Raw genomic sequence first — 72089 nt, 5'->3', positions numbered from 1 at the left:
GAATGTATAGAACGCTTGTATGCTAATTCTCACTTCTTTTTGTTGTTATCTCATTTAACTCATGTAAATCTAGTATTTATATTGTGGGCAGTTCTTGCATCCAGATATGCACACTATACATATCTACAATTTTGTATTATAAGGGCCCTACATTGCATCCATTCATTGTTGAACTACATATAGGCAGGTAGGATGCGTGTAAATCCATAGGGCACTAGACATAGGAGTAACGTTAAAATTGGTCATTACATATTAACACATGTATATTTCATGCATTTCTTTGTGATAAAGTGAGTTTACAGATGTTAAAGAAAAGCCAGGAAGGTAATTTAAAAAGAAACCTTCATGTGCCATATAATATAATAACCTTGACTATAACCTACAAGGGGAATTCCATAGTGGATGAAATACCTGCCCAAACTCTTGTAGCAAATTATTTGCACTAGTATACATGTTTCAATCATCAAGAGGTCAAAAAACTAACTTAATCGCTATATATGCAAGGCTGTATAAGGGTAATATCAGGTAAAGAATTGTGGTTACCTTTGTGTTTGTAAACCTAGGCTAGGCTGTGTAACTACAGCTAACGTTATTCTCTGTGTTGCCTGTTTTCGTATACCAACGAGCGCTGCTATATTCGTGTATAGCACCCATTACAGGATACACGAAACATTAGATAGGCCTTGATCAATGGCAATTGTGAAAATGGCTAATGAGAAAGGGGTGGAGAAGAGAAAACTTTAGAATTTGACTGAAGAGTGGTGGATTCAAAAGGGAGGGGGGGGTAGAGTATAGTAAGTATGTCGGGGGTTGGCTGAGAATGAATGCTACTGCTATCTTGTTCTAACTTTTACTCATTTCTAGCCAGACTAGCCCCCATCCCTTTAGAATACAGCCATCTAACCCCCCTCTCTCCCTCTCTCTCTTACACCCCTTGTCATAGGAAGATGTGAATGTATAGAATGCTTGTATGTTAATTCTCATTTCTTTTTGTTATCTCATTTAACTCATGTAAATCTAGTATTTATATTGTGGGCAGTTCTTGCATCCAGATATGCACACTATACATATCTACAATTTTGTATTATAAGATTTTAGGCCCTAAATTGCATCCATTCATTGTTGAACTACATATAGGCAGGTAGGATGTGTGTAAATCCATAGGGAACTAGACATATAGGAGTAACGTTAAAATTGGTCATTACATAACACATGTATATTTCATGCATTTCTTTGTGATAAAGTGAGTTTACAGATGTTAAAGAAAAGCCAGGAGGGTAATTTCAAAAGAAACCTTCATGTGACATATACTGTAATAACCTTGACTATAGCCTACAAGGGGAATTCCAGAGTGGATGAAATACCTGCCCAAATTCTTAAATAGCAAATTATTTGCACTAGTATACATGTTTCAATCATCAAGAGGTAAAAAAACTGACTTAATCGCTATATGCAAGGCTGTATAAGGGGTATATCAAGTAACGAATTGTGATTACCTCCTTTTTTGTATACCTAGGCTAGGCTGTGTAACTAAAGCTAACGTTAGTCTCTGCGTTGCATGTTTTAGTGTGTTTTCGTATACCAACGAGCGCTGCTATATTCGTGTATAGCACCCATTACAGGATACACGAAATATTAGATAGGCCTTGATCAGTGGCAATTGTGAAAAATGGCTAATGAGAAAGGGGTGGAGAAGAGAAAATTTTAGAATTTGACTGAAGAGTGGTGGATTCAAAAGGGAGGGGGGGTAGAGTATAGTAAGTATGTCGGGGGGTGGCTGAGAATGAATGCTACTGCTATCTTGTTCTTACTTTTACTTTATTTTTAGCCAGACTAGCCCCCATCCCTTTAGAATACAGCCATCTAACCGCCCTCTTTCCCTCTCTCTCTGTCTCACACCCCTTGTCATAGGAAGATGTGAATGTATAGAACGGTTGTATGCTAATTCTCATTTCTTTTTGTTGTTATCTCATTTAACTCATGTAAATCTGGTATTTATATTGTTGGATGTTCTTGCATCCAGATATGCACACTATACATATCTACAATTTTGCATTATAAGATTTTGGGCCCTATATTGCATCCATTCATTGTTGAACTACATATAGGCAGGTAGGATGTGTGTAAATCCATAGGGAACTAGACATATAGGAGTAACATTAAAATTGGTCATTACATAACACATGTATATTCCATGCATTTCTTTGTGATAAAGTGAGTTTACAGATGTTAAAGAAAAGCCAGGAGGGTAATTTCAAAAGAAACCTTCATGTGCCATATATAATAACCTTGACTATAGCCTACAAGGGGAATTCCAGAGTGGATGGAATACCTGCCCAAATTCTTAAATAGCAAATTATTTGCACTAGTATACATGTTTCAATCATCAAGAGGTAAAAAAACTGACTTAATCGCTATATATGCAAGGTTGTATAAGGGTAATATCAGGTAAAGAATTGTGGTTACCTTTGTGTTTGTATACCTAGGCTAGGCTGTGTAACTACAGCTAACGTTATTCTCTGTGTTGCCTGTTTTCGTATACCAACGAGCACTGCTGTATTTGTGTTTAGCGACCAGTACAGGATACACGAAACATTAGATAGGCCTTGATCAATGGCATAGTGAAAGTGGCTCATGGGAAAGGGGTGGAAAAGAGAAAAACTTTAGAATTTGACTGAAGAGTGGTGGAGTCAAAAGGGAGGGGGGTAGAGTATAGTAAGTATGTCGGGGGGTGGCTGAGAAAGAATGCTACTGCTATCTTATTTTAACTTTTACTTATTTCTAGCCAGACTAGCCCCCATCCCTTTAGAATACAGCCATCTAACCCCCCTCTCTCCCTCTCTCTCTTACACCCCTTGTTATAGGAAGATGTGAATGTATAGAATGCTTGTACCAGGATGCGACATAAGCGCTTGCCCAATTGCCCGGGGCAAGTATAAGTTAGAGTCGGGCAAGTGTTTTGAAGCAAAGACAAAAACTGATTGCCCGAATCGGGCAAGCAAAATTCTCGTATTATAATTTAGAAAGATTCCCCATATTTCACCATCAAAATATAGAAAAGAAAAAGACACAAAAAAAGCCACATCATTAATTTCTTCTTTAAAAAAACTTTAAGTCATGATTGATATTGCAAAATTTGCTCATTTTCTGCAATAAACACACAGCTCAGAGACGTACACACACACACAGAATCAATGGCAGTCTAGCATACCTAGCTAGCTAGCGCCTCGTCCATGCAGCTGATGCATGTGGTGAAGTTTCTATGGAGTACGGTGCTGCACGAACGAAGTTTGCTCTGGAAAAAATCTCCCACAGAACTGTCGAAATTCACATTTCTTACCACTGAAAATTCTTGTAATGTCCACATTTCCTAAAAATTGCGGTAGCTCTGTCATTTGTAAGCAGTAAAAGGAGAAAGTTTCACTTCTGTTATGCTTCAAAAAGATCGAGTTTCGAATGATTGTCTGTTTCACACGCACTGAAATACATTGTTTGACAGTCCCACATATGCATTTGTGTGTATGTTGATAAACGTGGTTTCTTTCGTAACTATTTTTTTTAGCCAAGGAAATTGATAAATTTTCTTCTTTATTTATGACTGGATAGTTAGAGCTTTCTTCCTCTCTATTTTCCTTCTTTTCTTTTCAATCTTTCCTTCTTTTGAATCTCTCTTTATTTCTTTAAATTTCCTTTCTTTTGTTCATTTTTTTGTTTGTTCATCTTTTTTTCTTTCTTCCTTCCATCCAACTTTTGTTTACCTCTTTCTTTAATCCTTCCTTCTTTTTCCCCTTCCTTTCATTCTTTTTTTAATGTCTTCCTTCCATCCATCCATTCTTAACCTTTTCTTCCTTACTTTCTTCAGCCCTCTTTCTTTTCTTTATTTCTTTCCTTCATTTCTTCCTTTCTTTTTGTCTTTCATTCTTTCTTTCTCCTTCCTTCCTTTCTGATTTTCTTTATTTCTGTCTTTCGTTCTTTTGATCTTTCTTTTTTCCATCCATCCTTTCTTTTCTTCAATATTTTTTCTTGCTGCCTTCCTTCATCTTTCCTTCATTCCTTCTTTCAATTTCTTTCTTTTTTTCCTTCCTTACATCTATTCTTATACCTTTTCTTCCCTTCTTTCCTTTCTCTTGTTTTCTTTCTTTTCCTTCCATCAATCCTTTACCTTTTCTTTTTCTCTTTTCTTTCTTCCTTTCTTTCTTTTTACCTTTTTTCTTTCTTTTTTTTATTTGTTCCTTCTTTTATCTTCCCCTCAGTTTTTTTCTTTCTTTTTTCTTTCCTTCCTTCTTTTCCTTCTTTCTTTCTTCCTTTATTTCTTTCTTTCTCTTCCTCGCAGCCTTTCTCTCTCTTTCTTTCTTTCTTTTTTTTTTCTTTATTTCTTCCTCCTTCCTGTCTTTCTTCTTATTTTTTTTCTTTCATTTTTTCCCCCTCTCTTAATTTTTTTTTCTCTGGTTATTTTCAGTGATTTCCCCTTTTTTTATTGTGTGTCCTAGTCCCCTCCAAAATATATGGAAAATATATGACATTAGGAAATTAATTAAAGAGCATATTGACCATATTTTGTCATGATGTTCAAGATAAAAATCATTTTAAAAAAAGAAGTAAAACTAGAAGGTACATCAGTAGTCATGTTGAAAAATGTATTAATAAAGCCGTCAATGGTATGGTATGTAAAACCGTAAGGCTTGCTATATTTGTTTTGAAGCAATAAAACTTTGTTTTGAAGGATCTTTCGGGCAAGTGAAATCTATATTCGGGCAAGTATTTTCCAATTATTTAAAAATTTACTTGCCCGACTGGGCAAGTGCTTCAAAAAAGTTATGTAGCACCCTGCTTGTACGTTAATTCTCATTTCTTTTTGTTATCTCATTTAACTCATGTAAATCTAGTATTTATATTGTGGGCAGTTCTTGCATCCAGATATGCACACTATACATATCTGCAATTTTGCATTATAAGATTTTGGGCCCTACATTGCATCCATTCATTGTTGAACTACATATAGGCAGGTAGGATGTGTGTAAATCCATAGGGCACTAGACATATAGGAGTAACGTTAAAATTGGTCATTGCATATTAACACATGTATATTTCATGCATTTCTTTGTGATAAATTGAGTGTACAGATGTTAAAGAAAAGCCAGGAAGGTAATTTAAAAAGAAACCTTCATGTGCCATATAATACACTCGGCAAAAAAAGTTCTTGGACACTTATAAAAGTTAAATATTCCATATAGATATTTGATGAAAGGCAAATTATTGTATGTCAACATGACCAGACAATATTCCTTTTCCAGTATGACATGATATTTTCATGTGAACAGTCATGCATGGGTGGTTAAATGCTTTAAACAATAGCAATGTCAGTAAAAGAAAATTGCAAGAAATGGACCATTGATATGCTAATGATCATGGCCATCCTGTAGGCATACATTCAACAATTTCAACAGATTTTTATCATTTGAATTGAATGCTTAGGGATGCATCATGAGATGCATAATGAGATGGATCATTTGGACACTCACTTTCAAGATGAAGCTTTCCAACCAAGAGCGTGCAAGAGCAATAGGAATGTTGCAGTCTAGGCAGTCATTTAGACAAGTGGCTCGATATTTCCAAGTTTCACCAACAAGAATTTCGAATTTGAACCAGCGGTATTTGGCTACTGATGAAGTTAGAGACCGCCCTAGGAGTGGTCGACCTAGGGCCACCACCCCTGCAGAAGATAGGAGAATAAGGATAATTTTCTTTTGCTTAAGCCAAGATACTGAAATTTGACATTTTTTTCATCGATTAACTTTGACTTAAAATTCCAGTGGAATAGTGATGCATCCAAGGTGGATAACTTTCTCTTCACTTTTAGAGTGGTATTTGCCTTAAGTTTACTTTTATCGTTTAATGGATATTTATGCCATACAAACTTTCACAACTGAAAGAATGACTGATCGTTTTCTTGCAATTTTCTTTTACTGACATTGCTATTGTTTAAACCATTTAACCACCCATGCATGACTGTTCACATGAAAATGTCATGTCATACTGGAAGAGGAATATTGTCTGGTCATGTTGACATACAATAATTTGCTTTTAATCAAATATCTATATGGAATATTTTAACTTTTATAAGTGTCCAAGAACTTTTTTTGCCGAGTGTATAATAACCTTGACTATAACCTACAAGGGGAATTCCATAGTGGATGAAATACCTGCCCAAACTCTTAAGTAGCAAATTATTTGCACTAGTATACATGTTTCAATCATCAAGAGGTCAATATACTGAGTTAATGGCTATATGCAAGGCTGTATAAGGGGTATATCAGGTAACGAATTGTGATTACCTTCGTATTTGTATACCTAGGCTAGACTGTGTAACTAAAGCTAACGTTAGTCTCTGCGTTGCATGTTTTAGTATGTTTTCGTATACCAACAAGCGCTGCTATATTCGTGTATAGCACCCATTACAGGATACACGAAACATTAGATAGGCCTTGATCAGTGGCAATTGTAAAAATGGTTCATGGGAAAGGGATGGAGAAGAGAAAACTTTAGAATTTGACTGAAGAGTGGTGGATTCAAATGGGATGGGGGTAGAGCATAGTAAGTATGTCGGGGGGGTGGCTGAGAATGAATGCTACTGCTATCTTGTTCTTACTTTTACTTATTTCTAGCCAGACTAGCCCCCATCCCTTTAGAATACATCCATCTAACCCCCCTCTTTCCCTCTCTCTCTCTCTCTCTATTACACCCCTTGTCATAGGAAGATGTGAATGTATAGAATGCTTATATGTTAATTCTCATTTCTTTTTGTTATCTTATTTAACTCATGTAAATCTAGTATTTATATTGTGGGCAGTTCTTGCATCCAGATATGCACACTATACATATCTATAATTTTGCATTATAAGATTTTGGGCCCTACATTGCATCCGTTCATTGTTGAACTACATATAGGCAGGTAGGATGTGTGTAATTCCATAGGGCACTAGACATATAGGAGTAACGTTAAAATTGGTCATTACATAACACATATGTATATTTCATGCATTTCTTTGTGATAAAGTGAGTGTACAGATGTTAAAGAAAAGCCAGGAAGGTAATTTAAAAAGAAACCTTCATGTGCCATATACTGTAATAAGGGGAATTCCATAGTGGATAAAATACCTGCCCAAATTATTTGCACTAGTATACATGTTTCAATCATCAAGAGGTCAAACAAGTGGAATGCCTCTGGCGGTCTCACCTGCATCACACGATTCAATATAGCAGCAGTGCTGACTTTGAAAAACAACCTTTTAATAATTATTCACAAAAAACACCATTCATATGATACAACACTACGTTCATTGACATTTGACCTTGATAATGTGACCTAAAACTTGTCAGTGATACTTGATTACCCCTATATCCACATTTTATACACTATATCTATAAACTTTGAAAGTTATGACAGCAATCTAATAATTGCCTCTAAAATGACCAAAGTTCAATTACCTTAAATGACCTTTAACTTTGGTCATGTGACCTGAAACTCGCATGAGATGTTCAGTGATACTTGATTACTCTTATGTCCAAGTTTTATGAACTAGACCAATATACTTTCAAAGTTATGATGGTAATTGAACAAATACCCCCAATTTGGCCAAAGTTCATTGACCCTAAATGACCTTTGACCTTAGTCATTTGACCTGAAACTTGCACAGGATGTTCAATGATACTTGATTACTATTATGTCTAAGTTTCATGAATCAGATTCATGAACTTTCAAAGTTATAATGGTAATTCAACAGATACCCCCAATTTGGCCAAGGTTCATTGACCCTAAATGACCTTTGACCATGATCATGTGACGTGAAACTTATGCAGGATGTTCAGTAATACTTGAATAACCTTATGGCCAAGTTTGAACTAAGTCGATTTTTGTGTTGATTTGGTGTTGACGCCGCCGCCGTCGGAAAAGCAGCGCCTATAGTCTCACTCTGCTATGCAGGTGAGACAAAAACTGACTTAATGGCTACATTGTAGGCAACGATAGCCTATATAAGTTAAATACTAAACTGACATAGCACAATATATAGGTCACAATTTGAATAACATCTAATGGCATCACCGCTTCCCATCTCTCTCTATCATCTACAATAAGGAAAACACACTGATGGTCTTACAAAAATAAACAACACGTGACGTCCAAGCAGGGAACTGTCTGTAGCAAAATCGTCACCCTAATCTAATCCGAAACACATAGGGTGAAAATAATGCCATAAACACGGTCCAAGGCTATACCATATTTAACATTGTTTACACATGTCGCCTACAATAAAAACCTATCCAACCAAAAGGATGGAAACAAAATGCATACATGTATATACACCAATTCAAACAATGAAATTACAATCTGAAATGGCCTCAGCTAAATACCCTATAAAACAAATTAAATCCACAATTTGGCATCCTAATCAACAAAGTACGTGCCTGTATCCTGAAAGACAGAAATGTTTAAACAGCATATTACCATAAAAAACAAGACCAATTCCAAAGTGTAACCACATACAAATTTAAATGACAGCATCAATAAGTAAAAAAATATATACCTTCCCACACAACGAAACCTTACACAACTGTAAATACCAGTAAAAAGTAAATGAAACATAAAACTTTGTAGCATGGGGCATACACGTTACAGAAAAAAACACATAAATATGCAGTGTCAAAAAGGGCATGTAAACCATCATAAATATCAATGATACATCAACTGATACCAAAATATTGCACAAGTCACTCACCCACTCATCACTGTAGTCACAAGGTATTAAGTGTTAGTGATCAACAGCAAGACAACCAAAAAAGTATTCATAACAATACCACAAACGATTCAAAATCACTCATCCATAAAACATCAAAATTCATAAACACCATGATATTGTTTATTGTGAACACATCACATACCAGACTGTATACAGAAAATCATTCAATATAAAATATCTGCAAAGGAACATAATCAAACTTCCTGGCATAAAATCACATGTCACAAGTTATACATGGTAGGATGGGGGGTCGGGTGTCCGGACACTTTATATTTTTGAAACCTTCTTTTTTTGTCTTTGGACTACACTAAAAATATGAATTCAATACTTGTAATCATCTTCTATTTTGTTCTTTATAATATTTCCTAACATTTTGTACTAAAAATTTATGAAACTTCGCTTGTAATTTTTTCCAAATGACTTTCTAAAATTGATCGTCCAGACACACAACCTGTCCGGACACACACCAACTGGGTATACTCCCAACCTTCCTGATTGAACAGAAATATACCTGCAAATAAACACAAAAACACATCCCATCAGTCAATATATATTATATTAGATAGCCTTGAATGATGAAGATCTAGTTATAAGTTTAAAAACGTTAAATCTAAACTTAAAATTAGGTGTACGGTTCTTGCAGTAGGCCTAGATCAGTTGTGTATGATATTCACAGTGACTGATGGAACTGGTACAAGTAATGTTAGTGTAGCGCATTGAATGCCCATTTTCTATTAAATCAAAATCAAGTTTGTTTAGGCCTTACTTGTTGTTAGATCTAGGACCTACATGTAATTTAGAGTCCAGTCCAGGTCCAGGACCCAAGCCAGATCGAGAATGCATGTTGAGCCATCATCAGGTGCAGATTGTGATTTAGGCCTAATTGGGGATGAGATAAACATGACTAAGATCTAGATCTATGTCAGACTACTGTTCGTGGTGGTCCTCATCTTTCTGTTGTCGAACCAGGTCCAGATCTAACTAGACCTTAATGTTGTGCTAACACGAACTTACGTTGTGGTTAGCAAGATTTAACGTTAGATTTCTATAACTTTTAGACTCTACTCTCTAGCCTAGATCTATAATATATCTAACACGTTAAATAGTAAGTAAGACCTAACTTGGCATTCCTACATGTAGGCCTAAATCTAAATCTACTTACCCAATTTTATCGTCCAAAAGCTGATCTTCAGACATCACCATAATTCTTTGACGTTAGACCAAATCCAAAAGTTTTAAAAGTAAGCTTAGGCAGCTTCAGTTCAGTCTCTATCTCATCTGCTAAACTGACTGTTAATTCATTGGCTCCACTCACCAATAGGCCTAACGTTAAATATCCAGAAATTGTTAAATAAATCCCCAGAATTTCAGAAATGACGGTTATTCCTGTCTACACAAATAACTGAAGAAGGCCTAACGTTAGGTCGTATTAGGCTCCTCGTCGTCGTCGTCGGACTCACTTAAATTCCGCGGTCGGTCCGGTACGTACGTTCGAAGAGTAATGATCGATTTGCAAACGATTGCTGCTTTAGTCCCACATATGTTATTTCCGTGTAATTGGTAAAATCTAATCCACAAGAGGGCGCCATACACGTAGAAAAATATATTCATGGACCGGCTGGTCAATATATTCATCGAAGGTGGACCGGCCGCGCCCGGGACCGGCTGGGAAAATACATGAATTTCGATCATATCATGTGACGCGCTATAGACCAATCGCGCTTGGCTATTTGTCTTGGCTATCTAATATTGGTTTATAACAACATCAATCGGCGATGAAACTTATGAAAGCCGCAATAGAATGTTCCTCTTAATCACATAGTATGGCGAGTCCAATTATAAAAGCACAATGTCCAAGCTCGCGAAAGATGTAGAGTAATCACTGCCCATGGTAAAGTGTATGTCTCTGTAATCGCAATTCTCAAAAGCAAGCTGAGCAGAGATGGAAGTAAGAAATAAAGTAATAATAAAGTGGATTTGGCGCTTTACAAATCACATATTATTACTCAACTTTGCTGTGTTCTTTCAGTCAAGCCTCTAATTATTGCTTTCCAAGAGTATTGATAATTTTTAACATAAGAATACATGTGGACAAGAATTAAGAGCAGATTTGTATTAAATAATCTGCCTGTAATTCAATTCAACTTACATGTAGTTCCCAGCTTGTTGAGTTGTGATTTTCTCTTTCTTTTCAGTTTTGATCAATTTCCTTGTTATTGATCTTTAGTAGATGTGGATATATCATAATTTTCTAAAAGGACAGCAAATAAAAAGCTTTAGTTAGGGTTTTAAAAAAATGTATATTAGTTACAGCCTTAATTTTCCTAGAAAGGGTTTTCTACAGGATTTGGGAGACTTTGTTGACAATTATGAGGTGGCCATCATTTATAATAAAAAAATACATGTTCTTTTCTGAGCTGTTAGTATTTGTTAATACTAGTTATGATAATGGTTTTCTGCTGAAGTCACTTTTCGCTTTAATGGGGGTCAAATATTTGAAATTATATAAAAATTTATGTTTAGTGATGAAGTTATTTTGGTATTAAGGATATTTTTGTTTCCTTTCCAAATTTTTTATCATAAAAAATATTGGAAATGCCAAGTCTTCTGGAAACTTGATTATTTCTTCCTTTATTTCATCATTTTTGTATTGCCTGCATAGCAGAGCGAGACTATAGGTGCTGCTTTTCTGACAGCGGTGGCAGCAACATTGAAATCTTAACCAAAGGTTAAGTTTTTGAAATGACATCATAACTTACAAAGTATATAGACCTAGTTCATGAAACTTGAACATAGGGTTAATTAAGTATAATTTAACATCCTCATGGGGTTTCATGTCACATGACAAAGGTCAAAGGTCATTGAGGGTCAATGAACTTAGACCATGTGGGGGTATCAACATCAAAATCTTAACCTAAGGTTAAGTGTGTGAAATGTCATCATAACTAAGAAAATTAAAAAAAACTTGGACATAGGGTTAATCAAGTATTTATAAACATCCCGTATTAGTTTAAGGTCACATGACTAAGGTCAAAGGTCATTTAAGGTCGATGAACTTTGGCCATGTTGGGGTAATTGTTGAATTGCCATCATAAATTTGAAAGTTTATGGATATAGTTTATGAAATGTGGAAATAGGGGCAATCAAGTATCACTGAAGTTTTAGGTTACATGATCAAGGTAAACTCATTTAGGGTCAATGAAAGTGGTATTATATCATTATATGAATGGTGTTTTTGTGAATAATTATGTTTATAGTAGTTTTCAAAGTCAGCACCGCTGTTTATTGAATCGCGTAATGCAGACAAGACTGCCAGAGGCAGGGGAGCCCTTGTTTCTCTTTTCATTGTTTTCTTCTTTTACTTCATTATATTTCCTAATGCAGGGTGAAGAAATTTGTCCCATCATGCAAGAAGAAGAGATATATGCAAAGTTGAATTCTTCAGGACTCTCCAGGGGATTCTAGAGAAGCAAAACCACACCCAGGTCATCAAGAGGCGTCCTCTCTGGTTTCTATCCCTAGGTCCAAAGTTCGTAGAAAAAATGACTGCACAAGAGAAGTGACACCCTCTAGATCACCAAGTTCTGCCAACATGAAGATTCCTCGGGTTGTTTCTGAGAGTCCACATGGCCTTGTAGTCTTAGAAACAAAGCAGTCTCCAGCACATTCCAGGAAGATGCCGACGTGCCTGTGAATCGACTGAAGCGTTTTGTTTTTGTACAGATGAAACGAATTGTAGTGCTGATTCAAAAAGTGCTGGGAGAAAGAAAAAGACAAAGGTTCTCCTGACCAAACGAATGGATGATTGCTGCCTCGAAAGCGAAGACCTGAGCAAAAATGGGCAAGCAAAATAAAAATCCACCAGAAGAAGGGTCTCCAAGCAAAAGGAGATTGGCAGTAATGGTGATGTCAGAGATCTAACACCAAGAATGGAAAAAATGCCCATGCAGAAACTTTTGAGAACTGATGATCATCCAAGCTATTTCCTTAAAGACTCAGACAATTTGGAAATTACTTGTGAAGTGATAAGTCACATATCCAAAGGAAATTTCAAGCAGGAGGATGGCAGTATAATTGTCCGGCGGCTTATCTACCAAAGGATTGATGAGACTTTAAGAACTAAAAATGACCCAAAGAATGATACATCTTCCAAAAAACCCTCTGTGGATGTAGTTATGTCAACAGATAATTCTCTTGCAAAGCATCAACTGATGGAAAATGACACTAAAACACAGTCTCAGTGTGATAAAGAATCAATCACTGTGGCAAATGCTGCAGCTGCTGAGGTAGCAAAAGCAGTCGGTGAGATATCACTGGTGCCTCTCCTCAAATCCAAATACTCAGACTTTGTTTCCACAGTGTCTTCACCATGCACACTAACAATGACAGTCATGAAGGCACCATCGGGTCAGATTATGCCATCTGAATCCGACCTGAAAGCTTCAAAGACAAAACTGTCAGATGAACTAAGGACACAACAAAAAGCTTCTGGTATTTCAGCTCCATCTGCCGCAAGTGTTCCCCCAAAAAGTGGCTCAGAGCCAAAACCAAAGTAAAAAGAAGTCTCTTGACAAGAAAGCCCAGTCATTGGATTCAGGAAAGGTTTCTCAGTCACAGTGATGTCCATCTCCACCATTTCATCTCCAACCATCAATGAATCTTCAGCAGATCACCCGGGTACTGACCATACAAGACTTGATTGTCAAAGACCCATCGCTCGATGAGAAGAGAGAGAAGATCAAACGACCAATGAATGCTTTCATGATATGGTCTCGCCAGCAACGTGCAATCCTCGCTCGTCATACGCCTAGGATGACGAATGCTGAGATAAGTGTCAAGCTGGGTATCATGTGGAATGATCTTGACTACAACATCAAACAGGAGTACTTTGATGAAGCAATCCAGCTGAAACTGCAACCCCGAAAATATTATCCAGGTGATTAATTGACCTTTTTTCAAAGCTTTAATAGATGACTCAATCATGATGAAACGCTTATGTGATCACAGTATGTAAAGAGTAACCCCATTGAGAGTTTAAAGGCGAAGTTCACCCTGTCGATAAAGCCGTTTTAATATTCAGAAGCAGATAAATAAGAAAAAAATATTGGTGAAGGTTTGATGAAAATCCATAAAAGGATAAGAGATTATGGATTTTTAAAGTTCAAAATTTGTGATGTCAATATGTGAGTAGCTCTCCCATGTATTATGTATTGAATATTCCATACATTCAATTCAACATGATGAATAAAAATATTTTATAGTGAAAGAAAAGGGTATGAAAAATGTCTGATGTAAAATGTCCACTGTACAAATAAGTCACTTTCAATTGTTTGGTTGAAGGCTATCTCTAAAATCAATCATATAATTATTACATTGATTATGACGAGAAATGTAATTTAAAAGCAAAGCAAAAACATTACATACCTTCTGACTATATGTTTAAACTTTATTTGATTTTAAAAAATAGCTTATCCCATTTAGTTTATACTCATTTTTCTCAATCTTTAACCTTAGGTCTACTGAAAATGGAATATCTTTAACAAATGAAACATGTAAGAAATGCACTGTTACTTTCTTTAGTAAGCAACTGTTTTGATTCTTTATCCTTTATAGATTGGGTATACCAGCCGTGACCTCACAAACGTCCAAGTCGTCGAAAACATCTTGCTGTCCCCATGTTTGGAGGTGAAAACCAGTCGATACCAGGTGGTGCTGATTATGGCTGATGGACAGGAGGTACTATGCCCAGCTATACCTGTTCAGACTAGCCAAAGGCATGGATCCAGTAAGTACTCATTCTACAGGAGCTGTCAGTCACATCTGGGACCTGTTGCATAAAACTTTTAGCCATAAAACAAACTCTGGCAAACAAATTTATGCCATTTACACTTAACACATTAAAAAACTATTGCAAAAAAAGTTTTTCTTTTATGCAACAGGCTCCTGGACGTTTTAGCCAGCAAAAGCCAACATACATGTCAAACCATTTTACCATTCACTCTCAATGTTTTTCAAGAATTGCCATTCGTTATGAGCACACATTGATTTTCTAATATCAAGACATAATTTCTTGGTCACAAGAATTCGAAATTCTTGACATACATTTAGTATGAAAAAAAAGACCTTGTGTCTGTATATGCTGACTAAGATGTCAGGGCTCTGTAACACAAAGCTTAGCAATGAATCGCAAATATGTAAGAACACATTTGATTGGTTCCTGGTCAGTAATTTGAACCAAATACGTGTTTAACATTGATCTTGATTAGTCAGTTGATTTAGCGATTGATCGTTAATCTTTGTGTTACGGAGCCTAGGTGTAACATCTCCCATTTGAATTACTCGAAATGCTAATGAAACTGCAAATGAAATATTAAACTTTTCTAGTCATGAATATATTTTTTGTATATAATGCAGTATTTGCTTGATTCTCAAGTCTTTCATTTTCATCCCAAATCATAAAAAACAAACGATGACTGTGGGCTAATTCTTCATGTTAATAGATTTTGAAACAAATGCTTATTTTGGGTCTTTTTCACACTTGCAACTGAAATTTGTCAGTCAGTTAAAGAAGTTTAGCAAAAAATAGAGCGAAGTCAGTTTTTATTTTAAAAAAAGACTGTAGAATGTGATTTTTCTTGCATTTCCCCTAATTGAGCGTGCTAAACATAGATATGTTTGTTGCAAAATGTATTAATAACATCTGAAGCCATTGCCATGGCAACCAAATGTCTCATTTCCAAAAAAAAAATAATAATAATACGGATCACAAGATTATGGACAGGTGGAAAATACAATAACCAAATAACTCAATTGGCCCAGTCATTTAATTCTGAACAAAAATTACAGTAAGTGTTCTGCATGACTTCATCAGAATAATAAAATGATGTTGCCATGGTAATACTTCAGTTTAATGATAAATATTAATGTTGCAAATGTCCCGTTGCCATGGCAACATATCATTTTCCCCCGCAAAAGTATCAGCTTTGATAAAAAAAAGCATTGTAGAATCTGATTTTTCTTTCATTTCCCCTAATTTTAGGGTGCTAAGTAAATTTATATGTATGCTTGCTGTTAATATATAAATAACACCTTCAGCCATTGCGATGGCAAGCAATGAAGATATAATTTATAAAACACACAAAAAAATAAGGTTGAAAAGATAATGGACAGGTAGAATGTAAAATATTTACTTTATCTACATAAGGATTGAGCAGTCATTAAGTTTTGAACAAAAATTAAAGTAAGTGTTCCACATGAGTTCATTAGAATGATAAAAAACTGATGTTGCCTTAGTAATACTTGAATTTGATGATATGAATGTTTGCAAACCCCCGGACAACTACCCCCGGGACAACTAACCCCCGAGGACAATTACCCCCCGAGGACAATTACCCCCGAGGTCAATTACCCCCTGGACAATTATTACCCCCAGAAAAGCCCCCCTTCTCTCCAGCATCAATGTTAGAATTAAGCGGGACCCATTGTAAGTTTTGGTCGGTGGCACAGGTTTTCGAAATATTTTCTACTTTATCTTACGTTAATAACTTTGTCTTTCTCTTTTATATTGCTCTTTTTCCTGTGAAAATGATGACAACTTTCTTATTCCTCTTCCTAAGCGCAATATGAAACATATGAAACTGTGATATTGTCGATATTCTTTTCTGAAAAGGGACAATTTAGTCATTAAGAATTCATAATAATAATTAAACTTATATCGCGCCAAATCCACTCTGTAGAGTGCTCAAGGCGCTTTTTAGGAAATTATAAAAGAAATTAAGAAGAATTGAAGAGAAATGTTTTAAGGTAATGTTTGAAAGTTTCAGAGGTCAAGCACTGTTTGATGTTTTCAGGGAGGCTATTCCATAACTTAGAGGATGAGTAAACAAATGATCCCCCCCCCCCCCAGGTTTTTGAAACTTTGGGGGTAACAAGATAATTGGAAAAGGAGGAACGTAAGGATCTTGAAGGGGTATAACTTTTGATCGGTGAAATGAGGTACTGGGGAGAAGAGCCATGGACACAGTGAAAAGTTAACAAAATCTTGAACATAATACGTTGTTTTACAGGGAGCCAATGCAAGGAATCATGAATATTTTATCATCATATTTATTAATGTAATAAGCCTAATGTGTGAGTGAAATGTGTTCACACTGAGGCCTGAAAACTGGATATATCATGAATAGGATTTGTGAGTTGATATATTTCTAACAAAAATGCGAGCGCAAATCGTGAAACGAAATTTTTGGTAAACTGTCATAAAACGGGGGTTTAAGTAGTTATATAATTTGGCAATTCAAATAATGCGAGCGCATAGCGCAAGCTGCAAGTTATATTCACACCAAAGACCTTATAATATATTACTAGACCGAAAGCTGCGTGCGCGTTCAGCACAAAACAAATGAGATTAGGCTCCGCCTACCGCGATCATTTGAAGACAAAAATAAGCCCTCATTGACATTCATGAGCATGAAGATATTCATAATCCGGCCTTTTCATTGGCTAAGAGCGTCATTAATACGCAATTTCCCCGATTCTTTGTCATCGATACTAGTGGTATCGTGTTACAGAATTAATTATTCATTTGACCTCATTACGTCATCTAATTTATTCATTATGAAACTTTTCTTTCCACACAAAAATGGACCTACGAACACTCCGGTGAGTACGTATAAATTGATATAACCACATTAATTCTGTGGACTATTTACACATTTCACACTGTATTTTGTGATCTTAGATTATTTCTTTAACTAATTAGAGAGTTTGCTATCATTCTTCTGTTAAAGAAAAGCAGAATTTGGTCTTTGAAATTGAAGTTAGATTGTCATCGTCGCCCGGCCCAGTGCAGCCTGTATGTTGCTTTTCAGTGGTTATGCCGCTGTGTCAACCACATGTATTTTGTACGGGCTCCTAGCCGGCTGGGCATCGAGAGAAAATCGGGCCGGGAGCCCACGATTGATTAAAACAAGAAGAATGAAGCTTCTTTTTGTACACTGTATAACGTTAGATCTAGAGGGAGATCTATCTTCAGTAGATCGAGACTCAGTCAGGAATACTGTGAAGCGGAGTGTGGAAGAAGATATGCCTGTCATCATTGTGTCAATCCTCACTAGATTCTCGTCAGTTTCAGATATCAAATTTATTTTGCATAACTTCAGGCTTCTTCTGCATTTAGCCCCCACCCATTTTAATTCTTATTGTCATTTATATAGTTAGACTCGGTATTAGAAATAACAATGCTGCTCTGCATGTTTGTCTCACTCTCATTATCAATAGGCCTATACAATAGATCAAGATCTAATTTCTGGTTAACAGAGCCTAGTCTTTCTTCTTAATTTTACTTTATCAGTTTACATGGTTTATGAATTATGTTACTTTACTTTTATCCATCGATGCTTGTACGTAGATCTGGGCCTTATACCTAATTCAAATCTAGTCATCTAACTTATACTTTCCCAACCCTCGACACGTACCCCCAGGGCTTAGGATCTAGGTCTATAATTTTAGGCCTAGATGTAGGTCTGGGCCTAAACGACTACATTTGCATGTACGAGTATGACTGTCGGTGGACCAAGGACTAGATCTAGATGCTATCATCTACTCTAGTCTCGGTCAATAATGGCAATGAAGGTTTAGCCAGGAATAAAAGTCAGACATCAAAAATTTCTAAATCGATATACATCTAGGTAAAGTCACCGAAGGGTTAGCTTTACATTCTAGGTCTAGATAGATCGAGAGTCTATCGATAGTCTAGATCTAGAACTTATTTAGATACATGAATGCTGTCACGCAGCACTGATTCTGGTTGGACTAGATCTATACTTTCTTACAAATAGATCATCTAGTCTAGACCTAGTGCATGAGATTATGAAATTATGTTGTTAAAATCAAATGAATTAAGATTCGGAATAAAAAGATGCAGATTTTTTTTTTTTTTTGGGGGGGGGCAGACATGTGAAGAAAAAAAATTAGAGAAACCTGAAATTCAGAAAGTGAGGGCCCGAAGCTACCAATATTGCCTAGGGCTGTTTTTTGCATTTTCTAAAGTAAAATTGAAGGATTTCATGCAATTCTTTTTTTTTTATGAAGGTTTTCACATTTCAGCTCCCACCCAAATACACTGTTTGAAAATTTATTCTTAAAATAAAAGAAGTTCTTGCAGCAGAGTCTCGAGAACACCTGTAATTTTACCAGATTGCATAATCTTACATTATATCATGTAAAATTACAGGAAATTGGTATTTGGTGTATGGAACCTTACACATTTCCTTAAATAAAACACCATTTTCCCCTTTTTAAACAGACCTGTTCTGTAGAAAACTTCCTGTTTTATGAATTTACAGAATGATTCTGTTATTGCTTTCTGCAAAATCTTGTTTTTTTTCTGTAAAATCAGGTTTTTTTTACAGTGTACATACGGCCATAAAAGAGATCACTTGACACTTATTGTTCTCTCTTTTCTTTCACAAACAGGTTGAGTTTGAAGAACAAGAAAAACAGTAGAGGTCTACCTGGTACCTATGGTTAAACATGATGATCATAAGTGCATGTATCATTTTGCAGATTCTCATCCAGGTATAAAAGTTAAACTAACCCATAAAAAATTGCAGATACATTACATGCATTGAAATGAATGTTAACCATGTTTACATTAAATAAAAATAACCTGAGCCACTGCTAAGAGGTAGGATCTATACTGAATAAACACTTCTTATATATACAGGCTCTCGACTCTCTCGAGTCTAAAATAGAACCAATGCCAAAAGTTATGTACCTTGGGCAAATTTATAAAATAAGGTCATGTCCTTGATCTACTATTATTTATATGGCCTTTTTATTTCCTATTTGTTTATGAACAAAGCAATATTTATTTTTCATGATTATATTTTATAAAGTTCATTTTATTCATTCTTTAGTGTGATATTCATATTTCATATTTGTAGATTTACAATTTTTTAAAAATCTTATTATTTTACATTTTGTCCAATAGGATGATGCAACTCTACAATTTCCATGGAGGTGATTGATGATGATAAACAATTGGTGAAGTAGGCCTAATAGAACAGTGATAGGACCACAAAGAGAAATACAACCTACAGCAAATATATGAGTGAGTTAATAAGTGATTATTTTTAATAATGGGGGGTTTTCACAATATTTTTAGGCAACAAATAGACCTGCCTTTGAAAAAAAAAAATTTCAATTCTGTTTTAAGGTTATAGTTAGGTGTCGTTTTTATTCGCAGATCAAAATATTCTGTGCAACAAAACATATCATCTTTAATTCTGACTATTATATATAATTTATATATATGTTAATTCATATATTCATATTTATGGGAAATCTCTGACATTTTTTTTTATAGAGTACATGTAGTTATAATGGAGAGTGGTATGCAAACTGCATAGAACAGGTTTAAGTGATATGCTTTGTAGAAGTACAAGTTTATAATTAGTAGAAGTAAGATTTCCTATGTTATGTGATGAAGAAATTTATATACCGGTATGTATAGTCTTACTTTTCTTAAAACAATTATGTTTTACAAATCATGACAATTTTAATTTAAATTCATTGATTTTCTTTCTCTATTTTTTCAATCTGCAGGACTGGTGTAACAGATGTTTTCATTCAAGAAATCCAACAAATTGAAGAGTGACTTAGCTTAGGAAGCACTTGATAAAGATGGAAAAGGTTTTTTTTTTTCAAGTCCAATTTTTTTTTTTTTAATTATCATCACAACCCCAAATTCATGAAGTATGAAATTTCCTGTCGATTTTCATTAAAACTGGTTGCAAAAGGAAAAGCTATAAACATACAAATAGGAGCGGCGAAGTGAAGTTGAAAGTGGGGGGGGGGGGCACAGGGAAAATGCTGTATTATGTGAAATTTTAAAGAAGTTGCGAGAGAGCAAAATTTTGACATTTTTAAAAAGAAAATCCAATTTTGTGATAGATTTCGACAAAATATTCAGAATGATATATTTCACCCTTTTTTTTTGGGGGGGGGGGGCAAGAGTCCTCCATCTGTAGTGTACGAAACTGCTTATCTACCCCCACTCACATGAATTATTAAACTTAATGCACAAAGGATTTCCTTATTGTTTTCTTGTTTCAAAGGGCACTCGTCATGGTGACCATAAAACGGGTCCTTCTCAGGTGAAAGGGGCACAGAACAAATTCTTTAGGAGCACTTTTCTTGGGTAAAAGGGGGCAGTTATTCGAGAAAGGGCACTTACAAGAAGGCGAGGGGGCACTTTTTAACACTTAAAACGGGCCCTCAGATGAAAGGGCACAGAATACGTTCGGGGGCATTTTTTGGTAAAAATTTGCATACAAGGAAGAGCACTTGGTAACACCTAAAACAGGTTCTCGTCAGGTGAAAGGGACACAGTACACGTTCGTGAGGGGGCATTTTTCTTACATAAAATTAAAGGCACTTTTTAGTGCTTCAAAAAGTAGGGGCCGGAACTGTGCCCCCCAGGATCGCTGCCCCTGCATACAAAAAACATTTTCGTTCGATTCAAAGTATTAACATACGCTTAAGAAAAAAAGTAAGGCTAAATCCTCTGATAATGTGATATTTTTTCTGGCTATTAATAAAATTCACAACTAACCAGAAAATGCCTTCATGTCTTTCATTTGTATTCATATAGTATTTGTACAGAGCTAAAATGAAAGGGATTTGGAATTGGCAAAATTCAAATGAGATGGAGATCGAGAGAGAGAAAGAGTGATGAGAAGGGGGTCGAAAAGAGATGAGAAAGAAATGGAGGGGCACATATGAAGAGATAATTTAGAGGGGGGGGGGTAAGAGAGCACGAATGGTGGGAAGTAGGAACAAAAGGGTGGAAGAGAAATAAGACGAGATTTATGGAAACCAGGAGACAGATAACAAGTGGGAAAATTATTAAATGGAAAAATAGAGCAAGAAATGCTGGAGAATAGAGGGGACAGGAAACGTATTAAACATGATAAACTGGGGCCCGTTTCATCATGAGTTACAAGTATGGTAATTATGATTGGTTATAGCCGTTACCATCGTAGTCAACTACGATGGTAACTGTTATAACCAATCATAATCTAGGTTACCACGGTAATCACAATAACAGCGATGTTTAAATAGCTGTAATTCATTATGAAACGGACGCCAGATGAAGAAAACAGGCACGGGGATCCATGAGGGCCGGGGCCGGCCCCTTACGTATTATACCTTGAACAAAATATTTTTTTTTTGCTTCTCGAAATTTGTAACAAGAAATGTACTCTATTAGTGGTGACAGTTATTTTTTTCAGTAACCATACTCAACCAGTGAAAATTACCATCAAATTGTAATAACCATGTTCTGCCCCCACCCGCCCCCCCCCCCCCCCTCCCTAGAAAAAAAAAAAAAAAAAAGACTTTTGGGTCAGTGCAACAGCCCCCTTTGATCCGTTCGGCGGCCTCTGCCGGCTATTTAGAGTCTAGATTCAATTCAATTATTTTATTTTCCACTTTCAATTTCATATTTACAATTATGATACAATTGACAAAGTAACATATAATCACAATTGAAGTACATACAAAAAATGACAACATTATAAAATTACAATAGACAATTATCAAATCGAAATATCAATGATTGAAAGGGAGGGAGGGCCAACTGAAAAGCAGAGCTTGTATAATGTAGGCCCCCCTAATATTGATTAATTAATATTGATTCTTTACATTTGTTAAAAACTAAGATTGCTGTATATCTTAACATGTGACAATTTGGGGATGGCAAAAGCACTTGAGACCTCTTTAACTAATCACGACTTGAAGACTACTCTTTTCATCTTCCCTTTATAGGCCTATAAGACACAATACAAACAATGCTTTGTTTTTAAGTGATATCGATTGTGATATCGATACTTTATTGAGCGCAATGTATCGTCTCAGATTTGCGCTTGCTTGATTCGCTGAATCCTTCGCGTCATGAGCGCGTAACAAAATGAATACATTAATGAATTTGCCAAGTTGACCTTTGTCATTGCGCTGATGTGCGTATTGTCTAATACACGTACAAAACCACAGTCGACGAGGGAGCATCGTACGAAATTAATATTAATGAGGGCTTATTTTAGCTTCTAATGGATTAAACAAAATGGCGGTAGCTTCGGGGGCTTGATTCACACCATAAAACGGACATTATACAGAGCACTTAAAAAATCAGTTTGTAAATCAAACAAAATAATGTCCGAGCTGAAATATGCTTTGTATAGCGACTTCAAAACTTAATATTTTAAGCTACATATCAGCCTATTTAGCAAGATATGTTTCTTATCGAACAGGCTATCCGAGCGCGAAGCGCGAGCGAAAAATTTAATGTAGTGACATGAAATATATTTTTTAATCATTTTCCAAGTCTTCCCCTGACCTTTTTTTTTTCACTCGTCTCCCTCTTATTTTACCTCTTCTCTTTCCTCCTTTCTTTCCCCTTTTTTTTCTTTCCCCCTTTTTTTTCAATTTTTTTGGCTCCGCCAAGGGGGGGGGGGGGTGTTGCACCCACAAATGTAATAACGCCTACAAATGTAATAATTCCCCCCCCCCCCAAATGTAATAATGCACTTTACCCACAAATGTAATAATTTTGGATCGCCCACAAATGTAATAAATTTGAAGGGATTTTTGGCGAATCCGTTCTAAACTAAAATCCTACAGTAATGCGTTCATATAGCACAAAAGTGCAGTCTTGTTTCCAGACCCAATTAATTCAAAAATTATAACATAAGTCCAAACTCTTTTCTCCAGACCCAGTTGAATAAAACTGGTGGAATTAATGTCTTTGTTGTTTTAACTTATATGGCGCGTATCGTGAATATATGCGCTAAGAGTAAATTGAGAATCAAGCATAGTCTTTTCTCCAGACCCTGTTACTTAAAAATAAAAACTAAAACCGTATAGTAATGCGTTCATATAGCACAAAAGTGCAGTCTTTTTCCAGACCCGGTTAATTAAAAAATTATAATATAAGTCCAAAGTCTTTTTTCCAGACCCGGTTGTTTCAAAATTTATAATATAAGTCCATAGTCTTTTTTCCAGACCCGGTTGTTTCAAAAATTATAATATAAGTTCAAACTAAGATACGATCATGATATTCCAGTGGAATAATAATAATAATGAGAATCGAGCTTAGTCTTTTCTCCAGACCCAGTTGATTAAAACTGGTGGAATTAATGTCTTTGTTGTTTTAACTTATATGGCGCGTATTGTGAATATATGCGCTAAGAGTAAATTGAGAATCAAGCATAGTCTTTTCTCCAGACCCTGTTACTTAAAAATAAAAACTAAAACCCTATAGTAATGCGTTCATATAGCACAAAAGTGCAGTCTTTTTCCAGACCCGGTTAATTAAAAAATTATAGTATAAGTCCAAAGTCTTTTTTCCAGACCCGGTTGTTTCAAAATTTATAATATAAGTCCAAAGTCTTTTTCCAGACCCGGTTATTTAAAAAATTATAACATAAGTCCAAACCAAGATACCATAATGATATTCCAGTGGAATAAAAATGAAAATCGAGCTTAGTCTTTTCTCCAAACCCTGTTATTCCAAAATTATAAATAACAATACAACAACCACAAATACAGTATAATTTTATTAATGCTGGATAACATGGACATATATTTTAACGTAAGACCCTATCATATTCTTATTCTTGTGGAATAACACGAGTTTAAAAACGTACTCTTTCCTCCAGACCTGGTTATTTAAAAAATGAATTAAAAAACTTCAAGTCTAAGACCAATCTTCAAAAGTGACACCCAGTAAATATATGTCTTTACCCCACACCCAGTTTTTTTTTTAAATAATACTAAGACCCCTACAAAACATTGTAATAATGTATGGGTAAAGCAAACATCCTTTCTCCAGACTTGGGTATTACTAGTATTTGAAAAAAATAAAATAGCTTTTACAAATATTCTAAAACGAATAACCAATAATCTAATTACTGTGGAATAACATGAAGATCGATTGTACACTTTCCTCCAGACACAGTTATTTCAAGAATAAAAAAGCAATAAAACCAACCCCCAACAACGAATCTAAGAACCAACAATCCTCCAAATTAAGACCATGTAGAAAAGCAAGTTTAGAGTGTTGTCTTTATTCCAGACCCAGTCATTTAAAAAATAATTTAAACAATCTTAAAAACATAAGACTTTTTCATATTCTTATTCCTGTGGAATAACACGAGAATTATGCTTAGTCTTTCGTCTAGATCTGGTTATTTAAAAGATAAACAAATATTTAAAAAAAAAATTAAAGCTAAGACCAATCTTCAAAATTAAACCCAGTTAAAATGCTTGGGTTTAGAGTGTTGTCTTTACCCCACACCCAGTTCTCTTAAAAATACAAATTAAGCAAAACATTAATCTTAAAACTTAGACCCCAGCATCTTCCAAACTATAAAAACCCTGTGATAATGCATACCACAAAAACGACAAATTAATCATAGGCGTAAATATTCATATATGAGTGATACGTGCCTTAAAACCCAAGATAACAACAACAAAGTTATTCTACATCAATGATATTGTGGGGTCTTTGTTAATATTGTTTGTTTGTTTTTATTGTTTCGTATAATTTCCTATTTTGAAATAACTGGTTCTGGAGCAAAGACTACACCATATTTCCATGCTATTCAATGTTGATAAGATTGCAGGGTCTTTGTTTTGTTGTTGTTGTGTTTTTAATGATTTTTATAACTTGGTCTGGAGGAAAGACTAAGCTAAACTATGTTATTCAACATTAAGAAGAATTAATTTTGCGATCTTTATTTGGAAGATTGTTTAAATGTTTTATATAACCGGGTCTGGAGAAAAAACACTGACTTTGCGCTATTTGAACGCATTACTATAGGGTTTTAGTTTAGAACAGATTCGCCAAAAATTCGCCAAAAATCGCCAAAACCCCTTCAAATCTGTGGGTAAAGTCATTATTATATTATTACATTTGTGGGCGATCAAGGATTATTACATTTGTGGGTAAAGGGTTTTAGTTTTTAGTTTTAAGTAACCGAGTCTGGAGAAAAGACTACGCTTAATGCTCAATTTACTCTTAGCGCATATATTCATGATACACGCCGTATAAGTTAAAACAACAACAAAGACAGTTATTCCACCAGTTTTAATTACTGGGTCTGGAGAAAAGACTAAGCTCGATTCTTATTTTTATTCCACTGGAATATCATTATCGTATCTTAGTTTGGACTTATATTATATAAATTTTTAAATAACCGGGTCTGGAAAAAAGACTATGGACTTATATTATAATTTTTGAAACAACCGGGTCTGGAAAAAAGATTTTGTACTTTTGTGCTATATGAACGCATTACTATAGGGTTTTAATTTTTAGTTACCGGGTCTGGAGAAAAGACTATGCTTGATTCTCAATTTACTCTTAGCGCATATATTCACAATACACGCCGCGGAAGTTAAAACAACAAGAAAGACATTAATTCCACCAGTTTTAATTAACTGGGTCTGGAGAAAAGACTAAGCTCGATTCTCATTTTTATTCCACTGGAATATCATTATCGTATCTTAGTTTGAACTTATATTATAATTCATAAAATAACCGGGTCTGAACAAAAAGACTGGACTTATATTATAATTTTTGAAACAACCGGGTCTGGAAAAAAGACTGGCCTTATATTTTAATTTTTGAAAAAACCGGATCTTGATAAAAGACTTTGGACTTATATTTTAATTTTTGAATTAACCGGGTCTGGAAACGAGACTTTGCACTTTTGTGCTATATGAACGCATTACTGTAGGATTTTTTTAAAATCCCTTCAAATTTATTACATTTATGGGTAAAGTCATTATTACATTTGTGGGCGATCAAAAATTATTACATTTGTGGGTAAATTGCATTATTACATTTGTGGGTGAAATTATTACATTTGTGGGTAAAGTGTTATTACACTTGTGGGCGTTATTACATTTGTGGGCGTTAATACATTTGTGGGAGATTATTACATTTGTGGGTGTAACAGGGAAGGGGCGGGCCCCTCTGGCCCCCCTGGATCCGCCTATGGATGGAGCTCACTTTTACAGCTTTCTTACGGCGTTCGTTTGATTCCAAGATACTCGTGAATGCCTTGAGTACTTTTTACGTCAAACGTACGACCGACGTATGACTCTGTGCACTCCCTTTGTCTAGGGGGTTATTGTCCTCGGGGGGGGGGTAATTGTCCTCGGGGGTAATTGTTCTCAGGGGGTAATTGTCCGGGGGTAATTGTTCGAAGGGGTAGTTGTCCCGGGGGGGTAATTGATCGGGGGGTAATTGTCCGGGGGGGGGTAATTGTCCGGGGGTAATTGTCCGGGGGGTAGTTGTCCGGGGGGTAATTGTCCTCGGGGGTAATTTCCTCAGGGGGTAATTTCCTCAGGGGGTAATTGTCTGGGGGGTAATTATCCGGGGGTAGTTGTCCGGGGGTAATTGTCCGGGGGGTAGTTGTCCTGATCCCGTTTGTTGCTAAATGCATAAATTACATCTTAAAGCATTACCATGGCAATAAATTGACATTTAAGTTACAAAAAAAGTAACATGGCAAACAAATAATGGACAAGTGGAAAATACAATAAAATTAATTCAATATGCATAAGGTTTGACCTAATCTTTTAAGTTTTTACAAAAGTTGCAGTAAGTGTTCTGCATGATTTCATTGGGATGATGAAACTAACTGTTTTGGTAACGCTTAACGTAATGTAATGATAAATGTTGAAAAATGGCCCCAGAAAAGTACACATTTTGAAAATAAAATGTTTATTTTCTTTCCTCTTACCCTGCTGAACACAAATATGTACCCGTTGCTAAATGATAAGCACTAATCTTATTTCATTATACCATGGCATCGAAATAAGGATTAAGGCCTACAAAAATCATATCAGACTTACTTATTGAGCTCAAATAAATTCCCAAAACACTAATTTTAATGCTGGCTAATTTCTTCCAAAGTATTCGCAGCCGGCCCTTTTAAAGAAAGCGTCTTTGGGTGATTTGTGCTTTAAAGCTGTTATATCAATATCATATCAATATAATACAGTGCGTATAAAAAAAAGTTTACACTTTGAAAAAGCCCTGGGAGTTAAAAAATATACATGTGGATAATTTTTTCACATATAATCTTGGGTTGGGGTCTGATCTATCCAATGAAAATAAAAGTTTTGACAGAATGTTACACTTGAGTCAGTACTGTCGATTTTTTTAAGCCTCGCAGAAATCTGTTTGCGCAGAATTGCTCGTTTTCACGCTGTATCAAGGGGAAAAGGTGAAATCAAACTTACCCTGTGAAACATTTCTCATATATTTCCCTTGCACTTTTAGTCAATTGAAATAAAACGTATACATTCAAGCATTTTGTAACACTTTTGCCACCCAAATTGAAATTTCAACACTTAGTAAGCACAACCTTTACCCTTTTCGTGCCAGCTGGATCTCAGGACATAACTAAATCTGAAAAAAAGTATATACCAGATATCTCCAGCATTTTTTCATTAAGTTTTTATAATTTAAAGTGGGTTTACATTTATTTTTTAATTTAATACTTGTTTTTTCACACTTTTCCAAGCTTGACAATGATTTAACAAAGTGAAAACCAAGCCTAAGCCATTTCATGTAAATCACAGCTCAGTGTAAAGCAAATATCGTCACGATGGACTCGGTTTGTGGGGAGTGGGGTGGGGCGCAATGAACTCTTCAAAGTGTTGTAGGCAAGAGAACAAGTTAAAAAAAGGCAAAAGATATTATTCGCATAACTATTTCAAAGTTCTGCGCAAATCATTTTTCACTAACTTTTCACAAGTAAGTGGTGCTCACTCAAGCGGAAATATTTTTCGACAGTTATATCGTCATTTGCTCAAATGGATCTGTACCAATGTTAAAATGTGAAAAATCTTCAGGATAATACAAATGTATAATATAAACTATTTTTTCAAGCATTTTTTTCATACGCACTGTATCGGGGTTAATAAATCAAAATTTTAAGTCTATTCGAGGAGTTGACATGATCTTGACCTCCTAATCAAAGCTTTTGCCATTAAAATATCAAGAATGGCAGCCAGTGGCCATTTTGACCAGCGGCGTCCAGATGGGGGCGCTCCCCAAAAATAATCATTACGAAGAAGAAAAAAGACAAAAGGAAAGAGAGATGGATGAAAAATGATTATTTCACGAATACTTTACCAAAAAATCTTTTACTAAATTTCGAATTTTTTTTCTCTCTCACTGGGCTTGCCGACAACTAAAAAATAATCATAATAACTATACAATAAACATTGCCCGATACGTCATATCTGGCCCACTCAAAAATTACACTACTGATTTTGACGAAGAAAATTTCGAAATACTGTGATAATTTTTAAAGTAATACATAAATCTATTCAACATGAAGGGTATATAATTCACTGATCATTTTACATGATTAATAGGATGGTCAATATACGATCAAAAATACCCTTACTGGTTGAAAAGAATGTAAGCACTCCAGGATGCCTTGAAAATCCAAGATGGCGCCCTAACTGGCTACCATAGGCTAAAAATCCACAATTCATCCATTACTTGATAAAATGGCTTTAATTTGGTTTCTATTCGTTTGTTTTAAGGATCAAGTATAGTAGATTGGGCCAAGTTACAGGGACAGCCAGTCGTCTGGTATGTCCAAAAATCCGAGATGGCTTCCAAAGATTGAATCTAAAATGGTTGAAAGCGTACATAGATCATTTCATATCGGCCTATGGGATGTTATTTTGGTGCCGGGTAAAAATGGCAAAGGTGAAAATGGCAGAGGTCAAAATGGCAGAGGTCAAAAGGTAATAATGTCAGAGGTAAATATGGCAGAGGTAAATATGGCAGAGGTAAAAATGGCAGAGGTAAAAGTGGCAGAGGTAAAAGTGGCAGAGGTAAAAGTGGCAGAGGTAAAAGTGGCAGAGGTAAAAATAGCAGAGGTAAATAATAGCAGAGGTAATAATGGCAGAGGCAAAAATGAGAGGTAAAGATCATGACATGCTACATCAACAAGGAAAAGACAAAGCCTTTCTGGTTAATGTCAGTCATAATTATTGATCAGTGCCCACCTATTGTTCCCGCGTTCGTGCGTACGGTCCTGGGGATTGGTATAAATAGACTACGTTATCAGATAATTTTCGTCACTTGATAAAGAGTTGCAGCGGCATTCGAAAGCTTGTGAACTTGTAAGCTAGTGAACACTTTTTGCGAGAGTGATCACGAATTTTCTAAAAAGCTAGTGAACACTTTTTGCGAGAGTGATCATGAATTTCCTTGTTGACCATAGTAGATTGCGAGACAAATGAATACCCTCTAGCGATTATTTCAGTCCGCAATAATGAACCTATTTGGTATTAGATGTTATTTGGTTGCCATGGCAACGGCTTCAGATGTTATTTGTATATTAACAGCAATCATATCCATTAGCATCCTAAAATTGGGGGAAATGAAAGAAAAATCAGATTCTACAGTTTTTTTAATCAAAACTGGTACTTTTCTTTGGTAAATGAGCCTTTGCTATGGCAACAGGCCATTTGCAACATTAATATTTATGATTGATTTCAAGTATTACCAAGGCAACATCAATGTTTATCATTCTTATTAGTTCATGCAGAACACTGTATTTTCTCCCCAAATTAAACTAGTAGGTCAAAACTTATGCATGTAAATTAAGTTAATTTTTATTGTATTTCCACCTCTCTATAATCTCGTCATCCATGTTTTTTTCTTTTTAATTAGATGTTATTAGGTTGCCATGGTTATGGCTTAAGAAGTTATAGTTATTCATTTAGCCACAAACATATATTCGTTTAGCATCATAAAATTAGGGAAAATGGAATGATGATCACTTTCTACATTTTTATCAATATTTTACTTTTCTGGGGAAAACAAGCCGTTGCCATTGCAACGGGCCTTCTGCAACATTGATATCTTTTAATTTCATTCAAGCATTACCAAGACAACGTAATTTTTTATCTTTATAAAGAAGTCCTGCAAGAACACTTACTGTATATTTTGTTCAATATTGGGGTCAAAACTTAGGCAAATTAGATTGTCAATTCCAATTGTATTATCCACCCGTTCATTGTCTTGTCAATCATGTTATTTTCGTAAATTAGATATGTTATTTGGTTGCCATGGCAATGGTTTGAGATGTTATTTATACATTTAGCAACCAAAATATCAGTTTAGCACTGTAAAAGTAAGGGAATTTAAAGATAAATCATATTCTACAAAGTTTTTTATCAAAATGTTTACTTTTCTAGGGAAAAACAAGTCGTTGCCATGGCAGCGGACCAATTGGAACTATCTTGGTGATCTTGAATATTTCTAAATTTCATATGTATTAAATTGGGAGCTTGAAAATGATCTTTTCATCAGGATCTATATCATGTTTATTTACCATTACTTGGGAACGTATGTTACTTTGGAGAAATTAATCTGTTGCCATATCAACGACCGAAAATGGCATTAATTAATTTACCTCCCATCTTTGAAATAAATTTTACTTGTGAAAGTTTAATGCTTTAGTCAAAATTTTCACAATTGTGATTTTTAGAGCTTATCCGCTCTACTATAAGCTCTATTTATCATTTTAAGCTCTATCCATTCCATCTTTTCATTCTTTAGAGCCCCTATATAGTTCAGGATAGAAGAGGCATAACCTTGTTTTTTCATATATACAATATTTTTTCATGGTTTCTTGTCAATTCGAGGGTGCTTAATACGAATCTGTATGATGCCACTCGTGTAACCTTGAGCATTTTCCGCAAATTGGCAAAATCCAATATGGCCGCCAAAATATGTAAATTACCCATGAAAATCATAAAATTGCCAGTAGATTGGCTATAAAATGTAATTGTGTTGCAGGAGTGAAATACTCTCTGAAATGTTTTTTGAAAAAAATATTTATTTTCTTGATATTCAAATGGCCGCCATATACCCTATTATGTACAATATGAGTAGGGAAGACTTATTTTTACAAAAATGATCCCTAAACTGCAAGTAATTGTGATCTATGGACGAAGTAATGTATGAAAATCATTAAGTGCGTATAAAAAACGGGACAGTTTAGAAAAGTCTATCAAAATTTTGTTTCAAATTATGATGTCTATATTTTGATGTTAATAGATGCTCTGATGTATTATCTTTCTAATCCTTTTTTTTTAAATAGTTTCGTTCATGCTTGAGCGAACACAAAACATTTTTGTGAGGGGTTCAAAAAAAGGCTTGCGCCAAATGCCAGAAAATTAGAAAATATTGATTATCAGACTTCTTGCTAGTTCTTATTCAATTTGCTCTCATTTCTTTATTTCTACATCAATTATGTTCATACTTGGTAAATATTATCATTGGATAATTTTACATATTTGTCCATGAGGATAATGAGGTCGATGGTCCTCTAAGGGTCAAAAGGTCAAATGATTTATCACCTTAATTACACCATATATGATAAATCTCGTTAGAAACCATGGTTTTAGACAATATTTCACTCTTACATCACAATTATAATGCAATACTTATAGTCAAGCAAAGCCAAATTCTGTCAAAATTATATGTATGGCAGCTATTTTGAATATCAAAGTACAGCATTTATTTCCTCCATGACCAACATGTGATGTATTTATTTAGAAATCATATTTAAGGCATTATTCTTACTCGTACACCACAGTTACACGCATATTTTATGATTCCACCTGAAAATAAGATTTGCTAAACGCATTTAACATAATTTAGTTAGGACTTGTAGCGGCTATTTTGAATGTCAAAATACAGTATTTATCACTTACATGGCAGAAGAAATGCTATATTTCATAAAAATCATACTTTCAAATAATATTTTACTCATACAAAAGGATTATATGGATTTCATAGTCAAGCAATCCAAATTCTTACAAAATTGTAGATAATACTGTTAGGGCATATAGGGGGCATTTTGAATTTAACAATACTGCATTTATCTCATGCATGACAAAATAAATGATATGTTTAGAAAACATGTTTTCAGACAATATTGCATTTTATGTTATTATTCTTGTGAAAATTAGTTTCTCTATTCGCATTGTATATAATGTATAATGGGCCTATGGCGGCCATTTTGAATTTCAAAATACAGCATTTATCACATAAATTGCATCTTAAATATATTTAATTAAAATTGTGTTTTTAGCCAGTATTCCTCTCGCTTATCTTAATAATATGCATTTCGTACGCACTCTTGTCCTCATTAACATTATACATAATATTGTCAGGGTGTTTGGTGGCTTTTTGAATACTTAAATACTTCATTTATTACATACATGACATAACAAATGATACATTTCGTTAGCAATCGTGTTTTCATCTATTAGTTCACCAAAAAAATCACAATTACTTGCATTTAGTGCTCACTTTTGTGAAAATTATTTTCCCCCATTCATATTGTACATAATGTTGAATACAGCGGTCTGTGGCTGCCATTTTAAACATCAAGAAAAATCATTTTTCCAGAGAGTATTTCACTCCTCCAACACTATTACATACATTTTATAGCCAATCTGCTGGCAGTTTTATGATTTTCATGGGTAATTTCCATATTTTGGCGGCCATATTGAATTTTGCCACTTTGCGGAATATGCTCAAGGTTACACGAGTGGCATGATTTAGATTCGTGCACCCTCGGATTGATAAGAAATCATAAAAAAATGTTGTACTTATGAAAAAAAAAAAGGTTTGGTCAATTTTCTATTATCTAAAGTTCTATCTTTTTTTTTAAAAGCTCTATTCTTTCCATTTTTAAAGCCCTACATATTTATTAATTTCAAGTTCTATCAAATCCATTCTTTACAGCTATTCAGTTCTTTAACGCTCCATCTATTCCATTCTTCCAAGCTCTATCAATTCATTCTTTTAAGCTCTATCCACTTTTTAAAGCTCTATCCGTCCCATTCTTTAAGCTCTATCTATTATATTCTTTAAGCTCTATCCATTTAGCTCTTTAAAGCTCCTCTATCGAATCAGCATTTTAAAGTTCTTTCCTTGTCATTATTTACAGCACTTTCCATTCCATTCTTCCAAGCTCTGTCCATTATTTAAAGCTCTATCCGTTCCATTATTTAAGCTCTGTCGATTCTATTCTATAAAGCTTTATCGATTCATTATTTTAAAGCTCTATCCATTCCTTTCCTCCAAGCTCTACATTATTTAAAGCTCTATCCATTTAGCTCTTTAAAGCTTTATTGATTCAGTATTCCAAAGCTCTTTCCGTTCCATTAGTTACAACCCTATCCATTATTAACAGCTCTTCCTATTCCATTCTTTTAAAGCTCTATCCATTCAGTTCTATAAAGCTCTATCGATTTAGCATTTTAAAGCTCTATTCCATTATTCAAAGCTCTATTCATTCCATTCTTTAAAGCTATATTTAAAGATATATTTTCAAATATTTAAAGCTCCATCCATTCCATTTTTCTAAGCTCTATCCATTCCATTCTTGAAAGTTCTATCCATTCTATTCTCTGTCCATTCTTTGTAGAGCGGATAACTCGAACAATTTTGCAAATTATGACCAAAGCATGAAACTTTCACAAGTATGCCGTAAGACTTATTTTAAAGATGGGAGGTAAATTTATAAATGCCATTTTCGGCCGTTGCCATTTAGTTCTTTAAAGCTCTATCGATTCAGCATTCTAAAGCTCTATCCATTCCATTATTTACAGCTCTTTCTATTACATTGTTTCAATTTCTATCCATTCTTTTCATTCCATTCTTTAAAGGACAAGTCCACCCAACAAAAAGTTGATATAAATAAAAGAGAAATTCAACAAACATAACATTAAAAATTTCATCAAAATCTGATATCAAATAAGAAAGTTATGACATTTTAAATTTTCGCTTAATTTCACAAAACAATTTTTTGCACATCCTGATTGGTATGCAAAATGAGACTGTGATGACGTCATCCACTCACTATTTCTTTTGTATTTTATTACATGAAATATGAAATATTCTTATTTTCTCATTGTCAAGTGAAACAACGATTAATTCCTCCCTGAACATGTGGAATTAGCATTGTTTAATACTGTATGATTTAGTCAACTTAGTCCTTATTGTCAAATCTGTAAAATATGAAATATTGTAGAATTCAAACAATAGAAAATAAAAGAAATAGTGAGTGATGGACATCATCGACTGACACATTTGCATGACACCGAGTTGTGCATATCACTGTTTAGTGAAAAATAAGCGAAACTTCAAAATGCCATAACTTTCTTATTTTACATCCGATTTTGATGAAATTTTCAGCGTTATTTTGATTTTTCTCTATTTATTCAAATCAACATTTTTCTGGGGTGAACTTGATCTTTAAAGCTCTATCGAAATCCATTCTTTAAAGTTCTATCCATTTCATTCTTTAAACGTCTATCAATTCTTTAAAGCTCTTTCCTTACAGCTCTATCCAATCCATCCTTTAAAGCCCTATCCATTTATTTCTTTAAAACTCTATCCAATCCATTCTTTAAAGTTCTATCCATTCTTTAAAGCCCTATCCATTTATTTCTTTAAAGCTCTATTAGTAGAGCGGATAAGCTCTAAAAATCACAATTGTGCAAATTTTGACTAAAGCATGAAACTTTCACAATTATTAGTATATGCCTTAAGATTTATTTTAAAGAGGGAGGTAAATTTATAAATGCCATTTTTTGGCCGTTGCCATGGCAACGGATTAATTTCTCCAAAATAACATACATTCCCATGTAAATGATAAATAAACATCATATAGATGACCAAAAAGATAATTTTTTAGGCTCCCAATTGAATACATATGAAATTTAGAAATAATCAAGATCACTAAGATAGTTCCAATTGGTCCGCTGCCATGGCAACGGCTTGTTTTCCCCCAGAAAGGTAACAATTTTGATTTTTAAAATGTTGTAGAATATGATTTATCTTTAATTTACCCTAATTTTACAGTGCTAAACAATAATATTTTGGTTGCTAAATGTATAAACTACATCTCAAGCCTAATGGCAACCAAATAACATGGTTGACAAGACAATGGACAGGTGGAAAATACAATTGGAATTGACTTAATCTATTTGCTTAAGTTTTGACCCCCTCATTTGAACAAAAAATACATGAAGTGTTCTGCAGGAGTTTTTTAGAAAGATAAAAAATTGTGTTGAATGCTTGAATTTAGTGAAAATGTCAATGATGCAAAGGGCCCGTCGCCATGGCAACAGCTTATTTCCCTCTAGAGAGGTAAAATATTGATAAAAATGTAGAATATGATCATCATTCCATTTTCCCTAATTCTAAGGTACAAATCGAGATAGGTTTGTGGCTAAATTTATAAACATAACATCTTAAGCCATTGCCATGGCAACCAATTAACATCTAATTTAAAATATAGCATGGATGACAAGATTATAGACAGGTGGAAATAAAATAAAAATTAACTTAATCTACATGCATAAGGCTTTGACCTACTCATTTAATTGGGGGGGGGGAGTACAGTGAGTGTTCTGCATGAACTAATTAGAATGATAAACATTGATGTTGCCTAGGTATTACTTGAATTCAATGATAAATATTGATTTTGCAAATGGCTCACTTACCAGAGAAAAGTACCAGTTTTGATTTTTTTTAAAGGACTGTAGAATCTGATTTCTTTCAATTCCCCTAATTTTAGGGTATTGAGAATGGATCAGTTTGCTACAATTAACATACAATTAACATCTAAAGCCATTGCCATGGCAACCAAATAGCATCTAATTTGAAAAAAAAATATGGTTGACTTGACATGATAATGGATAGATGGAAAATGCAATTTATAGCAATTAACTTGTTTGACCCAGTCATTTAATTTGAACTAAGATTACAGTGTTTTGCATTAGTTCATTAGAATGATAAAATTTGAGGTTGCCTCGGTCATGCTTGAAATAATGATAAATATCAATATTGCATATGGCCCGTTGTCATGGCAACGACTCCCTTTTTTCCCCAAGAAAAGTACCAAATTGGATGGAAAAACAAGTTTAGAATCTGAATTTTGTCATAAAGTTCCCCTAATTTTAGGGTCCCAAGCATAGATATGTTTGCTGTTAATATACGGTACAAATAACTTAAGCCATTCCCATGACAACCAAATAACATCTCATTTCAGTGGCTTTAATTTGGTTTCTATTCAATGGTTTTAAGGGTGAAGTAGTATATTGGGACTAGTTACAAGGAGAGCCAATGGTCTGATGTGTCCAAAAACCTCAGACGGCTTCCAAAAATGGAGTTTGAAATGACTGTTGATATATAAATGGACATAGCTCATTTCATATCCGTCTGGGATATATATATGATTTTGGGATCTAGATTATGGTTTCAATGGTTGAATAATACACGATGACAAGTTACACGGACAGTCAGTTGTCCAGTATATGGCTTCCAAATATGAAGTCTAAAAAAAAAAATCCCGACGTATTTTGTTAATATCCTGGAATATGTTTATGTCATGGTTAAATGGGTCAAATAATACATTAGGACAAGTTACAAATATATTTCTTTTCATTTTCTTCAACTTTTTTCCAAAATATCATTATGTTACAAGAGAAAAACATATGACTGCAATCACCTTTTTGATCACAGTAAAAACATTGGTCATTTTCTTTTAATTTCCATTTAAAAAGCTTAGCTGGTGTTGCCAAAATATTATACATGAACTTAAAATTAAAATTGACCAGTACATTGTCCTTAACAAACTTTAACTTAAATATCCAAACATCTGTCCAAATTGGTAAAAAAAATAATATAAAATAGCCCCTTATTACTAAGAAATGTGCATGTTTCATGTAATATATGCAAAGGGCATATTATTTTGATATTTAAACCATGGTTTTAAAGTCAGAAAATACATCATGTACATTGGAACAAGTTACATGGACAGTCAGTAATCCAGTATGTCTAAACATCCAAGATGGCTTCCAACAATTGGAGTCTAATCGGAGTCTGCTGTTACTTGAAAATTGACATAGTTCATTTAAAATCCACCAAGGAAAAATGATTTTGGTGGCCACACTGGTTTCAAAGTTTAACAAATACATTTAGACTGGTTACAATGATATCCAGTTGTCCATTTTGCCTAGAAATCCAAGAGGGTTTTCAAAATGGCATCTAAAAATGACTCCTATCACTAAAAAATTACCAAAGTTCATACATCCACCAGTGAGAAACAGTGTTGGTGTCTACACTGTGGTATAAAGGGTCCACTATTACATTAGGACTATTAACAAGGATGGCTAGTTTTTCCATTTTGTCCAAAATCCAAAGTAGATTCTAAAATTGCATCAAAATGGGTGCTGTTACCATTATCCACTTGCATCTTGAATGTAGGCACCAAAATGATTTCTCACAAGTGGATATTATATCAACTTTAAAGTAACGTCATTTAAGAACACATTTTGGAAGCCAATCTTGGATTTTCAGGCAAAATGGACAACTATGCATCATTGTCACCAGTCCCAAAGTATTATTTGATCCTTGAAACCCTAATGGATGTTATTCAATGAACTACATGTACATTTTGAAGTAACAACAGTCAATTTAGACCCTATTTTGGCGGCCATCTTGGATTTTTAACAAACCAGACCATTGACTGTCCTTGTAACTTGTTCTAATCAAAATCATATTCCCAAGACAGATATTGAACAAACAATATTCATTTGCAAGTAACATTAGACATTAATACATAACACATAATGTACCTTTTGTTCAAAATTAATAATTAACCTTACGCGTATTAAGTTGATTTTATTGTATTTTTCGCCTGTCCATTATCTTGTCAGCCATGGTATTTTTTGGTAAATCAAATGTGTTATTACCATGGCAATGCCTTCAGATGTTATTTATACATTTAACAGAAAACATGTACGTGTATGTTTAACACCCTAAACTTAGTGGAAATGAATGAAAAATATAAGATTCTAAAAGAGGTACTTTTTTTTAATCAAAGATGGTATTTTCTAGGGGATTAAATTATCCGTTTCCATGGCAACAGGACATACATTTGCAAACATTTATATCATTAAATTCAAGCATTACCAAGGCAACATCCGTTTTATCATTCTAATGAACTCATGCAGAGAACTTATTGTAATTTTTGCTCAAAACTTAATGACTGGGCAAAACCTTATGTAGATTGAGTAAATCTTTATTTTACATTCCACCTGTCCATTATCATTTCAACCGTGTTATTTTTTTATGTTTTATAAATTATATCTTAATTGGTTGCCATGGCAATGGCTGAAGATGTTATTTACAGCAAGCAAGATGTTATTTACATATTAACAGCAAGCATATACGTGTTTGTAGCACCCTAAATCTTTCTCCAACAATCCATTCTTTTAAAGTTCTATTCATTCATGAAGCTCTTTCCATTCCATTCTTTGAATCTTCATCCATCCAATCTTTAAAGCTCCATTCACTCCATTATTTAAAACTCTATCCATTCCATTCTTTAAAGCTCTTTTCATTCCATTCTTTAAATCTTTCTCCAACGATCCATTCTTTTAAAGTTCTATTCATTCATGAAGCTCTTTCCATTCCATTCTTTGAATCTTCATCCATCCAATCTTTAAAGCTCTATTCACTCCATTATTTAAAACTCTATCCATTCCATTCTTTAAAGGTATTGTTTAACTTTGTGAGCAGCCAATTTAAAAAATTCTCAAACCAAGATGAAACATGTGTACAAGTGCATGTATTAGAACTCATAAACCCTGAAAACAACCATTATTAAGAATGAAAAGCGAAAACTACAAGGCAAACCCTGATTTTGTAAATAAATAGTACACATAAGTGTATGGGATGAAATTAAGATGTTGTTTCCGCTCACTTTATATTTCGATTTTCAGACGCGATTTTTTTCTGGGTTTCATTTTTGTAACATATCACAGACACAGGTGACAAGTGTGACTTTCTAGCTCAGATTTTTTAAAAGTCAAACTAATGTTAACTAATCACTTTAAAGCACTATTCATTCCATTCTTTCAGCTCTCCATTCCATTATTTAAAGTTCTATGCGTTCATTAAAGCTCTATCCATTCCACTCTTTAAGCCATTCATTCCATTCTTTGAATCTCTATCCATTCCATTTTTTAAAGCTGTTTCCATTCCATTCTTTAAAGCTCTCTCCATTTAGCTCTTTAGAGTCCTATCCATTCCTTAAGCTCTATCCACTCCATCCTTTAAAAGCTCTCTCCATTCACTTCGTTAAAGCTCTATCCATTCCGTTCTTTAAAGCTCTATCCACTCCTTTCTTGAAATCTCTATCCATAACATTCTTTAAAGTGATTGGTTCGACTTTTAACAAATCTGAGCTAGAAGGTCACACTTGTCACTTGTGTCTGTTATATGTCACAAAAATGAAGCCCAGAAAAAATTGCGTTCGAAAATAATAATTTAGTGCTTCAAAAATTGAAATATAAAGTGACCGAAAACACCATCTTAATTTCATCCCTCACACTTATGTGTATAAGACGCCTATTTACAAAATCGGGGTTTGCCTTGTAGTTTTAGCTTTTCATTCTCAATAATGGTCGTTTTCAGGGTTTATTCTAATACATGCACTTGTACACATGTTTCATCTTGGTTTGAGAATTTTTTAAGTCGGCTGCTCACAAAGTAAAACAATACCTTTAAACGTCTATCCATTATCCCTTCCATTCTTTAAAGTTCTATCCCTTCCATTCTTTAAAGCTCTATCCATTCAATTCTTTAAAGCTCTTTTCATTCCATTCTTTAAATCTTTCTCCAACGATCCATTCTTTTAAAGTTCTATTCATTCATGAAGCTCTTTCCATTCCATTCTTTGAATCTTCATCCATCCAATCTTTAAAGCTCTATTCACTCCATTATTTAAAACTCTATCCATTCCATTCTTTAAAGGTATTGTTTAACTTTGTGAGCAGCCAATTTAAAAAATTCTCAAACCAAGATGAAACATGTGTACAAGTGCATGTATTAGAACTAATAAACCCTGAAAACAACCATTATTAAGAATGAAAAGCGAAAACTACAAGGCAAACCCCGATTTTGTAAATAAATAGTACACATAAGTGTATGGGATGAAATTAAGATGTTGTTTCCGCTCACTTTATATTTCGATTTTCAGACGCGATTTTTTTCTGGGTTTCATTTTTGTAACATATCACAGACACAGGTGACAAGTGTGACTTTCTAGCTCAGATTTTTTAAAAGTCAAACTAATGTTAACTAATCACTTTAAAGCACTATTCATTCCATTCTTTCAGCTCTCCATTCCATTATTTAAAGTTCTATGCGTTCATTAAAGCTCTATCCATTCCACTCTTTAAGCCATTCATTCCATTCTTTGAATCTCTATCCATTCCATTTTTTAAAGCTGTTTCCATTCCATTCTTTAAAGCTCTCTCCATTTAGCTCTTTAGAGTCCTATCCATTCCTTAAGCTCTATCCACTCCATCCTTTAAAAGCTCTCTCCATTCACTTCGTTAAAGCTCTATCCATTCCGTTCTTTAAAGCTCTATCCACTCCTTTCTTGAAATCTCTATCCATAACATTCTTTAAAGTGATTGGTTCGACTTTTAACAAATCTGAGCTAGAAGGTCACACTTGTCACTTGTGTCTGTTATATGTCACAAAAATGAAGCCCAGAAAAAATTGCGTTCGAAAATAATAATTTAGTGCTTCAAAAATTGAAATATAAAGTGACCGAAAACACCATCTTAATTTCATCCCTCACACTTATGTGTATAAGACGCCTATTTACAAAATCGGGGTTTGCCTTGTAGTTTTAGCTTTTCATTCTCAATAATGGTCGTTTTCAGGGTTTATTCTAATACATGCACTTGTACACATGTTTCATCTTGGTTTGAGAATTTTTTAAATCGGCTGCTCACAAAGTAAAACAATACCTTTAAACGTCTATCCATTATCCCTTCCATTCTTTAAAGTTCTATCCCTTCAATTCTTTAAAGTTCTATCCATTCAATTCTTTAAAGCTCTTTTCATTCCATTCTTTAAATCTTTCTCCAACGATCCATTCTTTTAAAGTTCTATTCATTCATGAAGCTCTTTCCATTCCATTCTTTGAATCTTCATCCATCCAATCTTTAAAGCTCTATTCACTCCATTATTTAAAACTCTATCCAATTCCATTCTTTAAAGGTATTGTTTAACTTTGTGAGCAGCCAATTTAAAAAATTCTCAAACCAAGATGAAACATGTGTACAAGTGCATGTATTAGAACTAATAAACCCTGAAAACAACCATTATTAAGAATGAAAAGCGAAAACTACAAGGCAAACCCTGATTTTGTAAATAAATAGTACACATAAGTGTATGGGATGAAATTAAGATGGTGTTTCCGCTCACTTTATATTTCGATTTTCAGACGCGATTTTTTCTGGGTTTCATTTTTGTAACATATCACAGACACAGGTGACAAGTGTGACTTTCTAGCTCAGATTTTTTAAAGTCAAACTAATGTTAACTAATCACTTTAAAGCACTATTCATTCCATTCTTTCAGCTCTCCATTCCATTATTTAAAGTTCTATGCGTTCATTAAAGCTCTATCCATTCCACTCTTTAAGCCATTCATTCCATTCTTTGAATCTCTATCCATTCCATTTTTTAAAGCTGTTTCCATTCCATTCTTTAAAGCTCTCTCCATTTAGCTCTTTAGAGTCCTATCCATTCCTTAAGCTCTATCCACTCCATCCTTTAAAAGCTCTCTCCGTTCACTTCGTTAAAGCTCTATCCATTCCGTTCTTTAAAGCTCTATCCACTCCTTTCTTGAAATCTCTATCCATAACATTCTTTAAAGTGATTGGTTCGACTTTTAACAAATCTGAGCTAGAAGGTCACACTTGTCACTTGTGTCTGTTATATGTCACAAAAATGAAGCCCAGAAAAAATTGCGTTCGAAAATAATAATTTAGTGCTTCAAAAATTGAAATATAAAGTGACCGAAAACACCATCTTAATTTCATCCCTCACACTTATGTGTATAAGACGCCTATTTACAAAATCGGGGTTTGCCTTGTAGTTTTAGCTTTTCATTCTCAATAATGGTCGTTTTCAGGGTTTATTCTAATACATGCACTTGTACACATGTTTCATCTTGGTTTGAGAATTTTTTAAATCGGCTGCTCACAAAGTAAAACAATACCTTTAAACGTCTATCCATTATCCCTTCCATTCTTTAAAGTTCTATCCCTTCCATTCTTTAAAGCTCTATCCATTCAATTCTTTAAAGCTCTTTTCATTCCATTCTTTAAATCTTTCTCCAACAATCCATTCTTTTAAAGTTCTATTCATTCATGAAGCTCTTTCCATTCCATTCTTTGAATCTTCATCCATCCAATCTTTAAAGCTCTATTCACTCCATTATTTAAAACTCTTATCCATTCCATTCTTTAAAGGTATTGTTTAACTTTGTGAGCAGCCAATTTAAAAAATTCGCAAACCAAGATGAAACGTGTACAAGTTTCAACAAGTATTAGAACTAATAAAACCTGAAAACATCCATTATTGAGAATGAAAAGCGAAAACTACAAGGCAAACCCCGATTTTGTAAATAAATAGTACACATAAGTGTATGGGATGAAATTAAGATGGTGTTTCCGCTCACTTTATATTTCGATTTTCAGACGCGATTTTTTCTGGGTTTCATTTTTGTAACATATCACAGACACAGGTGACAAGTGTGACTTTCTAGCTCAGATTTTTTAAAGTCAAACTAATGTTAACTAATCACTTTAAAGCACTATTCATTCCATTCTTTCAGCTCTCCATTCCATTATTTAAAGTTCTATGCGTTCATTAAAGCTCTATCCATTCCACTCTTTAAGCCATTCATTCCATTCTTTGAATCTCTATCCATTCCATTTTTTAAAGCTGTTTCCATTCCATTCTTTAAAGCTCTCTCCATTTAGCTCTTTAGAGTCCTATCCATTCCTTAAGCTCTATCCACTCCATCCTTTAAAAGCTCTCTCCGTTCACTTCGTTAAAGCTCTATCCATTCCGTTCTTTAAAGCTCTATCCACTCCTTTCTTGAAATCTCTATCCATAACATTCTTTAAAGTGATTGGTTCGACTTTTAACAAATCTGAGCTAGAAGGTCACACTTGTCACTTGTGTCTGTTATATGTCACAAAAATGAAGCCCAGAAAAAATTGCGTTCGAAAATAATAATTTAGTGCTTCAAAAATTGAAATATAAAGTGACCGAAAACACCATCTTAATTTCATCCCTCACACTTATGTGTATAAGACGCCTATTTACAAAATCGGGGTTTGCCTTGTAGTTTTAGCTTTTCATTCTCAATAATGGTCGTTTTCAGGGTTTATTCTAATACATGCACTTGTACACATGTTTCATCTTGGTTTGAGAATTTTTTAAATCGGCTGCTCACAAAGTAAAACAATACCTTTAAACGTCTATCCATTATCCCTTCCATTCTTTAAAGTTCTATCCCTTCCATTCTTTAAAGCTCTATCCATTCAATTCTTTAAAGCTCTTTTCATTCCATTCTTTAAATCTTTCTCCAACAATCCATTCTTTTAAAGTTCTATTCATTCATGAAGCTCTTTCCATTCCATTCTTTGAATCTTCATCCATCCAATCTTTAAAGCTCTATTCACTCCATTATTTAAAACTCTTATCCATTCCATTCTTTAAAGGTATTGTTTAACTTTGTGAGCAGCCAATTTAAAAAATTCGCAAACCAAGATGAAACGTGTACAAGTTTCAACAAGTATTAGAACTAATAAAACCTGAAAACATCCATTATTGAGAATGAAAAGCGAAAACTACAAGGCAAACCCCGATTTTGTAAATAAATAGTACACATAAGTGTATGGGATGAAATTAAGATGGTGTTTCCGCTCACTTTATATTTCGATTTTCAGACGCGATTTTTTCTGGGTTTCATTTTTGTAACATATCACAGACACAGGTGACAAGTGTGACTTTCTAGCTCAGATTTTTTAAAGTCAAACTAATGTTAACTAATCACTTTAAAGCACTATTCATTCCATTCTTTCAGCTCTCCATTCCATTATTTAAAGTTCTATGCGTTCATTAAAGCTCTATCCATTCCACTCTTTAAGCCATTCATTCCATTCTTTGAATCTCTATCCATTCCATTTTTTAAAGCTGTTTCCATTCCATTCTTTAAAGCTCTCTCCATTTAGCTCTTTAGAGTCCTATCCATTCCTTAAGCTCTATCCACTCCATCCTTTAAAAGCTCTCTCCGTTCACTTCGTTAAAGCTCTATCCATTCCGTTCTTTAAAGCTCTATCCACTCCTTTCTTGAAATCTCTATCCATAACATTCTTTAAAGTGATTGGTTCGACTTTTAACAAATCTGAGCTAGAAGGTCACACTTGTCACTTGTGTCTGTTATATGTCACAAAAATGAAGCCCAGAAAAAATTGCGTTCGAAAATAATAATTTAGTGCTTCAAAAATTGAAATATAAAGTGACCGAAAACACCATCTTAATTTCATCCCTCACACTTATGTGTATAAGACGCCTATTTACAAAATCGGGGTTTGCCTTGTAGTTTTAGCTTTTCATTCTCAATAATGGTCGTTTTCAGGGTTTATTCTAATACATGCACTTGTACACATGTTTCATCTTGGTTTGAGAATTTTTTAAATCGGCTGCTCACAAAGTAAAACAATACCTTTAAACGTCTATCCATTATCCCTTCCATTCTTTAAAGTTCTATCCCTTCCATTCTTTAAAGCTCTATCCATTCAATTCTTTAAAGCTCTTTTCATTCCATTCTTTAAATCTTTCTCCAACGATCCATTCTTTTAAAGTTCTATTCATTCATGAAGCTCTTTCCATTCCATTCTTTGAATCTTCATCCATCCAATCTTTAAAGCTCTATTCACTCCATTATTTAAAACTCTATCCATTCCATTCTTTAAAGGTATTGTTTAACTTTGTGAGCAGCCAATTTAAAAAATTCTCAAACCAAGATGAAACATGTGTACAAGTGCATGTATTAGAACTAATAAACCCTGAAAACAACCATTATTAAGAATGAAAAGCGAAAACTACAAGGCAAACCCTGATTTTGTAAATAAATAGTACACATAAGTGTATGGGATGAAATTAAGATGGTGTTTCCGCTCACTTTATATTTCGATTTTCAGACGCGATTTTTTCTGGGTTTCATTTTTGTAACATATCACAGACACAGGTGACAAGTGTGACTTTCTAGCTCAGATTTTTTAAAGTCAAACTAATGTTAACTAATCACTTTAAAGCACTATTCATTCCATTCTTTCAGCTCTCCATTCCATTATTTAAAGTTCTATGCGTTCATTAAAGCTCTATCCATTCCACTCTTTAAGCCATTCATTCCATTCTTTGAATCTCTATCCATTCCATTTTTAAAAGCTGTTTTCATTCCATTCTTTAAAGCTCTCTCCATTTAGTTCTTTAGAGTTCTATCCATTTCTTAAGCTCTATCCACTCCATCCTTTAAAAGCTCTCTCCATTCACTTCGTTAAAGCTCTTTCCATTCCGTTCTTTAAAGCTCTATCCACTCCATTCTTGAAATCTCTATCCATAACATCCTTTAAAGTGGTTGGTTCGACTTTTAACAAATCTGAGCTAGAAGGTCACACTTGTCACTTGTGTCTGTTATATGTCACAAAAATGAGGCCCAGAAAAAATTGCGTTCGAAAATAATAATTTAGTGCTTCAAAAATTGAAATATAAAGTGACCGAAAACACCATCTTAATTTCATCCCTCACACTTATGTGTATAAGACGCCTATTTACAAAATCGGGGTTTGCCTTGTAGTTTTAGCTTTTCATTCTCAATAATGGTCGTTTTCAGGGTTTATTCTAATACATGCACTTGTACACATGTTTCATCTTGGTTTGAGAATTTGTTAAATCGGCTGCTCACAAAGTAAAACAATACCTTTAAACGTCTATCCATTATCCCTTCCATTCTTTAAAGCTCTATCCATTCAATTCTTTAAAGCTCTTTTCATTCCATTCTTTAAATCTTTCTCCAACAATCCATTCTTTTAAAGTTCTATTCATTCATGAAGCTCTTTCCATTCCATTCTTTGAATCTTCATCCATCCAATCTTTAAAGCTCTATTCACTCCATTATTTAAAACTCTTATCCATTCCATTCTTTAAAGGTATTGTTTAACTTTGTGAGCAGCCAATTTAAAAAATTCGCAAACCAAGATGAAACGTGTACAAGTTTCAACAAGTATTAGAACTAATAAAACCTGAAAACATCCATTATTGAGAATGAAAAGCGAAAACTACAAGGCAAACCCCGATTTTGTAAATAAATAGTACACATAAGTGTATGGGATGAAATTAAGATGGTGTTTCCGCTCACTTTATATTTCGATTTTCAGACGCGATTTTTTCTGGGTTTCATTTTTGTAACATATCACAGACACAGGTGACAAGTGTGACTTTCTAGCTCAGATTTTTTTAAAGTCAAACTAATGTTAACTAATCACTTTAAAGCACTATCCATTCCATTCTTAAAGCTCTATCCATTCAATTCTTTAAAGCTCATTTCATTCCATTCTTTAAATCTTTCTCCAACAATCCATTCTTTTAAAGTTCTATTCATTCATGAAGCTCTTTCCATTCCATTCTTTGAATCTTCATCCATCCAATCTTTAAAGCTCTATTCACTCCATTATTTAAAACTCTATCAATTCCATTCTTTAAAGTTATTGTTTAACTTTGTGAGCAGCCAATTAAAAAAATTCGCAAACCAAGATGAAACATGTGTACAAGTGCATGTATTAGAACTAATTAACCCTGAAAACAACCATTGTTGAGAATGAAAAGCGAAAACTACAAGGCAAACCCCGATTTTGTAAATAAATAGTACACATAAGTGTGACTTTCTAGCTCAGATTTTTTAAAATTCAAACTAATGTTAACTAATCACTTTAAAGCACTATTCATTCCATTCTTTCAGCTCTCCATTCCATTAATTAAAGTTCTATGTGTTCATTAAAGCTCTATCCATTCCACTCTTTAAGCCATTCATTCCATTCTTTGAATCTCTATCCATTCCATTTTTAAAAGCTGTTTCCATTCCATTCTTTAAAGCTCTCTCCATTTAGTTCTTTAGAGTTCTATCCATTCCTTAAGCTCTATCCACTCCATCCTTTAAAAGGTCTCTCCATTCATGAAATATAAAGTGACCGAAAACACCATCTTAATTTCATCCCTCACACTTATGTGTATAAGACGCCTATTTACAAAATCGGGGTTTGCCTTGTAGTTTTAGCTTTTCATTCTCAATAATGGTCGTTTTCAGGGTTTATTCTAATACATGCACTTGTACACATGTTTCATCTTGGTTTGAGAATTTTTTAAATCGGCTGCTCATAAAGTAAAACAATACCTTTAAACGTCTATCCATTATCCATTCAATTCTTTAAAGCTCTTTTCATTCCATTCTTTAAATCTTTCTCCAACAATCCATTCTTTTAAAGTTCTATTCATTCATGAAGCTCTTTCCATTCCATTCTTTGAATCTTCATCCATCCAATCTTTAAAGCTCTATTCACTCCATTATTTAAAACTCTATCCATTCCATTCTTTAAAGGTATTGTTTAACTTTGTGAGCAGCCAATTTAAAAAATTCTCAAACCAAGATGAAACATGTGTACAAGTGCATGTATTAGAACTAATAAACCCTGAAAACAACCATTATTAAGAATGAAAAGCGAAAACTACAAGGCAAACCCCGATTTTGTAAATAAATAGTACACATAAGTGTATGGGATGAAATTAAGATGGTGTTTCCGGTCACTTTATATTTCGATTTTCAGACGCGATTTTTTCTTGGGTTCATTTTTGTAACATATCACAGACACAGGTGACAAAAGTGACTTTCTAGCTCAGTTTTTTTTTAAGTCAAACTAATGTTAACTAATCACTTTAAAGCACTATTCATTCCATTCTTTCAGCTCTCCATTCCATTATTTAAACGTCTATCCATTATTTAATGCTCTATCCCTTCCATTCTTTAAAGCTCTATCCATTCCATTCTTTAAAAATCTATCCATTTATTTATTCAAAGCTCTATCCACTTTAACGCTCTATACATAAAGCTCTCTTAAGCACTGGCAATTCAGTATATCAAAGGTCTATCCAATCCATTCTTTAAAGCTCTATTTTATCAATTTTTTAAAGTACTATTCATTCTTTAAAGCTCTATCCACTCTACTCTTTAAATCTTTATCCAATCCATTCTTTAAAGTTCTATTCATTCATAAAGCTGTTTCCATTCCATTCTGTGAATCTTCATCTATTCCAATCTTTAAAGCTCCATTCAATCCATTATTTAAAAGCTGTTTCCCTTCCATTCTTCAAAGCTCTATCCCTTCAATTCTTTAAAACTCTATCCATTCAATTCTTTAAAGGTCTATCAATTATTTAAAGCTCTTTCCATTCCAGTCTTTCAAGCTCTATCCGTTATTTATAGCTCTATCGATTCAGTATTTTAAAGAATCTATCTTTTCCATTCCTTTAACCTCTATCCATTCAGTTCTTTAAAGCCCTATTCGTTCCTTTCTTTAAAGCTCTTTAAAGCTCTATCGATTCAGTATTTTAAAGCTGTATCCATTCCATAATGTACAGCTCTTTTCCATTTCCGTTCAATTAAAGCACTATTCATTTTTTTAAGGTTTATCCATTCCATTCTTTAAAATAAATATATAATATAGGATTTGTATAGCGCACGTTTCCAACTTGCTAGGTGCTTAAGGTGCTACTATATTACCCGACGGTACTTTAAGTGCAGCACAGTATGGATACATTTCTTGCCGAAGGAAAACACGCCATGGCTAGGATTTCGAACCCACGACCCTCTGTTTGAAAAGTCGAGAGTCAGAACCACTAGACCAAGGCGCTTTAAATCTCTTTTCATTCCATTCTTTAAAGCTTTAACCATTCCATTCTTTAAAGCTCTATCCAATCAATTCTTAAAAGTTCTATCAATTCTTTAAAGTTCTACCCATTCCATTCTGTAATACTCTATTCATTCTATTCTTTAAAGCTCTATGCGTTCCATTCTTTAAAGCTATATACATTCAGTTCTTTAAAGCTTCATCCATTCTCTTCTTCTAAGCTCCCTCCATTATTAAAAAAAATCTACCCCTTTCATTCTTAAAGCTCTTTCGAAATCCGTTCTTTAAAGCACTATCCATTCTTTAAAACTCCATCAAATCCATTCTTGAAAGCTCTATCCAATCCAGTCTTAAAAGTTCTATCACTTCTTGAGAGCTCTACCCATTCCATTATTTAAGCTCTATTCATTCTATTCTTTAGATCTCTATTCATTCCAATCTTAAAGCTCTATCCATTCCATTCTTTGAAGCTCTATCCAAATCCATTCTCAAGAGTTCTATCATTTAAAGCTAAATCCATTCTATTTTTCTAAGGCTCCATCCATTATTTAAAGTTTTATTCATTCTTCAAAGCTCTATCCATCATTTAAAGCACTGTGCGCTCCATTCTTTAAAGCCCCATCCATTCCATTCTTCCAAGCTCTAACCATTTTTTAAAGCTCTATCCAGTCCATTCATTAAAGTTCTACACATTCCAATCTTTAAAGCCTTATCCATTCCATTCTTTAAAGTTTTATTCATTCTTAAAGCTCTATCCATTCCATTTTTATAAGTTCTATTTATTCTTTAAAGCACTACCCATTCTGTAAAATTGTATCCATTCTATTCTGTAATGCTCTGTCCAATCCATTTTTCTAAGCTCTATCCTTCATTTAAAAATCTATCACTTCCAATCTTTAAAGCTTTATCCATTCTTTAAAGTTTTATTCATTCTTCAAAGCTCTTTCCATTCTGTAAAACTATTCTTTAAAGCTCTATACACTCCATTCTTGAAAGTCCTATCCATTTCATTCTTTAAACGTCTATCCATTATTTAAAGCACTGTTCATTCCATTCTTTAAAACTCCATCCATTCCATTCTTTCAGCTCTATCCATTTAAAAAAATTCCATTTTTTAAAGCTCTATCGAGTCCATTCATTAAAGCTTGATCCATTCCATTCTTTAAAGCTCTTTCATTTCCATTCCATAAAGCTATAACCATTCAAATATTTTAAAGCTTTATCCATTCCATTCTTTCAAGCTCTATCCATTACTTAGAGCTCTAACTGTTCCATTCTTTAAAGATCTATCCATTTAGCTCTTTAAAGCTCTATCGATTCAGTATTTCAAAGCTCTATCCATTCCATTTTTCACAGCTCCATAGTTCTATCCATTTTTAAAACCTTTGTCTAAAGAGTATACTCTTTAAAGGTCTATCCATCCTGTTTTTTTTCTATCCATTATTTGAAGCTCTATTCATTCCATTCTTTAAATGTCTATCCATTCAATACTTTAAAAAGCTCTATTGTACTGACTTTTTTTAAAGCTATCACCATCCAATTTCATTCTTTAAAGCTCTATCCAAAAACGTGTGTTTGTCTTACTTAAAATTTCCGCCACCCCTGCTTCATGAATATTTAGTGAGCAAGCTAATGATGTTTTGTCAATTCTTTTGTCTTTTTTCCACCAAGAATGAAAAAAAAAAAATTTTGCTGTTTTTTTTTCTTTGTGATGTCTTTAATCACAGCATAAGATGTTAAATGCTGGACTGAAATCAAAGCGGAATGATCTGGATGTGCAACAATCCACATCATTCCGCTAGGATTTCAATGTCTCCATCATTGATCTGATCAATGATATCATGACGGTTCTGTTCTTTCACAGTGCATCCTACAGACTGAGCCGTTCCCAAGACTTCCTTGAACTCACGAGCCATGGAACGCTCCCTCGTGATGGCGTCGATGGGGATGTTCCCGCTGTGTGAGATGTTCTTGACCTTCTTTGGCCTGACGGTTCTGAATGGTCAACATGACGGTGATCTTCAGACCCTTCCATTCCACCCACCCACAGCCCTCAGACACACAGTTTTGATTTCATTAGGATCGAATTTGGCAGTCATGATTCTGCAAAGAATGTGGATCTTCAGTTGAAAAATAGGTGAAAGTGTCGGATGAATCCGATTTTGGAAACGACCGAGGAGTTGCACAATCACTTCCTGACGAGTCGAAAAGAGAAAGCATTGCTGACTTATCTATTATTATAGGGGAAAAATATGCACCCAATGTAGGAAAATATGTAATAATTGTGATTTCGTGCACAATGCATATATTTAACATAAGTTGTGGAACCTGACATCATCAGCCCAAATATTCCATATTCATTACTGCGTGTAATTAACTGTTTTCCTATTAAGTTGTCCGATTTTGATGAAACTTTCATCGTTTTTGCTCAATGTATCAGCGTATACAGAGCTGTTTTGCTCAATGTATCAGCGTATACAGAGCTGTTGTCCTCACCACCCTACTGTACGGTTCTGAGTCGTGGGTAACTTACCGCCACCACATGCGACTCCTGGAGCGTTTCCATCAGCGCTGTCTCCGGATCATCCTCAACATTCACTGGACCGACTATGTCACAAATGTTGAGGTCCTTGAACAGGCGGAGATCCCCAGTATCGAGGCCATGCTGCTGAAGACTCAGCTCCGTTGGGCAGGACACATCTCAAGAATGGAAGACCATCGCCTGCCCAAGATAGCCCTGTACGGCGAACTTTCTACTGGCAATCGTGACAGAGGGGCTCCAAAGAAACGCTTCAAGGACATCCTGAAGAAGTCCCTCGGTACATGCCATATCGATCATTGCCAGTGGTCTACTCTGGCTGCTGACCGTGCTAGCTGGCGACATATAGTCCATCAGGCTGCCTCTTCTTTCGAGGAATCCCGAAAAGATCACCTGAGGGAGAAACGTCGCCGCAGAAAGAATCGCGAAGCCTCAGCAGCCACACCAAACGTGACTTTTGACTGCGGCCGCTGTGGCCGGGCCTGTCTATCACGTATTGGCCTTGTGAGTCACATGCGTGCCTGCAGTCGACGTGGACTGCCTTTATAAATCTTCGTTCGCGAAGCAAGCCAAGAACATACTCTATTACCCCATATAAAGCTATTTTAGCACGAAAATATAATTGGTTTGGTATGAACTTTTAAAACTCCAAAGAGTACTACAGGCTGTAAATAATATGATTTTAACAGGTGCAAGTAAAATCATACAAACAAAACACTGAATATCAAATCATAATCTAACAAAGAAATAAAAATATAACATTTCATCTAAGCTTTGCATTAATATAAATGTTATGAATTTAGATTCATAACATTAATATAAATGTTATGAATGTTATGATCATATTCCCAACTATGTCATTTTCCCATGTCATATTCCCAATATGCTTTGTTGTATTTTATTGTATGAAACTGTATTTGTATTTATCAATATTTTGTCCACCAAGAATAAACAAAATTAATTGAAGTAGTCTTTCATTGCCGCATTTTTTTTGTTAACAGGGAGACACATCATGGACACATGTAATGAATTTATTTCCACATTCCAATATTTCCAATAACACTATAATAATGTGAGCATGATATGAAAGATATGACATTATCATTATTTCATGCTGTAAACATAAGATTGTGCACGAGGAATGTCAAGAGACAGCAGAGTAAAAAAACGACAAGCTTGCAAGAATATTCAGAGCTTTCAGCAGAATCGCCTGAGAAACCAAAAATCTAATGAACACAAAGAGAAAACTTAAAGCACAGAAAAGACAACCAAAAAAGAAATGAAATATGATCATCAACTTAACACAATGTGTGGTGGCTAATGCTTAGTCACTCAATGGAGAAATGTGTTATGCAACTAAAAAGTAATATACGGAAGCTGAATGTAGAAATTTGCTTAAAAGGAAATATGATGGAAATTTTGCTTATTGCTGTTTAACATGTAATGTTAATGTCAAAAGAATCACTGAATTATAAGCATTCCTAGAAAGAAGCAAATTTATATAAAAAACGACATTCCTTTGTTATTTTGCAAAAGATTTCAGTTATCTTCTAATGGATACATTTACGAATATGCCCATTGAAACTTACCTGTTCTCTTTATCGAAGGTATTTCAGACATAAATGTTTGGTTCTTTATCAGACCAAATCAGTGGCATTGAGGAAGAACAATGCATGGAGTTCAAATATCTTAACTTAAAATATTTATGTTCACTTGCCATCTTTTAAGTCTGAATGTTCGAGGTCTTAGAAATAAGGAAAAGAGAAATCAAATATTTCTTTGTTTAAACATCAAAGAGCAGACTTTTTTTTCAGGAAACATTTTAGTCACATGATTTAGAATTTATGGTCAGAAATGAATGGCAAGGGCCCTTTTTTCCTCTCAATTCATGTGGAGTCGCTATATTGTTTCAACAAAACCTTGTTATAGAGAATATTGTGGTTAAAAGACACAAAAGATGGTAGGTTATTTTAATCATGCATGTGATAATAAATCACGTAAATAAAGATTGTACAAGGATCAGAAAATAGTTATTACAGAAAACATAAATATTTAAAAAAAAATAATTAAAAACTCTCTATGACGTCTGGAGGAAAATGCATCCTAAAATGAAACAGTTTTCATGGAAAAATGTGTTCCTTAAAAAGAGCATCACGTTCAGACTTTTGGGTAAGAAGATAAAAATATATATAAAAAAATCAATATCAGCAGACATTAGACTTGCTATTCGAGTAGACCATAAAGACAATTCTTTGAAGATAACTTTACAGAAAAGACGAAATGAAGGTCCAGGCTACTGGACAGATCTTACCAAAATCAGATTTGTGACATAAAAGTATCTTTTTCAAACACAAATTTATCTGCAATTAACAAAATGGGAATTGTTGAAAATCAAAATTCGTAAATTTACACAAAAATACAGAAAATGGGTACGGGCGCGTCGTAGTCTAGTGGTTCTGACTCTCGCGTTATCCTTTAGTAAGAAATTTATCTGCACTGTGCTTTCACTCGACCCAGGTGAAGTGAATCCTGGAGGAAAATGCATCCTAAAATGAAACAGTTTAACCGGCAGGATTAATTCCTTGCATGCACTGAGCGCCGGTGTTGGTAGCTCGAGCTAAAGCCGGGGTAATAATAACAGCCCTTTGTATCCTCTGGCAAAAGGCGCTTTATAAATACAGCTAATATTATTATTGCGCTAGTATCAAAGAAAAATAGAAAAGTTTTATAAATCAGAGACAAAAGCGGCCGGCATTAGGGCGAGGATCAAATGGATTGAAGGAGAAAAGAATACGAAATACTTGTTAAGCCTTGAGAAAAACAAAATTTCATCAAAATCGGATGGAAAATAAGAAAGTTATGACATTTTAAAGTTTCGCTTATTTTTCACAAAACAGTGATATGCACAAGGCAGTGACATGCAAATGAGACACTTGATGATGTCCATCACTCACTATTTCTTTTATTTTCTATTGTTTGAATTCTACAATATTTCATATTTTACAGATTTGACAATAAGGACCAAGTTGACTAAATCATACAGTATTAAACAATGCTAATTCCACATGTTCAGGGAGGAATTAATCGTTGTTTCACTTGACAATGAGGAGAAAATAAGAATATTTCATATTTCATGTAATAAAATACAAAAGAAATAGTGAGTGGATGACGTCATCACAGTCTCATTTTGCATACCAACCAGGATGTGCAAAAAACTGTTTTGTGAAATTAAGCGAAAATTTAAAATGTCATAACTTTCTTATTTTACATCAAATTTTGATGGACGTTTAAAGAATGAAATGGATAGAACTTTAAAGAATGAATTTCGATAGAGCTTTAAAGATCAAGTTCAACCCAGAAAAATGTTGATTTGAATAAATAGAGAAAAATCAAGATAACGCTGAAAATTTCATCAAAATCGGATGTAAAATAAGAAAGTTATGGCATTTTGAAGTTTCGCTTATTTTTCACTAAACAGTGATATGCACAACTCAGTGTCATGCAAATGTGTCAGTCGATGATGTCCATCACTTACTATTTCTTTTGTTTTTTATTGTTTGAATTAAACAATATTTCATTTTTTGCAGATTTGACAATAAGGACCAACTTGACTGAGCCATATAGTATCAAACAATGCTAATTGTTTAGGGAGGAATTAAACGTTGTTTCACTTGATAACGAGGAGAAAATTTTAATATTTCATATAAAATACAAAAAAAATAGTGAGAGGATGACGTCATCAGTCTGCTCATTTGCATACCTACCAGGAACTGTTTTGTGAAATTACGCAAAACTTTGAAATGTCATAACTTTCTTATTTTTCATCTGATTTTGATGAAATTTTCAGTGTTATGCTTGTTGGATTTTTCTCTTTTTATTCAAATCAGTTTTTTTTGTCGGGGTGGACTTGTCCTTTAAATTGGTATAATTTCGGAAATTCATTCCGAAGTTGAATCAAAGTACTATACAATGATATATCAAATTCAGTTTTGGTAAACGGTTGGATATCCGAAGGGTTTCCAGTAGAAAGGGGAATAAGAATGGCAAATGAGATTGAGAATACCTATGCAATAAAACCTATATAAATTTATAATTATAATGTTAAATTAAATTTATTACAATATGCGGCGACACATTATCTTTCGTCCTTAAAAAGAAATTCTAAAGGAATTGAATAATTTTGTGAAACTTGCAGGCCCTGAACTCAATAAAGAGAAAACTGCAATGATGAGGTTGACACTAGTAAACGCTGGAATATCGAACCTTTCAATCTGACTTGGAGCGAAAACAATATATTACGGAGTAAAATGTATTGATATGAAATAAGAGCTAATGCAATTTTAGACAAAGCATAAAAGGTAATGAATGAATGTAACATGATAATATCTGACTTCAAGGAGAGGAGACGGGCTTTTCATTTTAAAGGTCAAGTGATATATGTTGATTTGAATAAATATGTTGATTTGAATAAAGAAAAATTACCAAACTAGCATAACGCTGAAAATTTCATCAAAATCGGATGTTAAAGGAGAAAGTTCTGGAATTTTAAAGTTTCACTTATTTTTCACAAAACAGTGAGTGATATGCGCAACTTAGTGGCGCGCAAATGAGACAGTCTCTGTTCTATTTCTTTTTTTCTCTTTTTTTTTATTGTTTCAATTTTACAATATTTCATTATTAACGGATTTGAGGATAAGGACCAACTTGACTGAACCGTAAAAAACAATGCTAATTTAACACATGTTCAGGGAGGACTTAATCGTTGTTTCACTTTGCCAATGAGGAGAAAAATATAATATTTTTTATTTTATATGATAAAATACATAAGAAATGGTGAGTGGATAATGTCATCAGTGTCCTCATTTGCATACCGACCAGGATGTGCATAATAAATACTGTTTAAAACTTTAAAATGACTTTCTCATTTTACATCCGATTTTGATGACATTTTCATCGTTATGCTCGTTAGATTTCTCTTTTTTTTAAAATCAACTTCTTGTTGGGACGGAATTGTCCTTTAACAACCCTATTGGAAACGAAACGGTATCCTCGACAGTATTCCCTGAATTGACCAGGTTTTGACCATGGCCCTGGGAGCAGGGATGCTGAAACACCCCTCAAGATTCGCCCAGGGGATGCTGCGTGTATTATTTTCCACAGGCAGCAACCCCTCTGGTGTGTGAAATTTGAGAAATGCATGTAAAAAAACCCAACAGTTTTTGTTGAAAACCTTTCTTGGGACCAAAACGATCTTCCATTTTGAGTTTGCTTATCAAATTTACTTCAGCAGCTAACCCAATTTTTTTTCTCTTTATACAATTTCTGGTGTAATTTATTAGATACCAAATCCACAAAAATTACAGGCAAATACAAAAATTTCCTCTTTTCAAACAAAAAAAACAAACTGTATACTATAATTTAAGGCAGACAAGGAAAAAATACAGACTGTCGGAATACGATAACAATTGAATTTAATTAAAAAGGAATAACAATCCTCCGAGGACCCTTTTCCACAACTCAATCTCTTTATTATTATTTTTTCAACAATAAAGACAAATAATGTGTCACATTTTTATTTCTTTTATGTATGATTGCGGCTCTATAGATAAAAAAAGTGCGTAGTTAATAAATAATTATATATCATTGATATTTTCTGTCTTTGTACGGCAACCTGAGGTAAAAACACAAAATTCTTACAACAGATGTTTCGTATATTTCTACAATATTCCAAAATAGTCACACAAACAAAAATAATAATCACAAAAGAAAAATACATGTATTAAATTATTGTGACCTTTTGGTCACAATAATTACAAATATCAGACTCTTTCAGAAAAGACCCCTCAAAGAACTCTGAAAGACTGATGGATATTTCTTGTCTTGCAAGAATTCTAAAAGATCACTTGTAGCATAACAGATCTCTGAAACACCATTGAAAGATCTCTATAGGTCTAGACCTATAGAGATCTTTCAATGGTCTTTCAGAGATCTGTTATGCAACAAGTGATCTTTCAGAATTCTTTCCATGGACTTTGCCTGGTCTTTCAATGATCTTTTAATGATCTCTCATGAGTCTTACAGTGATCTTCGAAAAAATCTTGAAAGACTGCCGAAAGATCAGTTCATTGAAAGACTGCTGAAAGACAACTGAAAGACCGTTGTAAGACTGTTTTGAACCGTTTCAAAAAGTTTTGGAGCCCATGAAGACCACGAAGACCACTGGAAGATTGGTCAGGACTCGTGTTAGACCCTCAAAGACCACTGTAGGTTCATTTAGACCTCTGAAAGATCAACCAGAATTCATGGTCTTTTAAAAGTCTTTCAGCAGTCTTTTTCTCTGTAGAAGGGGGTTTTAGATAATAAAGCGGACATGGAACAATATGTGCTATATATGCGAGCTTTGATATCAAAATATTTTCCCTTTATACGTTAAATTTCTTGCCTCCACGAATTCAAATTCTGTTTTTATCTTCATGAACATTTTTAGCGACCAATTCATTTCTTTACTTATGTTATTATTATAACTAAAATATATATTCCTGTATCACACCAATTTATGTCACTAATTGTTTCGGGAGGTCGTATTTCCCCATTGCTTTTGTTTTATATTTATTAAGTGTTATTCCAGACATAGTACTAAATTCTTCAATTACATTAATTTCCTTGACAACAGACTTTACGTCTTCGACGAAAAGTGTCATGTCATCAGCCATTTGTGCTATCTTTATTTCGACTGCTGGAAGACCTATTTTCAGACCTATTTTGTATTATCTTGTCTTAATTTGTTACTAAGAACTTCAATGAATAAAATAAAAAGTAAGCCTGACAGAGGACAGCTCTGTCTAACACCTCGAGAAGGTGTGAAATTTTCAGTTACTAAGACAGATTATACATTAACCTTTGTTTAAAGGTTAGTGTATAATGCAGAAACCCAATACCAAAACGACTGTTTGAAATCGAATAATTGTCAACACTTGTAGTAGACCGTAGTGGACGGCAAAATTTGTTAATGCTTGCTAATGCTTGGCATCCCAGCTAATAGTCTTGCAAAAATACCCAGGAATAGCGTACGGCCGGATGCCAAGCGCAATTTTGCGTGAAAGTGTCATTTTTAGCGTAAAAACTGAAAGAATGTCGAAAATCACGCATTTTGATATTTTGACGGATTATTTTAATATTTTTGATTATCTTTTATATGCAATTATTTTTTTTCAGAGTTTCAAATTATAAGTCTCATAAATATGCATTTCAAATTTGAATATTACACACATACGGAGCCCGGGAAGGGACATGGTAAAAATATTTTTATCTCGTTAAAACGACATAGTATCTCGTTAAAACGACATAGTATCTCGTTTTAATGAGATAGTATCTCGTTTTAATGAGATAGTTATCTCGTTTTAATGAGATAGTATCTCGTTTTAATGAGATAGTATCTCGTTAAAACGACATACTATCTCGTTTTAATGAGATAGTATCTCGTTAAAACGACATAGTATCTCGTTTTAATGAGATAGTTATCTCGTTTTAATGAGATAGTATCTCGTTTTAATAAGATAGTATCTCGTTTTAATGAGATAGTATCTCGTTTTAATGAGATAGTATCTCGTTTTAATGAGATAGTATCTCGTTTTAATGAGATAGTATCTCGTTTTAATGAGATAGTATCTCGTTTTAATGAGATAGTATCTCGTTAAAACGACATAGTATCTCGTTTTAATGAGATAGTATCTCGTTTTAATGAGATAGTATCTCGTTTTAATGAGATAGTATCTCGTTTTAATGAGATAGTATCTCGTTAAAACGACATAGTATCTCGTTTTAATGAGATAGTTATCTCGTTTTAATGAGATAGTATCTCGTATAAGTCCATTGCATACTGGAACCGGGTGGTCCCTGTATTAAGCCTATGGGAGTGAGAGAATTCAGTAGTCCACGGGTTAACAACATAATACCACCGGCAGGAAGTTGGTTGGATGTTCGATATTCGAAATTCAAACTGTGAAGTTGGTTTGATATTCAGGTTCGATATTCAAACGCGTGTGAAGTTGGACCAATATTCGATATTAAAAAATTAGGGGTCTTGAAAGCTAACTAGGGGGTTAAACAAGTGCAGCACGTCTCGGGCAACCATAACAACACTGGCCTGCCCTAGTAAGAGGACATTCAGGGGACAAACGTCAGTGAATAAAAGGGCAGAAAATTGTTATTTTTTTTTATTTTTCTTTTCGAGGGGCCCCCACATCCTGACGGCCTACCCAGGGCAACCATGTATCCTATCTTGTAAAAATCGACTCGGGAAACAAGATAAGCACTAGCTTGACCCGGCGCATGCACATTTAGGGGGCTCAAATACTATCTCATTAAAACGAGATACTATCTCATTAAAACGAGATACTATCTCATTAAAACGAGATACTATCTCATTAAAACGAGATACTATCTCATTAAAACGAGATACTATCTCATTAAAACGAGATACTATCTCATTAAAACGAGATACGATCTCATTAAAACGAGATACTATCTCATTAAAACGAGATACTATCTCATTAAAACGAGATAACTATCTCATTAAAACGAGATACTATCTCATTAAAACGAGATACTATCTCATTAAAACGAGATACTATCTCATTAAAACGAGATACTATCTCATTTAAACGAGATACTATCTCATTAAAACGAGATACTATGTCGTTTTAACGAGATACTATCTCATTAAAACGAGATACTATGTCGTTTTAACGAGATACTATCTCATTAAAACGAGATACTATGTCGTTTTAATGAGATAGTATCTCGTTTTAACGAGATACTATCTCATTAAAACGAGATACTATCTCATTAAAACGAGATACTATCTCATTAAAACGAGATACTATCTCATTAAAACGAGATACTATCTCATTAAAACGAGATACTATCTCATTAAAACGAGATACTATCTCATTAAAACGAGATACTATGTCGTTTTAACGAGATACTATCTCATTAAAACGAGATACTATGTCGTTTTAACGAGATACTATCTCATTAAAACGAGATACTATGTCGTTTTAATGAGATAGTATCTCGTTTTAACAAGATACTATCTCATTAAAACGAGATACTATCTCATTAAAACGAGATACTATCTCATTAAAACGAGATACTATCTCATTAAAACGAGATACTATCTCGTTTTAATGAGATAGTATCTCGTTAAAACGACATAGTATCTCGTTTTAATGAGATAGTTATCTCGTTTTAATGAGATAGTATCTCGTTTTAATGAGATAGTATCTCGTTTTATTGAGATAGTATCTCGTTTTAAGGAGATAGTATCTCGTTTTAATGAGATAGTTATCTCGTTTTAATGAGATAGTATCTCGTTTTAATGAGATAGTATCTCGTTTTAATGAGATAGTATCTCGTTTTAATGAGAAAGTATCTCGTTTTAATGAGATAGTATCTCGTTTTAATGAGATAGTATCTCGTTTTAATGAGATAGTATCTCGTTTTAATGAGATAGTATCTCGTTTTAATGAGATAGTATCTCGTTTTAATGAGATAGTATTTGAGCCCCCTAAATGTGCATGCGCCGGGTCAAGCTAGTGCTTATCTTGTTTCCCGAGTCGATTTCTACAAGATAGGATACATGGTTGCCCTGGGTAGGCCGTCAGGATGTGGGGGCCCCTCGAAAAGAAATATAAAAAAAAATAACAATTTTCTGCCCTTTTATTCACTGACGTTTGTCCCCTGAATGTCCTCTTACTAGGGCAGGCCAGTGTTGTTATGGTTGCCCGAGACGTGCTGCACTTGTTTAACCCCCTAGTTAGCTTTCAAGACCCCTAATTTTTGAATATCGAATATTGGTCCAACTTCACACGCGTTTGAATATCGAACCTGAATATCAAACCAACTTCACAGTTTGAATTTCGAATATCGAACATCCAACCAACTTCCTGCCGGTGGTATTATGTTGTTAACCCGTGGACTACTGAATTCTCTCACTCCCATAGGCTTAATACAGGGACCACCCGGTTCCAGTATGCAATGGACTTATACGAGATACTATCTCATTAAAACGAGATAACTATCTCATTAAAACGAGATAACTATCTCATTAAAACGAGATACTATGTCATTTTAACGAGATACTATCTCATTAAAACGAGATACTATCTCATTAAAACGAGATACTATGTCGTTTTAACGAGATACTATCTCATTAAAACGAGATACTATCTCATTAAAACGAGATACTATCTCATTAAAACGAGATACTATCTCATTAAAACGAGATACTATCTCATTAAAACGAGATACTATCTCATTAAAACGACATACTATCTCGTTTTAATGAGATAGTATCTCGTTAAAACGACATAGTATCTCGTTTTAATGAGATAGTTATCTCGTTTTAATGAGATAGTATCTCGTTTTAATGAGATAGTATCTCGTTTTAATGAGATAGTTATCTCGTTTTAATGAGATAGTATCTCGTTTTAATGAGATAGTATCTCGTTAAAACGACATACTATCTCGTTTTAATGAGATAGTATCTCGTTAAAACGACATAGTATCTCGTTTTAATGAGATAGTTATCTCGTTTTAATGAGATAGTATCTCGTTTTAATAAGATAGTATCTCGTTTTAATGAGATAGTATCTCGTTTTAATGAGATAGTATCTCGTTTTAATGAGATAGTATCTCGTTTTAATGAGATAGTATCTCGTTTTAATGAGATAGTATCTCGTTTTAATGAGATAGTATCTCGTTTTAATGAGATAGTATCTCGTTAAAACGACATAGTATCTCGTTTTAATGAGATAGTATCTCGTTTTAATGAGATAGTATCTCGTTTTAATGAGATAGTATCTCGTTTTAATGAGATAGTATCTCGTTAAAACGACATAGTATCTCGTTTTAATGAGATAGTTATCTCGTTTTAATGAGATAGTTATCTCGTTTTAATGAGATAGTATCTCGTATAAGTCCATTGCATACTGGAACCGGGTGGTCCCTGTATTAAGCCTATGGGAGTGAGAGAATTCAGTAGTCCACGGGTTAACAACATAATACCACCGGCAGGAAGTTGGTTGGATGTTCGATATTCGAAATTCATACTATCTCGTTTTAATGAGATAGTATCTCGTTAAAACGACATAGTATCTCGTTTTAATGAGATAGTTATCTCGTTTTAATGAGATAGTATCTCGTTTTAATGAGATAGTATCTCGTTTTAATGAGATAGTTATCTCGTTTTAATGAGATAGTATCTCGTTTTAATGAGATAGTATCTCGTTAAAACGACATACTATCTCGTTTTAATGAGATAGTATCTCGTTAAAACGACATAGTATCTCGTTTTAATGAGATAGTTATCTCGTTTTAATAAGATAGTATCTCGTTTTAATGAGATAGTATCTCGTTTTAATGAGATAGTATCTCGTTTTAATGAGATAGTATCTCGTTTTAATGAGATAGTATCTCGTTTTAATGAGATAGTATCTCGTTTTAATGAGATAGTATCTCGTTTTAATGAGATAGTATCTCGTTAAAACGACATAGTATCTCGTTTTAATGAGATAGTTATCTCGTTTTAATGAGATAGTATCTCGTTTTAATGAGATAGTTATCTCGTTTTAATGAGATAGTATCTCGTTTTAATGAGATAGTATCTCGTTAAAACGACATACTATCTCGTTTTAATGAGATAGTATCTCGTTAAAACGACATAGTATCTCGTTTTAATGAGATAGTTATCTCGTTTTAATGAGATAGTATCTCGTTTTAATAAGATAGTATCTCGTTTTAATGAGATAGTATCTCGTTTTAATGAGATAGTATCTCGTTTTAATGAGATAGTATCTCGTTTTAATGAGATAGTATCTCGTTTTAATGAGATAGTATCTCGTTTTAATGAGATAGTATCTCGTTTTAATGAGATAGTATCTCGTTAAAACGACATAGTATCTCGTTTTAATGAGATAGTATCTCGTTTTAATGAGATAGTATCTCGTTTTAATGAGATAGTATCTCGTTTTAATGAGATAGTATCTCGTTTTAATGAGATAGTATCTCGTTAAAACGACATAGTATCTCGTTTTAATGAGATAGTTATCTCGTTTTAATGAGATAGTTATCTCGTTTTAATGAGATAGTATCTCGTATAAGTCCATTGCATACTGGAACCGGGTGGTCCCTGTATTAAGCCTATGGGAGTGAGAGAATTCAGTAGTCCACGGGTTAACAACATAATACCACCGGCAGGAAGTTGGTTGGATGTTCGATATTCGAAATTCAAACTGTGAAGTTGGTTTGATATTCAGGTTCGATATTCAAACGCGTGTGAAGTTGGACCAATATTCGATATTCAAAAATTAGGGGTCTTGAAAGCTAACTAGGGGGTTAAACAAGTGCAGCACGTCTCGGGCAACCATAACAACACTGGCCTGCCCTAGTAAGAGGACATTCAGGGGACAAACGTCAGTGAATAAAAGGGCAGAAAATTGTTTTTTTTTTTTTTTTTTCTTTTCGAGGGGCCCCCACATCCTGACGGCCTACCCAGGGCAACCATGTATCCTATCTTGTAGAAATCGACTCGGGAAACAAGATAAGCACTAGCTTGACCCGGCGCATGCACATTTAGGGGGCTCAAATACTATCTCATTAAAACGAGATACTATCTCATTAAAACGAGATACTATCTCATTAAAACGAGATACTATCTCATTAAAACGAGATAACTATCTCATTAAAACGAGATACTATCTCCTTAAAACGAGATACTATGTCGTTTTAACGAGATACTATCTCATTAAAACGAGATACTATGTCGTTTTAACGAGATAAAAATATTTTTACCATGTCCCTTCCCGGGCTCCGTATTTCTCAATCGAATGTATAGTAAATGTCCTAATCCCACAAATATTAAAAAAAAAAAAATAAGATGGAATATATCTCACTTTATGTTATCCGAAAGGACAATGTGCATTTTACCAGGTGCGCATTTTGAAAGAAAAATTGAAAATACCGTACATTATGTACATAATTACATGTATAAATACATACTAAAGGGAGTTTTTAATTACATGTATAAGTACACACTAATGCGAGTTTTTAATTGAATAGCACAAATTGTCAATTCTTTGCATCCCAGCTCAAATTCTTGCGGAAATACTGAGGAATAACGTATGGGCGGATGCCAAGTGCACTTTTGCGTGAAAGTATCATTTTTAGCGTGAAATCTGAAAGACTGTCGAAAATCACGCATTTTGATATTTTGAGGGATTATCATCATATTTTTGATTATCTTTGATATGGAATTATTTTTATTCAGAGTTTCAAATTATAAGTCTACTAAATATGCATTTCAATTTGGAATATTACACACACATATATGGCAATATGACATAAAAAATCGTGATTTACTCAAAATAGAAGTTTGTGAACACTATCAATAGTTCTAAGTTTTTTTACAACTTAAATTCTTCGATTTAAATTGGTTCATCTATTGAATATCGATCGTTTCTAATGTCACAAATATTAAAAGAATTTTCAAGTAAGATGGAAGAAATATTTTCCGAAAGGGGGCATGCAAGGCGTTGTTTCATGCAACTGCGGTCTCTTTGATCAGTTAATTGAACAGTTCATTAGACCAGAAATTAAAATAGATCGGTCAATAATCATTTGCATGAGCTAAGAGTTTTCATCTGTGGAGAATAATGTTTGAAATACTAAAAGAGTAGGTTCTTTAAGTTCACATTTTAATTCTTAAAGCTCAATTTATCACATGTATTGCCATGTTGGGAAATGCAGTCGCACGACCATTATGACAAACAAATCTAAAGGCTAATGACCAGCGTCCAGCGCAGATATTGTAATATATAGATTGCATTTCCCAAATTGGCATTGGCAATACACTATGTCCAGGGCTGACCAGGGTCGGGCTGTCCGGCCCCCGTCTTAGACTACGATATATAACAGCATGGACCTACTGTATGATAATAGCAAACGCGAAAACTGTAATGAAGCAAAATGAATTGAACGAAAATTATAACTTGCAATGCAAAAGACCAAATAACATTTATTATTCATATTTTCACATAATAATTATAGCAGCAGAACATTGGAAGCAACTGAAACTAATAATTATTCACAAAAGCGCATTCATGTGATAATAAAATAATAAGCTCATCGAACCTAAATGACGTATAACCTTGATCATGTGAACTGAAATTTGTGCAAAATGATCCATAATACTTAAATACCCTTATATTCAAGTTTAATCATGAACTGGATCAATAAAATTCAAAAGTTATGATGACATTAAGAAAAAATACCCCCATATGGCCAAAGTTCAGTGACTCTAAATGACCTTTGACCTTAATCATGTGATCTAAAACTTGTGCAAGACGATCAGTAATACCTGAATGCTGTTAAAATTGTCATTATTTTTTTTCTATACGTTCAAAGTTATAACGAAATTTTGAAAACGTAACCTTGGTTAAGATTTCAAGGTTGATATGACGCTGTTATATCAAAACTACCGTCGCCTCCGCCGGAAAAGTGGCTCCTTTAGTCCTGCTCTGCTATGCATGCAGGCGAGACAAAAAATAGGTATTGCCGTGGCAACGGCCATATTTTTTAAGACTTTGATAATCCAATAATTGAAGTAAAATGTAGATTGACAGAGTGGTTTAAAAATGCTAATTCGATCGTTGTATTCATACATATATATATTTTCTATGCACTAGCGTACCTACGGGGGGGGGCAGAGGGGGCAGTCTGCCCCCCTGACGAGTCCCAACCCATGCAAAAGACGTATCCATGCCCCCCCCCCCGACGAGCTTGAAGACCTTTTTTGCCCCCCCCCCCTGACGAGCTTGAAGACCTTTTTTTAGTTTTGCTTGTCAATTTTTTTGGCCGACGGTTTTGCCCCCCCCCCCCCTGTGGAAAATCCTAGGTACGCTACTGTTTCTATGATTTTGGATATAGATATTCCTACAAAATTAATGTTACCATGGTAACGGCAAATTAAATATCAGACCTATTTATGAATATCGCCACAGGTAGATTTACGTTCAGCACCAATTAATTCGCGGAAATAGCTAGAAGATCGAACTCTACAAAAGTAAACATAATCCTATATAATATCATGACGAGTATCGCACTGATTAATATTAGTATGTGCAATATACAGGGACCGCGGAACGGTTTTCAAAGTGGGGGGCTGAGCAAAAAGTGGGGGGGGGGCTGACCATGCTAAAAATCACAATCATATGGTCATTTTTACGTTTTTGTACACGGTTTTGGAAAAAAGTGGGGGGGGGGGGGCTGAAGCGGAACCGGGGGGCGGGGCTGAAGCCCCCCCCCCCGCCCCCCGGTTCCGCGGCCCCTGATATAGATGTAATATTGTGCGCTGTTTGTATTTTATCAGAAATGCGTATCCGATAAATGTACATTGTTATCTTTCGCATATATAACATAAAATGATATATCTTGCATCTTATTTCAACATTTGTTTTTACTATATGTGCCATGACAACAATTATTATGTATTTATTCGGTTAGCGCTAAAATTGACGAAATTGAGATGCGGAACACAAACATACTATTAATAGTTTTCACAAACTATTATTTTTAGTAAATCACGATTTTATAAGTTTCAAATTATAAGTCTCATAAATATGCATTTCAAATTTGAATATTACACACATACGGAGCCCGGGAAGGGACATGGTAAAAATATTTTTATCTCGTTAAAACGACATAGTATCTCGTTTTAATGAGATAGTATCTCGTTAAAACGACATAGTATCTCGTTTTAATGAGATAGTATCTCGTTTTAATGAGATAGTTATCTCGTTTTAATGAGATAGTATCTCGTTTTAATGAGATAGTATCTCGTTTTAATGAGATAGTATCTCGTTTTAATGAGAAAGTATCTCGTTTTAATGAGATAGTATCTCGTTTTAATGAGATAGTATCTCGTTTTAATGAGATAGTATCTCGTTTTAATGAGATAGTATCTCGTTTTAATGAGATAGTATTTGAGCCCCCTAAATGTGCATGCGCCGGGTCAAGCTAGTGCTTATCTTGTTTCCCGAGTCGATTTCTACAAGATAGGATACATGGTTGCCCTGGGTAGGCCGTCAGGATGTGGGGGCCCCTCGAAAAGAAAAATAAAAAAAAATAACAATTTTCTGCCCTTTTATTCACTGACGTTTGTCCCCTGAATGTCCTCTTACTAGGGCAGGCCAGTGTTGTTATGGTTGCCCGAGACGTGCTGCACTTGTTTAACCCCCTAGTTAGCTTTCAAGACCCCTAATTTTTGAATATCGAATATTGGTCCAACTTCACACGCGTTTGAATATCGAACCTGAATATCAAACCAACTTCACAGTTTGAATTTCGAATATCGAACATCCAACCAACTTCCTGCCGGTGGTATTATGTTGTTAACCCGTGGACTACTGAATTCTCTCACTCCCATAGGCTTAATACAGGGACCACCCGGTTCCAGTATGCAATGGACTTATACGAGATACTATCTCATTAAAACGAGATAACTATCTCATTAAAACGAGATAACTATCTCATTAAAACGAGATACTATGTCATTTTAACGAGATACTATCTCATTAAAACGAGATACTATCTCATTAAAACGAGATACTATGTCGTTTTAACGAGATACTATCTCATTAAAACGAGATACTATCTCATTAAAACGAGATACTATCTCATTAAAACGAGATACTATCTCATTAAAACGAGATACTATCTCATTAAAACGAGATACTATCTCATTAAAACGACATACTATCTCGTTTTAATGAGATAGTATCTCGTTAAAACGACATAGTATCTCGTTTTAATGAGATAGTTATCTCGTTTTAATGAGATAGTATCTCGTTTTAATGAGATAGTATCTCGTTTTAATGAGATAGTTATCTCGTTTTAATGAGATAGTATCTCGTTTTAATGAGATAGTATCTCGTTAAAACGACATACTATCTCGTTTTAATGAGATAGTATCTCGTTAAAACGACATAGTATCTCGTTTTAATGAGATAGTTATCTCGTTTTAATGAGATAGTATCTCGTTTTAATAAGATAGTATCTCGTTTTAATGAGATAGTATCTCGTTTTAATGAGATAGTATCTCGTTTTAATGAGATAGTATCTCGTTTTAATGAGATAGTATCTCGTTTTAATGAGATAGTATCTCGTTTTAATGAGATAGTATCTCGTTTTAATGAGATAGTATCTCGTTAAAACGACATAGTATCTCGTTTTAATGAGATAGTATCTCGTTTTAATGAGATAGTATCTCGTTTTAATGAGATAGTATCTCGTTTTAATGAGATAGTATCTCGTTAAAACGACATAGTATCTCGTTTTAATGAGATAGTTATCTCGTTTTAATGAGATAGTTATCTCGTTTTAATGAGATAGTATCTCGTATAAGTCCATTGCATACTGGAACCGGGTGGTCCCTGTATTAAGCCTATGGGAGTGAGAGAATTCAGTAGTCCACGGGTTAACAACATAATACCACCGGCAGGAAGTTGGTTGGATGTTCGATATTCGAAATTCATACTATCTCGTTTTAATGAGATAGTATCTCGTTAAAACGACATAGTATCTCGTTTTAATGAGATAGTTATCTCGTTTTAATGAGATAGTATCTCGTTTTAATGAGATAGTATCTCGTTTTAATGAGATAGTTATCTCGTTTTAATGAGATAGTATCTCGTTTTAATGAGATAGTATCTCGTTAAAACGACATACTATCTCGTTTTAATGAGATAGTATCTCGTTAAAACGACATAGTATCTCGTTTTAATGAGATAGTTATCTCGTTTTAATGAGATAGTATCTCGTTTTAATAAGATAGTATCTCGTTTTAATGAGATAGTATCTCGTTTTAATGAGATAGTATCTCGTTTTAATGAGATAGTATCTCGTTTTAATGAGATAGTATCTCGTTAAAACGACATAGTATCTCGTTTTAATGAGATAGTTATCTCGTTTTAATGAGATAGTATCTCGTTTTAATGAGATAGTTATCTCGTTTTAATGAGATAGTATCTCGTTTTAATGAGATAGTATCTCGTTAAAACGACATACTATCTCGTTTTAATGAGATAGTATCTCGTTAAAACGACATAGTATCTCGTTTTAATGAGATTGTTATCTCGTTTTAATGAGATAGTATCTCGTTTTAATAAGATAGTATCTCGTTTTAATGAGATAGTATCTCGTTTTAATGAGATAGTATCTCGTTTTAATGAGATAGTATCTCGTTTTAATGAGATAGTATCTCGTTTTAATGAGATAGTATCTCGTTTTAATGAGATAGTATCTCGTTTTAATGAGATAGTATCTCGTTAAAACGACATAGTATCTCGTTTTAATGAGATAGTATCTCGTTTTAATGAGATAGTATCTCGTTTTAATGAGATAGTATCTCGTTTTAATGAGATAGTATCTCGTTTTAATGAGATAGTTATCTCGTTTTAATGAGATAGTTATTTCGTTTTAATGAGATAGTATCTCGTATAAGTCCATTGCATACTGGAACCGGGTGGTCCCTGTATTAAGCCTATGGGAGTGAGAGAATTCAGTAGTCCACGGGTTAACAACATAATACCACCGGCAGGAAGTTGGTTGGATGTTCGATATTCGAAATTCAAACTGTGAAGTTGGTTTGATATTCAGGTTCGATATTCAAACGCGTGTGAAGTTGGACCAATATTCGATATTCAAAAATTAGGGGTCTTGAAAGCTAACTAGGGGGTTAAACAAGTGCAGCACGTCTCGGGCAACCATAACAACACTGGCCTGCCCTAGTAAGAGGACATTCAGGGGACAAACGTCAGTGAATAAAAGGGCAGAAAATTGTTTTTTTTTTTTTTTTTTCTTTTCGAGGGGCCCCCACATCCTGACGGCCTACCCAGGGCAACCATGTATCCTATCTTGTAGAAATCGACTCGGGAAACAAGATAAGCACTAGCTTGACCCGGCGCATGCACATTTAGGGGGCTCAAATACTATCTCATTAAAACGAGATACTATCTCATTAAAACGAGATACTATCTCATTAAAACGAGATACTATCTCATTAAAACGAGATACTATCTCATTAAAACGAGATACTATCTCATTAAAACGAGATAACTATCTCATTAAAACGAGATACTATCTCCTTAAAACGAGATACTATGTCGTTTTAACGAGATACTATCTCATTAAAACGAGATACTATGTCGTTTTAACGAGATAAAAATATTTTTACCATGTCCCTTCCCGGGCTCCGTATTTCTCAATCGAATGTATAGTAAATGTCCTAATCCCACAAATATTAAAAAAAAAAAAATAAGATGGAATATATCTCACTTTATGTTATCCGAAAGGACAATGTGCATTTTACCAGGTGCGCATTTTGAAAGAAAAATTGAAAATACCGTACATTATGTACATAATTACATGTATAAATACATACTAAAGGGAGTTTTTAATTACATGTATAAGTACACACTAATGCGAGTTTTTAATTGAATAGCACAAATTGTCAATTCTTTGCATCCCAGCTCAAATTCTTGCGGAAATACTGAGGAATAACGTATGGGCGGATGCCAAGTGCACTTTTGCGTGAAAGTATCATTTTTAGCGTGAAATCTGAAAGACTGTCGAAAATCACGCATTTTGATATTTTGAGGGATTATCATCATATTTTTGATTATCTTTGATATGGAATTATTTTTATTCAGAGTTTCAAATTATAAGTCTACT

General features: G+C 34.1%; 2 long non-coding RNA genes across 2 annotated transcripts; both read left to right on the top strand.

Annotated features, from left to right (window-relative positions):
• The first annotated feature begins 12180 nt into the window (after positions 1–12180).
• Positions 12181–54340, top strand: LOC129268921 (uncharacterized). The gene is made up of 3 exons (XR_010296872.1): positions 12181–13734; positions 14412–14583; positions 51627–54340. It is a non-coding gene; the product is annotated as an uncharacterized LOC129268921 (long non-coding RNA).
• On the top strand, positions 16727–22175 carry LOC129273045 (uncharacterized). Its single transcript, XR_010296873.1, has 3 exons — positions 16727–19373; positions 19789–19908; positions 20403–22175. It is a non-coding gene; the product is annotated as an uncharacterized LOC129273045 (long non-coding RNA).
• Positions 54341–72089: the final 17749 nt, after the last annotated feature.

This window comes from Lytechinus pictus, unplaced genomic scaffold (genome assembly GCF_037042905.1).
Source record: "Lytechinus pictus isolate F3 Inbred unplaced genomic scaffold, Lp3.0 scaffold_27, whole genome shotgun sequence".
NCBI lineage: Eukaryota > Metazoa > Echinodermata > Echinoidea > Temnopleuroida > Toxopneustidae > Lytechinus > Lytechinus pictus.
The sequence above is the reverse complement of the archived record's forward strand: the minus strand, read 5'-3'. Positions and strand labels throughout refer to the sequence as shown.